We start from the raw sequence: 72089 nt of genomic DNA on the forward strand, positions 1-72089 counted from the left end.
CCCAGGAAGGCGGCCGAAGGAATGTGGGTGACAGTGTTCCCGGAACGCCTGAGACGGACGGAAAACGTCCAGGCCCCAGACCATATATTGTGCTCATCAAAGTTTTTCCGGGGGATGTCCGTCACCTCCCCGTACCTGCCCAGCCAGGTCATAATGTCATAACAAGAAAGTGACTCGTTACGGGTCAAAACGGTCACTTTCTTTACCATACTCTGGCGAGATACCGCTTTTACAGCGAAATCTCGCCATCCGGGCTCGTTTTTCACCAGCTCATAATTAGACCAGAAGAGATCTAGTCCCTCCGGCCTAACAAAGCTGACGTCAAACTCAGAGGAGCCGAAAGGGTGGATCAGGGCAAAGATGTCCCTAGCCCTGAAACCCATCTGGAAGAGAAGCTCCACCACTTTGCCCCTTTGGGGGCACGCATCTTCGCCTTTCCAGACCAGACGGGCCACATTCCTGCGACCTACCTCCTGCCCGGGTGTCTGGAGGGACCATACAGTCTCCCCATTTCTCTGTCGGAATGCTCCCAGACCATGTCTCTCCACCCAGAAAGATAGGTCCATCTCCTTTCCCTCTACCTGGTGCGTCCTTTCTCCTCTCTTTAGTGCCTCCAGGAGGCGCCGTTGCAACTGACCGTCACCAGATACAGGAGGTAAAGATCCCACTGAACCCCCGGCCGCCACGCTGGCATAACTCCTGGCGACCGAGGGGGCAGCCGGACCAGACCCTGTCCCTACGGCCCCACCTAAACCACCTGCACTGCCACAAACGTCACTATTATACACACCACTACTACTCCTCTCATTCACTCCACTATCACTCCTCCCATCTGCACCACTCCCACTCATTCCACTACCACCCCGCCCATTCACTCCACTACCACTCCTCCCATCCGCACCACCACCACCACTCCTCCCATTCAATCCACCACCACCACTCACTCCACTACCACTCCTCCCATCTGCATCACTGCCACCCCGCCCATTCACTCCACTACCACTCCTCCCATCTGCACCACTACCACTCCTCCTATTCACTCCATTACCACTCCTCACATTCACTCCACCATCACTCCCACATACACTCCTTTCATCCACAGCACTACTACTCCCATCATTCACACACCTTGTAGTGACATTGCTTTTGGTTTTATTAGCAGTGTTTTTGGGATCAGCCGCTGCTTCACCCACTACCTCTGGGCTGGCCAGGACATGCTTTAGCTGGATCTCTGTCGGCGATGCTGATTCCTCCTCCATGTGGGATGTCACCGCAGACATCACATCCCGAGGCCGAGGCTGCCCCTCCAAGCGCACCTCTGCCCCTCCACCTGCCACTGACTTGCAGGGACCCTCCTCCCTCACAGGGGAAATCCCTACAGCGTCCATGCCACACACTGCGCCTGACTGCACGGGATCAGCAGCGGGTCCCGGTGCCTGGACACTCCCCCCCCTCTCAGGGGAGTGCCCTGCAGAGCTGATAACAATGCCAGGGACACCCACCATTAACCCATCCTGCTCTTCCCTACCAGCAGGATGCATGACTGTAGCACCCACGGCCATGTTGGATGCAGCACTGTACCCCCCGTGCTGGTCCCGTTCCACAGCAGAAACTGGATCTGGCAGGGTGGGGGGCCCAGCAGTCTGAACCAACTTCTCAGGTGGCCCAGACTGCTGGATAGGGGAGAAAACAAACATGACTTGCTCCTCAGCCTTTTTCTTCCTCCTGTTCTTTTTCTTCCTTTTATTCTCCTCAGGGCCCAGGTCCTGGCCAAAACTGAAATTTTCCAGACGGGTGGGTGACTCCTGCATCACTATGGCCCGCAGGAGCCCCCCACCGACTGGGCCGCTGTCACCACCATCACTACTGTCGCTTTCCTCTGAGGTGGTTGGTAAGGCGACTTGAGCAGGGTTAATATATTCTGCACTTGGGGTGACAGAGGTCTTAGGGGTACACGGGGTATCACACACATCCCCCTCACTCTCATCACCCTCACTGCCGCCATCTCCCTCACCACCTTCCTCCATCTTCTCCTCTGTATCACACAGGTGTTCTTCCTCCCCCTGGCTATCCTCTTCCTCCTTCACAGGGGTCCGCATGATTTTATAGTGGTCCTCGTTTTTAAATTTTTCTTTAAACATACCCGCTCCCTCTATGATCTGCATTCGGGCTCTCACCACCTCCTGCTCCTCTGCCTTCAGCTCGCACACTCTAGCAGCAAACTTAGCCCTCATAGCCTTGGCAGAGTTATCTGTCTGGTAGCGGGCAAACTTCAGATCCTCCCTTAACACTTTCAGCTTCTTTCCCAGCTGTTCGTATTTCACCAGCTTTGCCTGCATGCGGGATCCAAACGTGGCAAGCGACTCCCTGGGTCCCTTCACCCCCCATTGCTGGGGTTCCGTAACATTAGAAACAGTCCCTGAAGACACAACAGTTATCTTCCTACCGTATGCCTTGCGGTTTCCAGCGATGGACGGGGGAGTGGGCTCCACATTACTGCGGAGCCTGCTGGATCTTCTGACCCCGTCCTTGGAATCGGCCGTAACTCTCTCACTCCCACCCCCCGCCGGCCTAGTACGGGAGGTGGAAGGCCGTGGGTCCATAGCAGGAGGCTCTTCCCAGGAGTCTGCCACCCTCCTGGGGAAAAGGTTGCTGGAAAAAACTCCTTCTCTCCTCTCTCTCTGGACAACTCTGGAAGTGAGACACACCCAACAGCTGCTGTGTTCCACAGGAAGTGCTCTCTGCTGACACCTCTGTCTGTGTCAGGAACTGTCCATATTAGAAGCATATGTGGTGAGCCACAGTGAATGGCGGGACCACAGGGTGTAGCGGTGTAGGTGGATGGGGCAGATGGTATTAACCCCAGGGGAAAGGTGTTATTAACTCCTAATGTCCGTGACCCCAGAGTGGTTTTGGGAACAACCCAAACGATATCTCCGCTATCCCAATGGCTAGGCAGTGAAATGAGAGTCCACGACCAGATTATGATTTAACGAAGGCTTTACTGAGGTCAGACAGGTGTTATTATCTTCACAGCTAGGCCAGAATCCCAGAGAGGTGGCCAGGAACACAGAAGTGTAGGAGTAAGCAGCTTCTAAGGAGACGCCGCCTCAGCGTGGCGCTGGAAACAGACCAATCAGGTAAGTGATAGACAATGTGTTTATTTACCCAGAATGCAACACATTTCGCTGCCTAAGCAGCTTCATCAGGCATGGGTGAGAACAACAAAACAGTGCATTTTCTCACAGCACTAATTAGTCACAGCAGGGACCAATGATCGCTGCGGACCAATAAGTGCCGGAGAAAATACATGGCATAGAGACTAGACATAAAAGTTACAAACAAATGTATATCGAATGCATTTGAACCACGAATAATCATACAAAATTAAATAATGCTAGTAGACAAATATATATAATACAATATACATATATAAAATATTTATACAAAAATCTATATAAAATAAAATTTGAAATAAAAAATATGAACATTAATGCACAAAATAATAACCGGCCATACAATATCAGGGGGATACCAGGAGACAAAACTATAAACAGAGAACAGAGAGAACGAATCGTATCAACGAGCGTTCTCTATGGTCTCATTAAGACCATGCGGTGTCAAAGTTGAAAGAGTGTATATCCAATATGATTCTCTATTAATTAAGTATTGAAATCGGTTATGTTTCTCCACTGGAATGGATTCGAGAATTATTAGACATAATGAGGAGATATCGCCGCTGTGAACCCTAGTGAAATGCCTTGATAAACTGTGTAATGTGAATTGGTTCTTAATATTAGAATGATGTTTAGACATTCAACACCGCATGGTCTGAATAGTGCGTCCAACATATTGGAACTTACAATTGCAAGAAAGGAGATAAATTGCATACTGAGTGTTGCAGTTTAGAACTTGACTGATATTAAATGATTTTTTAGTATATGCAGACCAAAACTTGTTCGTAAAAGGTTCCATCATATCACAGCATAAACACCTGTTTTTGCCACAAGGTGTGCATCCAGGATTTAGGTCAATTGGGGAGGAGTTGCCAGGTGATGTATTTTTTAGTCTGTTAGGTGCCACCATATTTTGTAATTTTTTTGATCTTATATAGGTAATACCTGGTTTTGTGGGGACTACATCCTTGAGAATAGGGTCATTTAAAATAATATGCCAATTACGTTTAAGAACACTGTGTATCTGTGAAGCTGCACGATTATAATTAGTTATGAAATTATATTTGAAATGGTTGTTAGTTTTTTCTGTATTAATATCCTTTTTATCATTAGAGTTTTTCTTTTTAGTGACTAGATTAATTAGTTTTTTATCCTTTACTTGTGTTACGCCTAGCGCTCCGGGCCCCCGCTCCTCCCCGGAGCGCTCACGGCGTCTTTCTTCCTGCAGCTCCCCGGTCACTCCCGCTGACCGGGAGCGCTGCTCTGTCATGGCCGTTGGGGATGCGATTCGCACAGCGGGACGCGCCCGCTCGCGAATCGCATCCCAGGTCACTTACCCGTTCCCGTCCCCTGCTGTCATGTGCTGGCGCGCGCGGCTCCGCTCTCTAGGGCGCGCGCGCGCCAGCTCCCTGAGACTTAAAGGGCCAGTGCACCAATGATTGGTGCCTGGCCCAATTAGCTTAATTGTCTCCCACCTGTTCCCTGGCTATATCTAGTCTCCTCCCTTGCACTCCCTTGCCGGATCTTGTTGCCCTTGTGCCTAGTGAAAGCGTTTTGTGTGTTTAAAGCCTGTGTACCAGAACTTCTGCTATCTCCCCTGACTACGAATCTTGCCGCCTGCCCCCGACCTTCTGCTACGTCCGACTTTGCTTCTGCCTACTCCCTTGTACCTCGCCTATCTTCAGCAGCCAGAGAGGTTAGCCGTTGCTAGTGGATACGACCTGGTCACTACCGCCGCAGCAAGACCATCCCGCTTTGCGGCGGGCTCTGGTGAAAACCTGTAGTGGCTTAGAACCGGTCCACTAGCGCGGTCCTCTCCATCCCTCTCTGGCACAGAGGATCCACTACCTGCCAGCCGGCATCGTGACAGTAGATCCGGCCATGGATCCCGCTGAGGTCCCTCTGCCTTATATCTCGGATATCACCACGGTGATCGCCCAGCAATCCCGACAGATCGCCCATCTAACCCACCAGCTGTCGGAAATGTCCACCATTGTGCGCCAACTTCAGTCGCAACTTCAGCAGCAATCATCTCCTGCACCACCTCCGCAGCGAGTGGCCACTCCTAGCCTCCGCCTGTCCTTGCCGGACAAATTTAATGGGGACTCTAAGTTTTGCCGTGGCTTTCTTTCGCAATGTTCCCTGCACATGGAGATGATGTCGGACCAGTTTCCTACTGAAAGGTCTAAGGTGGCTTTCGTAGTCAGCCTTCTGTCTGGAAAAGCCCTGTCATGGGCCACACCGCTCTGGGACCGCAATGACCCCGTCACCGCCTCTGTACACTCCTTCTTCTCGGAAATTCGAAGTGTCTTTGAGGAACCTGCCCGAGCCTCTTCTGCTGAGACTGCCCTGCTGAACCTCGTCCAGGGTAATTCTTCCGTTGGCGAGTACGCCATACAATTCCGTACCCTTGCTTCTGAACTATCCTGGAATAATGAGGCCCTCTGCGCGACCTTTAAAAAAGGCCTATCCAGCAACATTAAAGATGTTCTGGCCGCACGAGAGACTCCTGCTAACCTGCATGAACTCATTCATCTAGCCACTCGCATTGACATGCGTTTTTCTGAGAGGCATCAAGAGCTCCGCCAGGAAAAAGACTTAGATCTCTGGACACCTCTCCCACACTCTCCACTGCAATCTGCGCCTAGGCCTCCCGCCGAGGAGGCCATGCAAGTGGATCGGTCTCGCCTGACCCTGGAAGAGAGGAATCGCCGTAAGGAAGAGAATCTTTGTCTGTACTGTGCCAGTACTGAACATTTTTTGGTGGAGTGCCCAATCCGTCCTCCACGTCTGGGAAACGCACGCTCGCACCCAGCTCTCGTGGGTGTGGCGTCTCTTGATGCTAAGTCGACTTCTCCACGTCTCACGGTGCCTGTTCGGATTTCTACGTCAGCCAGCTCTCCCCTCTCAGCCGTGGCCTGCCTGGACTCTGGAGCTTCTGGGAATTTTATTCGGGAGTCCTTAGTGAATAAATTCCGCATTCCGGTGACCCGTCTTGTCAAGCCACTCCACATTTCGGCGGTCAACGGAGCCAGATTGGACTGCACCGTGCGTTATCGCACGGAGCCCCTCCTAATGTGCATCGGACCTCATCACGAGGAAATTGTATTTTTTGTCCTTCCTAATTGCACTTCTGAAGTTCTCCTTGGACTACCCTGGCTTCAACACCATTCCCCAACCCTGGATTGGTCCACTGGGGAGATCAAGAGTTGGGGTCCCTCTTGTTCCAAGGACTGTCTTCAACCGGTTCCCAGTACTCCCTGCCGTGACCCTGTGGTTCCTCCTGTATCCGGTCCCCCTAAGGTCATTAAGGACTCTGCCTGCCACAGGAAATGCCTCTCCCCCCCCTCCCAGTCCCATCAGGCAAGCCTCTGTGTCCCCTCATGGCCCTCGTCCTGGTGTCACACTGCCCCGTGCCAGGTCTCGCCCTCTGCCCTCTCTCCCCATTCCTACTCCTGCTGTTCTGCCTGCCGTTGAGGAATCCCTCCATCCTTTCCCGGTGTCCTCATCCCAGGGGAGGCAGTTACCGGACAAAGAGAAGGGGAGACCTAAGGGGGGGGGTACTGTTACGCCTAGCGCTCCGGGCCCCCGCTCCTCCCCGGAGCGCTCACGGCGTCTTTCTTCCTGCAGCTTCCTGCTCTGTCATGGCCGTTGGGGATGCGATACGCACAGCGGGACGCGCCCGCTCGCGAATCGCATCCCAGGTCACTTACCCGTTCCCGTCCCCTGCTGTCATGTGCTGGCGCGCGCGGCTCCGCTCTCTAGGGCGCGCGCGCGCCAGCTCCCTGAGACTTAAAGGGCCAGTGCACCAATGATTGGTGCCTGGCCCAATTAGCTTAATTGTCTCCCACCTGTTCCCTGGCTATATCTAGTCTCCTCCCTTGCACTCCCTTGCCGGATCTTGTTGCCCTTGTGCCTAGTGAAAGCGTTTTGTGTGTTTAAAGCCTGTGTACCAGAACTTCTGCTATCTCCCCTGACTACGAATCTTGCCGCCTGCCCCCGACCTTCTGCTACGTCCGACTTTGCTTCTGCCTACTCCCTTGTACCTCGCCTATCTTCAGCAGCCAGAGAGGTTAGCCGTTGCTAGTGGATACGACCTGGTCACTACCGCCGCAGCAAGACCATCCCGCTTTGCGGCGGGCTCTGGTGAAAACCTGTAGTGGCTTAGAACCGGTCCACTAGCGCGGTCCTCTCCATCCCTCTCTGGCACAGAGGATCCACTACCTGCCAGCCGGCATCGTGACAACTTGATGTTATGCATGTGTTAATAAAGGAGCCAGATAACCTTTAGATAAAAAACGGTTTTTAAGTATTGTCGCTTGTGTGGAAAAATTTGCATCTGTGGTATAATTTTTTCGGACCCTAAGGTATTGTCCAAAGGGGACTCCCTTGAGCCAACTTGGGTAATGGGCACTATTGTAATTAAAAAAAACTGTTTACATCAACGGATTTAAAATGTGTTTTGGTACAAATTTGGCCAGCTTTGTTCGTGATTTCTAGATCCAAAAAATTAATACTGTTAGAGGCATAACTTAACGTAAATTGTAACCCCCATTTGTTTGAATTTAACATGGTGACAAACTCATGGGCTTGTACTTTAGTGCCGATCTATAACAAAAATAAATCATCTATATATCTACGAAAATAAAAAATGTAAGGTGAATATGTCAGGGAGTGTGCTATGTGGAGGGCTTCGAATGCCCCCATAAATAAATTTGCATAACTGGGGGTGAAGCGCGTCCCCATGGCACAGCCCCTGATCTGTTTATATATAATATTGTCGAATGAAAAAACATTGTGTTTAAGAATAAAAGAAATAGCCTGTAACAAAAAAGTCGCTTGCTCGATAGGTAATGAAGTGTCAATGAAAAGGAGATCCTGATTAACCATCAGACCCAGATCGGTATCAATGTTAGAATACAAAGAACATACATCTAGAGTGAGGAAAGAAAAAGAAGAGGGTAAATTGATCTGTTGTAAATCTAAAATAAGTTGTGAAGAATCTTTCAAATAAGATGGTAACTGTAAAACATATGGTTGGAGAAATAAATCAACAAAATATGACAAATTTGCAGTAAGAGATGAGATACCCGAAATAATAGGAGGATTAACTGGGTTTTTATGTAATTTAGGTAAATAATAAAAATGAGGAAGAGAAAAGTGCTTAACTTTGAGAAAAGATAATTATTTTTTATTGAATATATTTTTCACTGAGGCATCGTTAATGATACCAATGTAGGTCTGATGGTAGTCAGAAGAGGGATCTGAGGGAAGGGTAATGTAATAATTTTCATCTGAAAGAATTCTCAATGCTTCAAGAATGTAGTCCCCACGGTTTAGAATGGGAACACCTCCCCCCTTATCCGCGGGACGTATGATAATTTGTCCATTAGTTTGTAAACTTTTTATGGCGTCTCGTTCTCTATAGGTGAGATTATCACTTTTTTGAAATTTAATATTGGTATTATTAACCCCTTAACGGCGCAGTACGTATATTTACGTCCTCCGCTGGCTCCCGAGATATGCCGCGGGGTCATGCGGTGTCCCCGCGTCATATCGGGTCGGTCCTGTCAGCTATCAACCGGGACCCGCGGCTAATACAGGACATCACCGATAGCGGTGATACCCTGTATTAACCCTTCAGATGCAGCGATTTGGAAATGGAGTCGAAGGATAGGCCCATCAAGTTGGTCAGATGTTGAGGTATTAGTACATTAGGTTTAGGGAATTTCTTAAGGTGCTTAACAATAATGTCATATGTTTTCCTCTCAGAGTCCGGTAAATGATGCGTATTTTGTAATTCCTCAAAGGATAAAAGCTTATCATCTTTATATAAGTGGGTCAATAAAGTAATGTCTTTCTCTACCCATACGTCAAGGTTAGAAATCGTAGTGAAATGCCTGACAGATGGCAAGGTCAAATTGACAAGTGTATTACTGGCGGAATCGGAGCTGCGGTTAGGCCTAATGTCCCATACCTTAATATTGTCTGAAACCATTTTGTTCAATCTAAGAGTGGATTTGTTAATTTTATGGGAATTAATTAGTAAAATTTTCCAATCCTGTATACCGCACAACGATCCCTCCAGGAGTACCCAAGGTTTCCTGTCAGCTAAAGGCTTCAGCCATTCTAGTGATTGTTTCAGCATGGTGGCCTGTGAGTAAGCTGACAAGTTGGGGAGACCAGCACCTCAATTTTCAGGTCTTTTTGTCATTAGTTCTGCGGATATTCTGGGCCGAGACTTTTGCCAAACAAAGTCTGACATTTGTCTGCGAAGTTTTGTCAATAGACTCTTGGGCAATGCTAGAGGGATCGTCCGCATAAGATACAAAAGTTTTGGCAGTATGAACATTTTGTAAACACTAATCCTCCCAAATACCAGTTTTGCAATAATGATATATACATAAATAATAGTCCACAACACTCCAAGTGGGAAAAATAATTAAACATTATTATTTCTAATTATGAATGGGCTCAAGCTTATCTGACATTAAAGAAGGCTACGTCTTGTATTGGACATAAGGAGCAATTTTTCAAAATGATATCCAGATGGTATCACACCCCTGCTAAGCTTCATTCTATGATACCCACTTGCTCCCAGTTATGCTGGCAAAGATGTGGGCAGGTAGGCACTATTAGCCATGTCTTTTGGACATGTCCTACGCTACATAACTTGAAAAAGGGCATTGATTAGTTAATAAAACTAATATCAAGTAAATCAGTTTCTTTGTCTAGCAAACTAGCACTTTTAATATAGGCCTCTATGCTGTAGATGTTAGATTTAGGACACCTATCTGCCACATTTTAATAGCTTACAGGACACACATTGCAGCCAGGTGGAAGACTCCATCTATACCGGCTACTGCTGACATTATTGACACTGTCAAGACCAACTGTTTCTACGAAACAACGTACGCATGGAAGTTGAATACCAGAGATGACTGCGAGTCTAGATGGTGCAGCTGGACGAAACATTATCGACAGTCCTAACTATTGCACGTTTCACACTTAAATGGCGTTACTTGTGTTCCAGTGTTCATAGTACCGTTTTGGTGTGTAGACTATACCAAGGGCTACGTACACATGTACATAGGTCATTACATGATGTATGTTATATTCTCCACATACTTTATATGGCTGCCTGTGGCGAGAGAGGGGAGGACTGCGGGATCCTGCATAAATTTACTTGCTGATGGACTACTTCAGGTATAGTAAAGTTATTAGTTATCTGTTCATTTAATTAATGGTGAATCTTATAGATTTTTCCAACTCGTTACGGATATGCTTATACAATATCCGATGGATCTGATTAATTATTATAATTTTTTTTTTCAAAGAAGTGTATCTAAACTGAGTGATCATTTCTAAAGAATTTCTATGATTCTGTTCTATTTATTTCTGTAATGTTCCTTTGGCCGTGTTTGTTACCTATTGGCCAATTCGGTTTTGTGAAAAAATTTTCTTGAAAAATTCTTTAAAAAATTATTTGAACCCAGACGCGGCGATCAAAGCTGACCGCCGCGTCTGAAGTGAAAGTGAAATTATCCCGGCTGCTCAGTCGGGCTGTTCGGGACCGCCGCGGTGAAATCGCGGCGTCCCGAACAGCTTACAGGACACCGGGAGGGCCCTTACCTGCCTCCTCGGTGAATGACTGCTCTGTGCCTGAGATCCAGGCCGGAGCAGTCAAGCGCCGATAACACTGATCACAGGTGTGTTAATACACGCCAGTGATCAGCATGAGAGATCAGTGTGTGCAGTGTTATAGGTCCCTATGGGATCTATAACACTGCAAAAAAAAAGTAAAAAAAAAGTGTTAATAAAGGTCATTTAACCCCTTCCTTAATAAAAGTTTGAATTATCCCATAAAAAAATAAAACAGTGTAAATAAAAAAAAAAAACATATGTAGTATCGCCGCGTGCATAAATGTACAAACTATAAAAAATATATCATTAATTAAACCACACGGTCAATGGCGTACACGCAAAAAAATTCCAAAGTAAAAAAAAAGCGTATTTTTGGTCACTTTTTATACCATTAAAAAATGAATAAAAATTGATCAAAAAGTCCGATCAAAACAAAAATTGTACCGATAAAAACTTCACGGCCTGTACGTGGAAAAATAAAAAAGTTATAGGGGTCAGAAAATGACATTTTAAACATGTAAATTTCCCTGCATGTAGTTATGATTTTTTTCAGAAGTACGACAAAATCAAACCTATATAAGTCAGGTATCATTTTAACCATATGGACCTACAGAATAATGATAAGGTGTCATTTTTACTAAAATATGCACTGCGTAGAAACTAAAGCCCCCAAAAGTTACAAAAAGGCGTTTTTTCTTCGATTTTGTCTCACAATGATTTTTTTTTCCTTTTCGCCGTGAATTTTTGGGTAAAATGACTAATGTCACTGCAAAGTAGAATTGGTGATGCAAAAAATAAGCCGTAATATGGATTTTTAGGTGGAAAATTTAAAGGGTTATGATTTTTAAAAGGTAAGGAGGAAAAAACGAAAGTGCAAAAACTGAAAAACCCTGAGTCCTTAAGGGGTTAATATTACTAAAATCAGTCATAACTACTGAATAAAAAGTTTCTAAAAAATTCCCCCGGTGGGGTAGAGGGTAAAATGAAGACGGTGGTTTACTTCAACATGTTTAAAAGGGGAATTTATCTTACTCGTGTCTTCACCATTGGGGTCTATAGTAGTCGTTACAGATTGATTGTGTGCAAGTATAGAAAAATGTCTAGTTAATGTTAATTTTGTAATATAATGATTTAAATCTAAAAAAAAGTTGAAACTGATTAGGGTTTGTAAAAAGTAGGTGCAGATACCTGAGTATGATCAGTATTAGCAACCATATGTCCGTTTTTGAATTTAGGAATATTTCTGGGTCATTTGTGAATTTGACCACATGCATAATCTTGTTTGTCTCTTTGATATTTGGAGACTTTTTTATTTATGATATCAATCCCTAACTTGTGTAATCGATTAAAAATAGCACTATCTATTTTTCTATATTCTGCAGTGGAGCTGTATGAGTCTAAAGTAAATTTGATAACATTGGCTTGTTGTAAAGCGGTGGATGCCAACATTTTTCATTTAGCAATCAACCGCTTCATAAGACCCTGTGAACATATTTCACTGAATTGATCCCATTCATGGGAAAATTTCAAGTCTTCCAGAAAAGAGGACTCAAATGGAATGCGTAAGCCCCGTGGTGTAAAATTATCTGCAAGATACCTTTCTAGAAATAGTACATCAACATTATGTTGCATTTCCACTTAAGGGCCGGAGGGCTGCGGACACTTTATACTATGTGCTCACCATTGTTGTGTATGTGCTTACACAACCTTACCAGGTGAGCAGCATGCATGCCTTTTTAAACATTTGATTATCCTCTTTTTTTACACCACGCAGCGCTGTTTCCTGTTCTTTTCAGGAACAAAGAAGAACCTCACAGCTTGGTGGGACCAATTATACTTGTAACAGGCTTTAGATTCTTGACTTTAGGCTTGACTAGACTGTAGGCAGTGACAGCAGACATAGACTTGAATTACTGGAAGTGAATGCAGATTTGAGGCCTTCCAGGTGGCTGGACACTAGCATTGAGACATCTGGTCTCCACTGTTCCTCAGAAGCAATGATGGTAGAAGAGAGAGAATTGTAAGGCCGCCCTCTTATATAGGGGGGCTGAGCCAGAAGCCCATAGTTCAAGCTGCGGGTCATGTGTTGAGCTGGTTCCCTCTGGGTAACATAAACATAACATGTAACATCTCACATGTCCTTTAGACAATGACATTAGTCCTCCAAAGGTCCTTTATACTGTCTATACATTAGTATACTGACTATACATACAGTACAATAAATAACATTAAAGTAACAGCAGAGGAGACACTGCAGGAGAACCCCCAGGTCACTGAGGGACTCAACCTGACAGGGCCTAAATGTAGTGCAGGACCATGTACTGTACTGGGACATTACAAACCCCTCTACTTAAGATAATCAGATACAGTTATCTATCCCTTATAATTTTGTCCTAGGCAAAGTTGCTTAGAGCCTTACATTCTAACACTTGCCCACTCTTCCTGCATTTTTCCAACACATAAACTTCATAAACTATGTACTTGCTGCCTAAAACTGTATATCCGAACCCTTGACAGGTGCCATTGTAATGAGATAATCACTGTTATTGCTCAAATAAAATAAAGGGAACACTTAAACAACACAATGTTACTCCAAGTCAATCACACTTCTGTGAAATAACACTGTCCACTCAGGAAGCAACACTGATTGACAATCAATGTCACATGCTGCTGTGCAAATAGAACAGAAAACAGGTGGAAATTATAGGCAATTATCAAGACACCCCCAATAAAGGAGTGGTTCTGTAGGTGGTGACCACAGACCACTTCTCAGTTATTTTGCTTCCTGGCTGATGTTTGGTCATTTTTAAATGCTGGTGGTGCTTTAACTCTAGTGGTAGCATGAGACAGAGTCTACAACCCACACAGGTGGCTCAGGTAGTGCAGCTCATCCAGGATGGCACATCAATGTGAACTGTGGCAAGAAGGTTTGCTGTGTCTGTCAGCGCAGTGTCCAGAGCATGGAGGCGCTACCAGAAGACAGGTCAGTACATCAGGAGACATGGATGAGGCCGTAGGAGGGCAACAACCGAGCAGTAGGACGGCTACCTCCGCCTTTGTGCAAGGAAGAGCAGGAGGAGCACTGCCAGAGCCCTGCAAAATGACCTTCAGGAGGCCACAAATGTGCATGTGTCCACTCAAATGGTCAGAAACAGACTCCATAAGGGTGGTATGAGGGACTGACATCCACAGGTGGGCATGAGCTTACAGCCCAACACCGTGCAGGATGTTTGGCATTTGCCAGAAAACACCAAGATTGGCAAATTCGCCACTGGCACCCTTTGCTCTTCAAAGTTGAAAGCAGGTTCACACTGAGCACATGTGACAGACGTGACAGAGACTGAAGACGCCGTGAAGAACGTTCTGCTGCTTGCAACATTTTCCAGAATGACCGCTTTGGCGATATGTCAGTAATGGTGTGGGGTGGCATTTCTTTGGGGGGCCGCACAGCCCTCCATATGCTTGCCAGAGGTAGCCTGACTGCCATTAGGTACCGAGATGAGATCCTCAGACCCCTTGTGAGACCATATGCTGGTTCGGTTGGCTCTGGGGTCCTCCTAATGCAAGAAAATGCTGGACTTCATGTGGCTGGAGTGTGTCATCAGTTCCTGCAAAAGACAGGCATTGATGCTATGGACTGGCCCGCCAATTCCCCAGACTTGAATCCGTTTGAGCACATCTGGGACATTATGTCTCGCTCCATCCACCAACGCCACGTTGCACAACAGACTGTCCAGGAGTTGGCGGATGCTTTAGTCCAGGTCTGGGAGGACATCCCTCAGGAGACCATCTGCCACCTCATCAGGAGCATGCACAAGCGTTGTAGGGAGGTCATACGGGCACCTGGAGGCCACACACACTACTGAGCCTCATTTTGACTTGTTTTATGGACATTGCATCACAGTTGGATCAGCCAGTAGTGTGATTTTCCACTTTGATTTTGAGTGTGACTCCCTATCCAGACCTTCATGGGTTGATAAATTTGATTTCCATTGATAACTTTTGTGTGATTTTGTTGTCAACTCATTCAACTATTTAAAGACGAAAGTATTTCATACTATTAGTTCATTCATTCAGATCTAGGATGTGTTATCTTAATGTTCAATTTATTTTTTTGAGCAGTGTATTTTGCTATGAAGTCATCTGATTATTATGCTTATGGCAGAAAATCCCACACACTTCATGCTTACTTGATCTACTTAAATATTGTAAATATGATGAGAAAATTCAGTGTGCAAATGCCAATGTAGAGTTACTTGGTATGTGTTATAGGAGTGAGAGTAAGCCTAATGAGTTATCTTAGAGGGGTATAACATGGCACTAACACTGCAACCAGAAAGAGTTAAATGACAAAATCATCTCTTCTACATCTGTATATCTCTAATTTATTATTTGACTTCCATGGAGATTGTAATTCTGTAACTCTCATTGCCTCTATGGACTGACAGCTAGAACACCATCATTACTTCTAAAATTCATCTTTAGCAGTCAGCAAGGAGTGAAGAAAAAGCCTAATGTGAACTTCAGTGAGAAAGAAACAGGAGATAGAGGACATTAGGCCTCAAACTGACTTCTGGACCTTTGAATAAAGTGCTGTTGTGGCTATAATAACTTTCAGTCTTAGCTGATCTGCATTACAGTGTGCACATAAACATGGACTTTATATTACTTCGTTTACAGCATTAGTCTTATTCTTACATCTTCACAGTCCATCTCCTGACAATGAAGTTAGCATCAGAACTGTGACAGCTCCCAGAAATCTGTTAGACTGCTAGCTGCAGGAATGAGGAGAGGTGAGTATCTGCAGACTTTGGTTTGAAAATATATTTATTTTGGTGGTCTCATCTGGAGGCTGCCTTTGTTTATGGAGGCTAGTCTGGGGTCCAGTCAGTCATTCAGTCATGCACTATTCATGAATGAAAGGCCAACGGCTGGGTTCACACATAGTAGTGTGGTCAGTATTTGATCCTGATTTTGGTCAGCATTTTAACCCCTTAGAGACTCAACCTATTTTCACCTTAAAGACCCAGCCATTTTATGCAATTTTGATCACTGTCTAATTAATAACTCTGGGATGCTTTCACAGATTATTCTGATTCTGAGATAGTTTTTTTGATACATATTCTACTTCACAGTGGTAAATTTTCATCGTTACTTGCATCCTTTCTTGGTGAAAAATCCCCAAAATTCATGAAAATTTTGAACATTCCGCATTTTTCTAACTTTGAAACTCTCTGCTTGTAAGGAAAATGGATACTCCAAATAAATTTTATATTGATTCACATATACAATATGTCTACTTTATATTTGCATCATAAAGTTGACATGTTTTTACTTTTGGAAGACATCAGAGGGCTTCAAAGTTCAGCAGCAATTTTCCAATTTTTCACAAAATTTTCAAAATCAGAATTTTTCAGGGACCAGTTCAGTTTTGAAGTGGATTTGAGGGGTCTTCATGTTAGAAATACCCCATAAATGACCCCATTATAAAAAATGACATTCAGAAAGTGTGTTAACCCTTTAGGTGTTTCACAGGAACAGCAGCAGGGTGAAGGAGAAAATTCAAAATCTTCACTTTTTACACTCGCATGTTCTTGTAGACCCAGCTTTTGAAATTTTACAAGGGGTAAAAGGAGAAAATGCTAAATTTGTAACCCAATTTCTCTCGAGTAAGGAAATACCTCATATGTGGATGTCAAGTGCTCTGTAGATGCACCACAAAGCTCAGAAGGGAAGGAGCGACAATGGGATTTTGGAGAGTGAGTTTTTCTTAAATGGTTTTGGGGGGCATGTCACATTTAGGAAGCCCCTATGGTGCCAGAACAGCAGGAAAAAAAAACGTTGTATACTATTTTGGAAACTACACTTCTCAAGGAACGTACCCAGGGGATCCAGTGAGCCTTAACACCCCACAGGTGTTTGACGATTTTTCGTTAAAGTTGGATGTGTAAATGATTTTTTTTCCTGCTAAAATGCTGGTTTTCCACCAAATTTAACATTTTTACAAGGGGTTATAGGAGAAAATGCCCCCCAAAATTTGTAACCCCATAAAAAATGTAGGGTAACACCAGCATTTTAGTGAAAATTTTTTTTTTTTTTCATTTTCACATCCAACTTTAACGAAAATTCGTCAAACACCTGTGGGGTGTTAAGGCTCACTATACCCCTTGTTACATTCCGTGAGGTGTGTAGTTTCCAAAATGGGGTCACATGTGGGTATTTATTGTTTTGCGTTTATGTCAGAACCACTGTAAAATAAGCCACCCCTGTGCAAATCACCAATTTAGACCTCAAATGTACATGGCACGCTCTCACTCCTGAGCCATGTTGTGCGCCCGCAGAGCACTTTTTGCCCACATATGGGGTAGTTCTGTACTCAGGAGAAATTGCGTAAAAAACTTTGGGGGTCCTTTTTTCCTTTTACCCATTGTGAAAATTAAAAGTATGGGACAATACCAGCATGTTAGTGTAAATAATTTTTATTTTTTTTTACACTAACATGCTGGTGTAGACCCCAACTTTACCTTATCATAAGGGGTAAAATGAGAAAAAGCCCCAAAAATTTGTAACGCAATTTCTACCGAGTACGGAGATACCCCATATGTGGCCCTAAACTGTTTCCTTAAAATACGACAGGGCTCCAAAGCAAGAGAGCGCCATGCCCATTTGAGGCCTAAATTGTCGATTTGAATGTGCAACAAAAATACCCTATGGCAGTGTTTCCCAAATGGGGTGTCTCCAGATGTTGCAAAATTCCCAGCATACTTGGACAATCAGTGGCTGTCTGGCAATGCTGGGAGTTGTTGTTTTCCAACAGCTGGATGCTCCGTTTTGGAAACAGTGCCGTACAAGACATTTTTTTTCATTGGGGGGAGGGGGGGACTGTGTAGGGGTATGTGTATATGTAGTGTTTTACTTTTATTTTGTGTAGGTGTAGTGTAGTGTTTTTTGGGTACATTCACACGGGCGGGTTGACAGTGAGTTGCAGCAGAAAACTCGCTGTAAACCCGACTGTGTGTATGTACCCTGTACATTCACATGGGGGGGGGGGGGGGGGGGCAAACCTCCAGCTGTTGCAAAACCACAACTCCCAAACTACAACTCCCATCATGCACTGACAGACCATACATGCTGGGAGTTGTAGTTATGTAACAGCTGGAGGCACATTGGTTGTGAAACACTGAGAGTTTGTTACTTAACTTAGTATTTCGCAACCGGTGTGTCTCTAGCTGTTGCAAAACTAGAACTCACAGCATGTACAGTCTCTCAGTGCATGCTGGGAGTTGTATTTTTGTAACAGCTGGAGGCACACTGGTTGCAAAATACTGAGCTAGGTAACAAACTCGGTTTCACAACCAATGTGTCTCCAGCTGTTGCAACACTGCAACAATCAGCATGCATTGACAGTCGAAGGGCTGAGAGTTGTAGTTTTGCAAAAGCTGGAGACCCACTGCTACAACTCCCAGCATGCCCTTTGGTAGTCTGTGCATGTTGGGAGTTGTAGTTATGCAGCAGCTGGATGCACACATTTTCATAGAAACAATGTGCCTCCAGCTTTTGCATAACTACAACCCCAAGCATGCACAGACTACCAAAGGGCATGCTGGGAGTTGTAGTTGGAACTCCAGCTGTTGCAAAACTACAACTCCCAGCATGCCCTTTGGCTTTGCAAGCTGAGAGTTGTTGCTAAGCAACAGCAGGCCTCACCTCCTGCTGTATCCTGCCGCTGGGACCTCTGCCGCTGCTGCCACTGATCCTGCTGCTCCTGTTGCCACCACCACACCAGACTGGACCCCCGCCGGACCAGGGAGAGGTAGGAGACCCCTGCCGGCCCCGATCGCTGCCATGACAGCCATCCCAATCACCGCCCAGCAGGGTCGTGATTGGTCGGTCGTTCCAACCCATCAATCACGTGATCGGGAGGCGGCACCCATGCCACCTCACTTCTGATGGGTAAGGGTGAATAGCCCCATTCACCCTTTTTATCTGGGTCACCGGGTCACCAGAGACCCGATTGACCTGGAATCGCCGCAAAGCGCCGGTCTGAATTCAGACCGGCGATTTACAGCGATCGCCGACATGGGGGGTTTGCATGGGGTGCCTGCTGATAGATATCAGCAGTCACCCCAGTCCGGTCCCCGCCCGATACGCGGTGAGGACCAAAATTCCCACAGGCGTACCCATACACCCTCAGTCCTTAAGGACTTTAAACTGTGGGCGTATGAATACGCTTGGCGTCCTTAAGGGGTTAAAAGAGAATATTGCTGAAATGTTTTTTTTTTGGGGGGGGGGCATGTTGCATTTAGGAAGCCCCCATGGTGCCAGAACACAACAAAAACAAAACACATGGCATACATATTTTGGAAACTACACCCCTCAAGTAACGTAACAAGGGGTATAGTGAGCCTTAACAACTCACAGGTGTTTGACGACTTTGCGTTGAAGTTGGACGTGAAAATGGAAAATTTGATTCTTAACACTAAAAATGTTTAACACTTTTTCACAAGGGGTAATAGGAGAAAATGGCCCCCAAAATTTAAAGCCCGATTTCTCCCAATTAAGAAAATTATGAAAATGTTGAGGTTAAGTGTTTTACTGGCGCACTACAATGCTCAGAAGACAAGGTGCAAAATTTGGCTTTTTGAAAGAGAATTTTGCTGAAATGGTTTTTGGGGGGCATGTTGCATTTAGGAAGCCCCCATGGTGCCAGAACCACAAGGGAAAACACACCATATGTGGACGTTAAGTGCTCTGCTGGCGCACTACAGGTCTCAGAACAGAAGGAGCGCCATTGGACTTTTAGAGAGAAAATTTTGCTGGAATTGAAGTCGGGGCCATGTGCATTTACAAACCTCCCATGGAGCCAGAACAGCAGAAACCCCCCACATGTGACACCATTTTGGAAACTACACCCATTCTGGAATGTAACAAGGGTTACAGTGAGTATTTACACCTCACAGGTTTTTTGAACAGTGGGCCGTAAAAGTGTAAAATTAGATTTTTCATACTATATTGATAGTGTTACCTCAAATGTTTCCTTTTCACATGGGGTTATAGGGGTAAAAGGCCCCCAAAATTTGTAGTGCAATTTCGCCTGAGATCCCCATATGTGGATGTAAAGTGCTCTGCGGGCGCACTGCAATGCTCAGAATAGAAGGAGCACTATTGGGCTTTTGGAGTGAAAAGTTTGTTGGAATTGAAATCAGCGGTCATGTGCATTTACAAAGCCCCCATTGTGCAAGAACAGCAGTAACTGCACACATGTGACACTATTTTAGAAACTACACCCCTCAAGGAACGTAACAAGGGTTATAGGCCCACATTTATTATTGTAGTGTAAGTGAAGCATTTTTTTACACCTTTTTTTGTTTGCTGATAATGTGTAGGAACACCAAATTTATTAAATGGTCAAAGAGCATTTGATAAATTTTGTGCAGGTCCACATTTTTAGAAATTTCTCTCTTTACATACACCAAAAAGCTACACCAAGTCAGGGCTGGAGTAGTTTTAGAGTTTTTGCTCCTTTTCACAAAAAGGCGCAGTTGATAAAACCCTTCTATATCATGTGTATTGCCAAAATCAGTGGATTGCAACTCAAAATCAGCAGAAATGTGTAAACCAAAAGGCGCAAAAAAAGGCGCAAGATACCCTGCTTGCTCCTTTTTTTGGCCCTTTTTAGACACAAAAAACAGTCTAAAGGCAAGAATAAATGTGGGCCATAGTGAGTACTTACACCTCACATATTTTTTGAACAGTGGGCCGTAAAAGTGAGAGAATTGATTTTTAACACTGAATTGTTGGTATTAACCAAAATTTTTTTAGTTTTACAAGTAGTAAAAGAAAAAATTATCCACAAAATTTGTAGCCCAATTTCTCCAAAATAAGAAAATACCCCATATAAGGTGGAAAAGCACTATGCATGTGCAAAACAGGGCTTAGGAGTAAGACAGCACCAATGAGATTTGATGTCTAAAGTGATGCTTCGCACTGCAATGGTTGAGGTTCTGACACAAAATCTAAAAAATAAAAAATAAAAAAAACGGCAAGTGACCACAATTTTGAAACTACACCCCTCAAGGAAGGTAACAAGGGGTACAGCTCATGAGCGAGAACATGAGCGAGAACTTATGGACCCAACAGTTACATACATTCAGAGGAAAATACAAAAAAAGGAACACCCACATGTGAGCCTATTACAAACAGTGCACCCCCTGGGGAAGGTGTATAGGGGTGAAGTGGAGATTTGGAACAGACGGGTGTTCCCTAAATTTATTTTCCAGGAATGGATGAAGTGTACTATGGGGGGGGGGGGGGGGAATGAAAATTGCAATTTTAGTACTGATATGCCAATTATATTCCCAGAATGATGACCCAGAGTATAGTCGGAAGTAAAAATGATGCCCGCCCGCCCCAATGCTTGAATCATCATTCTGGGAATGTGATATGTGTGGCCATCACTCAAATGCACACCCCGCTCTGACCGCTGCACATTTGAGGCAACTGCAAACCCCCAATGCTGTTGACTTTGTGTCCCATGACCCATTTTTTGGGGGGAGAAAAAAGATATTATCAGGGGTGTTGGGAAATGTTTTATTTTTTTTGGGGGGGAGGGGGGGATGTTTGGTTGGTTAAAATTTAGTACTCCATGGAAGTGTGATACTCCCTGAATAGTGATGTCACGAACATAACATTTTCGGTTCGCAAACCTCGAACGCGAACGTCCGCAAAAGTTCGCGAACCGGCGAACCAGGCGAACCGCCATTGACTTCAATGAGCAGGCGAATTTTAAAACCCACAGGGAGTCTTTCTGGCTACAATAGTGATTTAAAAGTTGTTTCAAGGGGACTAACACCTGGACCTGCGTGCCGGAGTGGGATCCATGGCAAAACTGCCATGGAAAATTACATAGTTGATGCAGAGTCTGGTTTAATCCATAAAGGGCATAAATCACCTATTATTCCTAAATGGTTTGGAATAATGTGCTTTAGCCAGCACATAGAGCCCCCTTTTAGGCATCACATAGTTAGATTCTCCCCTTTAGACAGCACATAGATTCCCCCATACTAGGCAGCACATAGTTAGAGATCCCCTTTAGGCAGCACATAAGATTCCCCCATATTGGGTTGCACATAGTTAGAGCCCCCCTTGAGGCAGCACATAGTGGGATTTGAACACAAGGCCCCAGCGCTGCAAGGCAGCAGTGCTAACCTCTGAGCCACCATGCTACCCTTAGCATAAATCTAATATCCACGGTTGCAAAAATGGACAGAGATGTCAGCAGAGAGTACCTGAAAAATTAGGCAGGTACACATGCATGAAAAATTTGGTATTGTTGCAGCCGCTTCTGTAGCAGCGGCCATAAAAATTGCAGCACCATAACAATTGCAGAAGCCAGAAAAATTAGGCATGTAAACATGGATGAAAAATTGGGTATTGTGGCAGCCGCATCTGTAGCAGCAGCCAGAAACATTGCAGCACCAGAAAAAGTGCAGTAGCAGAGGCCATAAAAATTAGGCATGTACACCTGGCTGGAAAATTTGGCATTGTCGCAGCTGTAGCAGCAGCCATAAAAATTGCAGCACCATAACAAGTGCAGCAGCAGAGCCCAGAAAAATTAGGCATGTACACATGGATGAAAAATTGGGTATTGTCGCAGCCGCAGCTGTAGCAGTAGCCAGAAAAATTGTAGCACCATAACAAGTGCAGCAGCAGAGGCCAGAAAAATTAGGCATGTACACCTGGCAGGAAAATTTGGTATTGTCGCAGCTGTAGCAGTGGCCATAACAATTGCAGCACCGTAACAAGTGCAGCAGCAGAGGCCAGAAAAATTAGGCATGTACACATGGATGAAAAATTGGGTATTGTCGCAGCCGCAGCTGTAGCAGCTGCCATAAAAATTGCAGCACCATAACAAGTGCAGCAGCAGAGGCCAGAAAATTAGGCATGTACACCTGGCTGGAAAATTTGGTATTGTCGCAACCGCTGCTGTAGCAGCGGCCTGAAAAATTTCTGTTTGTTTTGCCAGGCAGAAAGTGCCCTAAAACATTGCGGCTTGAACCCTAGTTGGTGGAGGATAAGTCATCCGGCATTCAGAGTTCAAATACAGCAGCGTGTGGACCATTTTTAGGCCAAGGCAGGTCATCTGATCAGGCCTTGTTCAGTCAAATGTATCGCCCAGTGTCAGTCCCTTCGGGATCCATCCCTCATTCATCTTAAGAAAGGTGAGGTAATCCAGACTTTTTTGACCAAGGCGACTCCTCTTCTCAGTGACAATACCTCCTGCTGCACTGAAGGTCCTTTCTGACAGGACACTTGAAGCGGGACAGGCCAGAAGTTCGAGCACAAATTGGGATAGCTCAGGCCACAGGTCAAGCCGGCACACCCAGTAGTCAAGGGGTTCATCGCTACTCAGAGTGTCGATATCTGCGGTTAAGGCCAGGTAGTCTGCTACCTGTCAGTCAAGTCGTTCTCTGATGGTGGACCCCGAAGGGCTGTGGTGATGCGTAGGACATAAAAAGCTCTGCATGTCCTCCATCAACAGCATGTCTGTACAGCTTCCTGTCCTTGCCGGCATGTTCGTGGGAGGAGGAGGAGGATTACTTTCACCTCTTCCCCTGTTAGATCCCTGTTGTGCTGTGACATGACCCTTATATGCTGTGTACAGCATACTTCTTAATTTATTTTGGACCTGCTGAATCCTTTCCGCCTTGCTGTAATGTGGTAACATGTCAGGCACTTTATGTTTATACCGGGGTTCTAGTAGCGTGGACACCCAGTACAGGTCTTTCTCCTTCATCCTTTTTATACGAGGGCCCTTCAACAGGCACGACAGCATGAAAGACCCCATTTGCACAAGGAAGGATGCCGAGCTACTCATGTCCCGTTCCTCACCCTCAGTGATGTCAGGGAAGGTATAATCTTCTTCCCCCCAGCCACGTACAACACCACGGGAACCAGATAGGTGACAAGGAGCACCCTGGGGTGCCTACTGTGGTTGGTCTTCCTCCTCCTCTTCATAGCCACATTCGTCCTCTGACTCCTCTTCCTCACTATCCTCTTCCAGCGTTGCTGCAGGTCCAGCAAGCGATGCTGATAAGGCTGTTTCTGGTGGTGATGGTGTCCACAGCTCTTCCTCTTCACGCTCATCTACTGCCTGATCCAGCACTCTTCGCAGGGCACGCTCCAGGAAGAAAACAAACGGTATGATGTCGCTGATGGTGCCTTCAGTGCGACTGACCAGGTTTCTCACCTCCTCAAAAGGATGCATGAGCCTACAAGCATTGCGCATGAGCCTCCAGTAATGTGGCAAAAAAATTCCCAGCTCTGCAGATGATGTCCTTGCACCCCGGTAATACAAATATTCCTTGACGGCTTTTTCTTGTTGGAGCAGACGGTCGAACATTAGGAGTGTTGAATTCCAACGTGTCGGGCTGTCGCAAATCAAGCGCCTCACTGGCATGTTGTTTCGCGGCTGGATATCTGACAAGTGAGCCATGGCCGTGAAATGGCCACATACCTTCCTGGACTGCTTCAGGACATCCTGTTAGCCTGGGTACTTGAGCACAAAGCGTTGTACAATCAGATTACACACATGTGCCATGCACGGCACATGTGTCAACTTGCCCAACCTCAATGCCGCTAACAAATTTGTTCCGTTGTCACAAACCACCTTGCTGATCTCCAGTTGGTGCGGAGTCAGCCACTGGTCCACCTGTGCGTTCAGGGCCGACAGGAGCGCTGGTATGGTGTGACTCTCCGCTTTGAGGCAAGTCAACCCCAAGATGGCGTGACACTGCCGTATCCGGGATGTGGAATAGCACCTGGGGAGCTGGGGGGAGGGGTGGCGGTGATGTGGAGCAAGAAGCAGCAGTGGAAGAGGACTCGGCCGAGGATATTATGGAAGAGGATGGAGTAGAAGGAGTAGAGGAGGTGGCAGCAGGCCTGCCTGCAAGTCATGGCGGTGTCCCCAACTCCTCTGCAGAGCCACGCATTCCATGCTTGGCAGCCGTCACCAGATTTACCCAATGAGCAGTGTAGGTGATATACCTGCCCTGACCATGCTTTGCAGACCAGATATCAGTGGTCAGGTGGACCCTTGCCTACACTGTGTGCCAGACATGCCATAATTTCCTTTTGCACAATGGAGTAAAGGTTGGGGATTGCCTTTTGTGCAAAAAAATTTCGTCCGGCTACCTTCCACTGCGGTGTCCCAATGGCTACAAATTTTTTAAAGGCCTCAGACTCCACCAGCTTGTATGGTAAACGCTGGCGGGCTAGCAGTTCCGACAAGCCAGCTGTCAGACACCGGGCTAGGGGGTAACTTGGAGACATTGTCTTCTTGCGCTCAAACATCTCCTAGACAGACACCTGACTGTGGGCAGATGAGCAGGAACTGCTCAAGGCGAGAGACGGCGAGTCGGATGGTTGAGAGGGGGCAAGGAGGGCAGCAGTGGTTGACCTGGCTGAAGATGCTGGACCAGGAGGAGGATGGCGGCTTTGACTTTGTGTGCTGCTTGCACTGACATTTTGATCCCATAGGTGTTTGTGATGTGACATCATGTGCCTTCGCAAAGCAGTTGTGCCTAGGTGGGTGTTGGACTTCCCACGACTCAGTTTCTTCTGGCACAGGTTTCAAATGGCCTCGCTGTTGTCAGAGGCAGACACACAAAAAAATTGCCACACTGCTGAGCTCTGCGATGACGGCATTCTGGTGGTGGCAACAGCATGCATTGATTGGCGTCCCGTCTGGCTGACCCCGGGTGCCGATGCATGCTGTCTGACTGTGCCACTAGCTCCTTGCGATGACCTCCCCCTGCTTCCAACTCGTCTCCTCCTCCTCTCTGTCTCCCCATCTGAACTTTCCCCCTCTTCTTCTCTTCTAGCGGGCACCCATGTGGCATCCACGGACACATCGTCATCATCAACACCTTCACCGCTATCTGACACCTCAAGAAAGGAAGCAGCAACGGGTACAACATCATCATCACACGGTACGTCCATGTGTGTAATGCTGCCTGACTGAGACATATCCCTGTTAACTACATCCTCTGGCAATAATGGTTGTGCATCACTCATGTCTTCAAACTGATGTGCAAATAACTCCTCTGACAGATCAGGTAAAGCTGCTGTGGTGCTAGTGTTGGTGGTGGCGGCAGGCGGGCAAGTGGTAGTATGAGAAGTGCCCGAAGCTAGGCTAGAGGAGGAGAAAGACGGTGCATCAAGGTTCCGAGCGGAAGCTTTAGTAGTAGATTGGGTGTCTTGTGATAGCCAGTCAACTAAGTCCTCAGAACTTTGGGGGTTCAGGGTACGTGGCCTCTGAACACTGGCCATTCTAGGGCCAAAGGGAATCCCAGCACCACGACGGCCTCTGCGGGGTGGCCTTCCTCTGCCTGTCATTTTTTTGGTTAAATTTACACAAGTGTCACACCTAATGTGATTTGCACTAGGGTGACACAATTTGCCCTGCAGGCAAGAAAAATGGCAACTGTGACATGAAAAATGGCAACTGTGACATGAACTAACAGTGACGACTGATTTTATTTAACAGCCAAAAAAGGTATATTTTTTTTATTTGCACAACTGTCACACCTAATGTGATTTGCACCAGGGTGACACAATTTTCCCTGCAGGCAGGAAAAATGTCAACTGTGACGTGAACTAACAGTGACGGCTGATTTTATTTAACAGCCAAAAAAGGTTGTTTTTTTTTTATTTGCACAACTGTCACATCTAATGTGATTTGCACTAGTGTGAGCGGAGTTCGGATAGGGGATAAGATGTCTAGGGGCGGAGTACCCCTTTAAGGATCGGGGATGCAGGACGTATGCATACGCCCTGCGTCCCCAAGAGGTTAAGCTAAAACCAGACGTCCAAGAAAAAGGTGCAAATCTTTTAAACATTTTTGCTTTTTCCAGTCCAGTGGTTAAATCTATTGACCAGTATGAGAGTAATCTACTGATCAAACTGCTAGGTGTGAACCCAGCCTTGGATTAGAGGCGTGTCCTATAAAAATGTCATATGTTGAACTGTAAAACTACCTCACTTGACACACTCTTTATGGTTTTACCTTTGAAATGTAGACAAGTATGATTCCTTTTCTCAGTGGGCCTGTACTAGTATCATACACCGCACATAGCAGCTTCTTTTGAGGCAGTTCTTTTAATTCCTTTGCATAAATACATATCATCTAAACATGAAACTAAGATATTAAAACCCAAACTGTATGAACTATTACACGGAATTAAAGTCTATTCTGATGCTCTAAAAGAATAAACACAAATTCACGGCTAAAGAATCAGAAGCAAAACAACCTGCTATTAAATATTACAAGTACCATCTGGTCTCTGAGTAGTGCTTTGCTGCTGCAGAGGAGGGAGACAAGGGACTGAAACATTCAGACATTACTGTTTTTTGAAGTGACAAACACTATTCATGTGAAAAGTAAGCAAATCTGCCTAGCGTTTGCCATCAATCTCACATTTGCAAACACCTCTGCTAAACCCAGTGGGAACTTAACCAGCATTTTCATGCAGACAGGAGAGAAAACGCAGAAAAATGATAAGCCCGCCCTTGCCTGCTGATTCTGAGCTATGGATTCACCAGCCTCTCAGACACATCCTACCGACAGCTATTTTTGGATCTTTTGCAGGAATATTTTGGTAGCTGATTCAAAGGATATCAGTGCTTGGGAAGAAGCTAATGAACCCAAACAACCCTAAAGCAACATCTACTGAGACAGAACTGCATTGATAGTGCACATGGGAACAAAATGAAATCTGTCTTCATGTCTCCTTGGATGTTAATCCAAAAGTGTTTCTCTGCTGTATCAAGTTACATTCTCGGGCTGTGGCTTTCAAACATTTCTCAGTTATAAAGGCTCATATTGTCCTGACAGTACGCAAACTAGGAACCTACTCACAGCAATGAACTGCCAGTGAGATTCAGCATTGCCAGCTGAGACTCCACTCTTACACAACTGTGTAGGTCTTTCCTCAGACATTTATACTGTATATCCCTGAGATACTTGTAACTGGAGTAAATGTTATGCTTTCCCCCATTCAAATAAATGAGACTGTAGGTTCCAAATTCTAATGGACCGTTTAGTAAAATATTGCTCATCTGTTGCTCGAAATGTTGGGGGTTGTAAGACACAATGCACTAAGTGGGAATGAGAAATTTTACAGCTAGCAGAAGTGGGTGCTTGAGACGGTGTAGGCCAAGCGCAGACTGATGCTGGGAAAGAAGTGTGCATTGTAATGTGGTGGCACAGTACAGGAGTTTTCATCCTGTACACCTGTCCGTCCTGTGTGGTGGCTACCCTTTCAGTGTTCCCCTGGGTCCACATCCCTCCTGAAGACTCTTACTGTAAGTGTTAAATGCTCTCATGTTATATGCTGGTTAATCTTTTAAAAGTGTTTGTCTCTTTAAAGGGGTTCTCCGGTGCTTACACATCTTATCCCCTATCCAAAGGATAGGGGATAAGATGCCTGATCGCGGGAGTCCCCCATTTGTAATCATTCCCTGGAGCGTGTTCGCTCCGGGTCTGATTACCGGCGACCGCAGGGCTGGCGGCGTGTGACATCAAGCCTCCGCCCCCATGTGATGTCACGCTCCGTCCCTCAATGTAAGCCTACGGGAAGGGGCGTGATAGCTATCACGCCCCCTCCAGTAAGCTTGCATTGAGGGGCGGAGCGTGATGTCACACGGGGCGGAGGCATGACGTCACACGCTGCCGGCCCTGCCGGCGCCAGTAATCAGACCCAGAGCGAACACGCTCCGGGGACTGATTACAAACGGGGTGCCCAGTGCATGATCCCGGGCGTCCCCAGCTGCGGGACTCCCGCGATCAGGCATCTTATCCCCTATCCATTGGATAGGGGATAAGATGTGTAAGCACCGGAGTACCCCTTTAAATATTGTTTCTAAGGCCTCTGTTCCAAGTGAACAGGTGACTTGTTGGTGACCTATGGGATTCCTCCAAATTGCTCCCATACATTTCTGGGAGGAGTCAGCTTAGTTCAGTTTAGTGCATGCTGTGGTATAGTCAAGTGAAGACCTGTGAGTTGTCTGTTATTCCTGAGGGAGACCAAGGCCTAAACACGCAGCCACGCAGCTACTACCAGTAACCCCTGAAGGTGAAAGTCAAAGCCTGGTGGTAAGCACAAATACAGGGGACCAGTCTAGTCAAGTAAGTCAAGTCTGTCAAGTTACTAAAGTCAGCGTGGGTTGCACAATTCCCAGCAAGTCAACAAGCTCCCTAAGGTTCACTGAGCATCTCCTTGGGCCTGAACTGAGCTATAAAGACTTTAAGATCTGTCTGCCTCAGTAGGGTGCTGTTGTTCCATAACCTTGCATCAGAGTGATTATATACCCTGCATCTGGCCCAGGAACCAGTGGCCATACCTGGGGTGATGTAGATGATAACCATGCCCTGGCATCACGAACATGTAGGGTTAATACCATCCGCCCTAAGTGTTAACCACATCTGTCCTTCCAACACCCTCACCACAGTAATAGTGAGCCACTCCATCGCAACGGAATCCTAGGAAAGTATAGGGAAGTGTGCATTGTAATAGTGAGACACTGCATCGCAACATAAGTGTATGGAACAGAGTACAGCTGTTAAAAGGCATGCATTTAAGTGTCATTGGAAGTGTGCAGGCATCCTTTGTATGCGGAGTCTGAAATTGGCTATGTGGCATAAATGGGCCTCAGCCTGTCCAACATTAGAGTCAAGACATATGAGACTGGCAGTGGTTTACCGTGCTGAGGTTGCTGAATTGCCATCCCAGATAGTCAACAGTAAAGAAAGGATGAGAGGCTGGCAAATGTATCTCTACTAGGAACCAAAAATAAGTTTAAGTTTAAAACCGATGTGTTAGTCACCCTTAATTGCATCACAACACAACAGCTGTTCTTTGTAACTTGTATTTCTACACAATTCTATTTCAAGGTTATATTTCACTTCTCAATCATCATTTAAACACAGGCCAAAAACAACACAGTATATGACTAAGGTGTACAGAGGTTTGTGTTTTCTGTTCTTAAGATTTCACTTGTTACAGCCTGGAGTAATTTCCCACCATTGTAAATTCCTGCTTTCACAATCTTGCTTTTCTCCAGCCAAATATTGGTTTTGTGTTAAGATTCCCATGGTAAGATGTGGATATGAATGTTAATTGATGTCATACTGGTACACTATAGTAATAATAACTTTCAGTTTGTGCTGGTTTTGTACTGTTTACTTAAATATCTGAAAATGATTTGAAGCCTTTTGGAGATCTTTTTATGTCTATATTTCCCAGCTAAATTGTGTCTCAAATTTTCCTTAAAGGAGTTATCTTATCAGTGTCTGAACACGGGAAATCCAACCGCTGGGACCCCCCACGATCTCCTGCACGGTGCCCCAATCTCTCTACTCTAGTGCATGAAGCCATTTCCACTCTGCAAGAAGACTGTTGTCCCCTGCACTAAGCATGGGACAACAGGCCCTCCCAATGTATCTCTATGGGAAAGGAGGAGATACAGGAACGCTATATCCCCGCCTCTTCTATAGAGATTTGTGGAGCTGGCATGTCGGTCACTGATTCTTACCATGGCCGACACAGCTCCTTCCCTGCAGAGAGCCAGGGTGCCATGCAGGAGATTGTGGGGGTCCCAGCAGTCAGACCTCCCATGATAAGACACTTATCATCTATCCTTTAAAGAGTACCTGTGATGATCTTGTAAAATTTTATAATCCTCCCAGTTCACTGCTCCCATCATGTTAAATCACCCCCTGCCTTTATTTTTATAATTTTTTAGTTTTCTACCTTGATAGTGCTCTGTATTTTCTGCTCAGTCTCAGTCAGATTGTTACGTTCTGTGCTCCGGCCAGACACGCTGGCCGTGAGCGCTCTCCTTCTCCCTTCTACTCCTCTTAACTCCACTCTCCACTGTCCCTTCTGTGCTCTCTCAGCACCAGCATGTGCGACGGAGTTCTAAGATTTAAAACGCCTGTATGCCCTAAATTATTGTTTCCACCTACACCTCACTTGTACGTTTCTGCACCTCTCTTCACTCCCTGCCAGATCTTTGTTGCCTAGTGCCTTAGTGAAAGTATATTCTGTGTTGCTCTGCCGTGTCCTGACCCTCTGCTACGTTCCTGACCTCGCTCCACTGCCGCCAGCATGACCTCCTGCTGCCCTGACCACGTCTTGCCTATCCCTCTTGTGCCTCGCATCACCTCTGCTGCCTGTGTGGTCGAGTCGTGCCAGGGATAGCGACCTGGGTGCCGCCTGCCGCAATGGCGGGCTCTGGTGAACACCTTAGACTCCGCTCCCTGACACGGCCCGCGTCCTCTGCCACACAGGTCCAGTGGATCCACTACCTCTGTGAGCTTCCTGACAACTGCCGTGAGTCTTTACAGTAAGATCCGGCCATGGATCCCGCTGAGGTACCACTGCCTGAAGTTTCGGATCTTCATCTTTGGTTCTACAGTTGTCAGCCATGATGCAACAGCTTCTAGCTATGCAGCAACAACAGCAGGAGCACCCACAACCGGCTCCTATCTCTCCACGTGTTCCTGCTGCTCCTCCCGGATCCAAGCTTGGTTTAACCTTACCACGAAGTATGATGGTGATCCAAAGTTGTGTAGAGACTTTGTGACTCAGTATTCCATGCATCTGGAGCTCTTGGCGGATCAGTTCCCGATGGAACGAGCTGAAGTGGCGTTTGTGGTCGGTCTTTTGTCCTGAAAAGCCCTGGTTTGGGCTACCCCTCTCTGGGATCGTAATGATCCGGCTACTTCTAACCTGCCGGCCTTCCTAGCAGAATTCCGCAGTGTATTTGAAGAACCCGCACGAGCCTCCTCTGCCGTGACGGCTCTTCTGAATCTCTGCCAAGGGAGTTCTTCCATTGGCAACTATGCCGTTCAATTCCGCACCCCTGCCTCTGAACTGGCTAGGAACGATGAGGCCTTGTGTGCTACATTTAAAAAAAGGACTGTCGAGTAGAATTAAGGATGCTCTCACTGCACGAGATCCTCTCTCTACCCTGTGTGAAATAATCCATTTAGCCTTCAGTATTGATGTGCGTTTTGCCGAGAGGCAGGAGGAGCTTCGTAGGGAATGAGAACCTGCCCGAACATGGCGATTTCCTCACTTGGCACCCATGTTCCAACGTCCACCTGAACAGTCTTCTTTGCCTCTTGCCTCTTAACGTAGCTGGAAAGATCCCGACAACACAATGAGAATTTTTGCCTATATTGTGCCAGTCCGGAGCACTTTCCGAAAGACTGTTCTATACGTCCATAGCTTCTGGGAAAACGCTCGCACCTAGGACACATGGGAGAGGCGTTCCTAGGTGTGAATACTACCTCTCCTCAATTGACCATTCCTGTTCAAGTCTATATTTCTGCCAAATCTTCATTCTTTGCTTCTGCATTTTTGGATTCTGGTTCTGCTGGTGACTTCATTGATGCTTCCTTGGTCCATTAACATCATCTTCCTGTGACTCGGCTTGCTAAGCCCTTGTATATATCTTCTGCTATTGGACAAAATCTTGACTTTAAGGTGCTATTCTGCACAGAGCCTCTCGTCATTCAAGTAGGAGTCTTGCACAAGGAAAAAATTGAGATCTAGGTGCTTCCACATTGTACCTCGGAGCTTCTTCTCAGTCTTCCCTGCCTTCAACGTCATTCTCCACAACTTGACTGGAAATCAGGTGCAATCACATGCTGGGGACTGTTTTGCCAAAATCACTGTCTTTTGCCAGTCCAGTCTAAAGCTGTCTCTTCTTTTCCTCCTATGCCTGGTCTGCCTTTCCCATATCAAGATTATTCAGATGTATTCTGTGAAAAGCAGGCCGAGACCCTTCCACCACATCGTCCTTACGAATGCCCCAATTGATTTACAGCCTGGAACTATGCCTCCACGAGGAAGAATCTATCCATTATCTGTTCCTGAGAAACAAGCCATGGCAAAATATATCCAAGAGAATCTCCAAAAGGGATTTATCCGTAAGTCCTCCTCTCCTGTCGGAGCAGGTTTCTTTGTGGGGAACAAGGATGGTTCACTCCGTCCTTGTATTTTAAGGGTCTTAACAAGATCACAATCAAAAATTGTTATTCCTCTGATCTCAGAATTTTTTGATCGTCTATGGGGTGCCAAGGTCTTCTCTAAGTTGGATTTGCGGGTAGCATATAACATTATTCGTATCCGTGAGGGAGACGAATGGAAAATGGCCTTTAATAACCGTAATGGACATTTTGAGTATCTCATGATGCCTTTCGGCCTCTGCAATGCTCCAGCCGTCTTTCAAGAATTTTTCAATGATATCTTCTGAGACCTTCTCTACACCTGTGTTGTCGTATATCTTGATGACATTTTGAGCTTCTCATCTAACTTAGAGGAGCATTGTTCACATGTTCATCTGGTTCTTCAGCACCTCCGGAAGAATCATCTTTACGCCAAATCGGAGAAATGCGTATTTGAGAGGTCTAGTCTTACATTTCTCGGTTACATTGTTTCTCATCAAGGCCTTCAGATGGATCCTGATAAACTAACTGCGGTATTGGATTGGCCTCGCCCTTCTGGCCTACGGGCAATTCAACGCATTTTTGGGATTTGCCAATTGTTATCGTCAGTTCATCCCACATTTCTCTTCCTTGGTTGCTCCGGTTGTGGCCCTCACTAAGAAGGACTCTAACCCCAAGACTTGGCTTTGAGAGGCCTTGGAGGTAAATGCTTCTTCCGTGGGAGCCAATGCCGTGCTAACTCAGAAAAACTCCAAGGGCAAGGTTGTAACCTGTGGATTCTTTTCCAGGAATTTCTCGCCTGCAGAGAGGAACTACTCTATTGGATATCGAAAACTCCTTGCAATTAAGCTTGCCTTGGAAGAGTGGCGACATTTGATAGAAGGTTCTTATCGGTCAGCATCTATTCTGACCACAAGAATCTCCTATGTCTCCATTCTGCTCAGCAATTGAACCCTTGCCAGGCTAGATGGTCTCTTTTCTTTTCCAGATTTAATTTGTTCATTAATTTCCGCCCTGCTAACAAGAACGTCAGAGCTGATGCTCTCTCCAGGCCCTACGATGTCGTAGGGATTGGACTCCATGCCAAGGCATATTATTCCTCTGGAACGATTAATTTCTGCAGCTCCTGCCAATCTTCAGCAAATTCCCCCTTGGAAATCCTTTGTGCCAGTTAAACTGAGATGTAAAGTCTTGAATTGGGAATATTCTTCTTTGCTGCCTGGTCATCCTGGAGTACAGAAGACTACTGAACTTATCTCCAGGCATTACTGGTGGCCGCACCATGAACGCAATGTCACCATTTTTCTCTGTTCCTGTGTAACCTGTACCCGTGACAAGACTCCTCGGCAGGAGTCTATTACAGCCTTTGCCATTCCGGAGACTCCTTGGTCTCATATTGCTATGGACTTCATTACCGATCTGCCACCTTCCCATAATAATACGGTCATCTGGGTGGTGGTCGATAGATTCTCCAAGATGGCTAATTTTATTCCATTACCAGGTCTGCCATCTGCTCCACAGCTGTCAAAACATTTCCTTCAACATATTTTTCGCCTACATGGCCTTCCGAATCACATCGTCTTGGATCGAGGAGTGCAATTTGTTTCCAAGTTTTGGCGTGTTCTCTGTTCCCGACTTGACATCCACTTGGACTTCTCCTCTGCCTACCACCCTCTGCCTACCACCCTCAGACCAATGGTCAAGTGGAGAGGGGAATCAAATCCTGGAAGGTTATCTCCATCATTTTGTTTCTGCCCGATTGGGTCGACCTTCTACCTTGGGCAGAATTTTGTTATGATGGACATCATCTTCGTTCTCCTTTACCTATTCCAATCTTCTGGCGTGCCGGCTGTTGATGAACTTGTTCGAGACTTCTCCTCCATCTGGCAAGAGATTCGGCATTCTCTGTCTCAAGCCTTTACTCGTATGAAAGTCCAGGAAGATAAGAAAAGAAGACCTCCTCCTTCTTTCTCTCCGAGTGATAAAGTTTGATTATCCTCCAGATACATCCGTTTCAAAATTCCCAGTTACAAGTTGGGTCCTCGTTTCCTGGGTCCGTTCGAGGTCTTTTGAATAATTAATCCAGTCTCTTATAAACTCCTATTGCCTTCTTCTTTAAATATTTCCAATTCTTTCCATGTATCTCTCCTCAAGCCTCTTGTCATCAACCGGTTCTTTTGAAAACATTTTCTTCCCATGCCTGTCTCTGGTTCTTCTGATGTCTATGAAGTCAAAGAGATTTTAGCCTCTAAGACCGTGAGAGGGAGACAATTCTTCTTGGTTGACTGGAAGGGATTTGGTCCAGAGGGAAGATCTTGGGAGCCGGAGGAGAACATCCTGGATGGAAACCTTCTCAGGCATTTTTTGAACCTCTAAAAGAAGGGGAGACCAAAGGGGGGGGGGGCAATGTCACATTCTGCGTTTCGGCCAGACACTGGCCGTGGGCGCTCTCCTTCTCCCTCCTCCTCCTCTGCCGGCGGGGCCGCGATTTGCATTGTGGGACATGCCTGCATGCAAATCCCAGCCTGTCACCTACCTCCGCTCTCCACTGTCTCTTCTGTACTCTCTCAGCACCGGCACGTGTGCCCCCACCTCCTAGGGCACTCGTGCGCTGGAACTCTAAGATTTAAAGGGCCAGTACGCCCTGAATTATTGTTTCCATCGGCACCTCCCTTATATGTTTCTGCACCTCCCTTCACTCCCTGCCGGATCTTTGTTGCCTTGTGCCTTAGTGAAAGTATATTCTGTGTTGCTCTGCCGTGTCCTGACCCTCTGCTACGTTCCTGACCTCGCCCCACTGACGCCAGCCCTTACCTCCTGCTGTGTTGACCACATCTTGCCTATCCCTCCAGTGCCTCGTATCACCTCAGCCGCCTGTGTGGTAGAGTCTTGCCAGGGGTAGTGACCTGGGTGCCGCCTGCCGCAGCAAGACCATCCCACTTTGCGGCAGGCTCTGGTGAAAACCACCAGCACCTTGGACTCCGCTCCCTGGCACGGCCCGCATCATCTGCCACACAGGTCCAGCGGATCCACTACCTCCTTGAGTGTCCTGTCAACTGCCGTGAGTCTTTACACAGATTCATAGATTGGGAAGGGGCATTCCCAAGCAGGCATGACATCATCTGAAGCCATACAGGGGAGAACTCCCTCCCTCACTCTGCTACACACAGCTCACAGCAGTTCAGTGTGAGATGAGCTATGATTGGCTAAGCCGGCACACATACCCCTCAGCAGTCCAGACTGCATTTTCTTATTTTGGACTTCTGCCAGGCCAGCAGGAATACAAAGTCTGTGTAAGAGATGGGGGGGGGGGGGGGGGGGGGGAATGTGCTCTGGACAAGTAGGGAGACACCTAGTGGCAGCTTTTTTAAACACAAATAAAACATAGAAAACTAAATTTTTTATAAACAAAGTACATTAGAAAGATTTTTTATTTAGCATAAGATGTGCAATAGCAACAATTTTTTTCATGACAGTGCCCTTTTAAGTATCCGGCCTATGTTGGCATTGAAGACACAGCCAATTGAAATTTTTGTCTTTTCATGCTACAGATTCTTTGTTGGATTGTAGTCTGGGGTTTTACCAGGTTAGCTCAGGACATTGAAATGCTTCTACAAAAACCACTCCAGTGTATCTTTAGCAGTATGTTTAGGGTTATTGTTCTGCTGGAAGGCAAGCCTCCATCTCAGGCTCAAATATCTGACAGACTGGAAAAAAGTTTCCCTCAAAAATTTCCCTTGTATTTAGTGAAATTCATCTTTTCTTCATTCCTGACCAGTTTTCCAGTCCATCCCAAGAAAAAGCATCCCCACATGCTGACATCACCATAGAGTTCTTGGGGTCATAGGAAGTGTTGAGTTTGCATTACACGTAGAGATTCCCATGATGGCTAGACAATTAAATTATCATCTCAGTTGTTTAGTAAACTCTAAATGTGTTTTCTTGTGTTTGTTTCGTAAGCAATGTTTTTTTTTTTCTTACCACTCTTCCAGAAAGCCCCATTCTGTGAAGTATGCAGAATAAAGTGGTCCAATAGACAGATAATTCGATCTCTGCTGTGGATCATTTTGCCTCCCTTGCAGTCATCATTGGTGTTTTTGTCGACTCTATAAGTGATTCCACCCTTGCTCGCTCTTTGAGGTTTCTACACAATGTGGAAAATATAGCCTGAATGGTGCGTGGTCATCGGGAAAGGGGTGTGGCAAGAAAAGGGTAATGCCCTGTTAGTTTGAAAGTTCCCAACAAATTTACTAATGTTCCCATATAAAATTTGGTGGACTTAAAGGGGTACTCCACCCCTAGACATCGTATCCCCTATCCCTTATAAAAAGAGAAAAAAATAACCCTAGGGAAAAGAATACTGTGGTAAAAATACCTATTGGGGAAAAAAAGAAACACAAAGAATACTACACTCCACTCTTAGTAAATAAGGCCATTATCTTTCTTCTGTGGATCAATACAAAAACAACAATACCCACATTTACATTATTCATTATTTTTCTACTTTGGAAAAACAGTCAAACATTTTAATGAAGTAAATCTTCTTACAATTGCCCTATTCTGACCCTTATAACTTTTTTAATTTTTCCGTATATGGATTGTATGAGGGCTCCTTTTTGGCCCACGATCTGTAGTTTATACCATACCATTCTTATTCTGAAGAGACATTTTGATCACTTTTATTCCATTTTTCGGGGATGTGATGTAACCCAAAATTTGGGAATTTGGTATTTTATTTTTGCAATCATTAGAGTGCATTCACTGAGCAATGCTATGCTGAGTCAGGCTCTATCAGCAAATCTCTGCAGGACCATTTTTTGTAACTATTAGGCTAAGTTTTGACTTGGTTTATTTTCTGGCCAAAAAAAAAGGCAAGAAAATATGCCAGAAAAAAATGTCTCTGCATTTTCCTGCATTTGGCGTTTTTTCTGCTGTTTTTGCTTTTCAGTGGAAATTGCATTTTTGGCCCCTTTAGCATTTTTTTCAAAATTTGTTGGGTACCCAGAAAATAAATGAATAAATAAAAAAAGGATGCAGTGGGATGGAAAACATTTTTTTTTAATGAAATTAATATTTTTTATAACAAAATTTGAATACATTTTTAAACAGGGACCAATTTATGTGAGCAGGCAGGGACCTAAAAATGTAGCAAACAATAATAAAAATGTATAAAAGGGCCATTTAATTGTAAAAATAATATATTTTTTATAATTAATTTTGTTAAAACTTTTTATTAGCAATGCGCATTTTTCTGCCCTCATAAGTGCATGCCACATACCTACATCTAAGTGGTGTACTATTTTGTACCTGTTAATCTGTTAAGGGCCTACATACTGTGAAAGTCCAGGCAAAAGTAATCACCAGCTGGTGTTTTACCCCAATGCTTTTTTAAGCGTACTGTAGAGCATTTTTCTGCCCTAATACGTTCAAACCACATACCTACATCTAAGTAGTGTACTATTTTGTACCTGTTAATCTGTCAAGAGCCTAGATACTGTGAAAGGACAGCCAAAAGTGCACACATGCTGCTGTTCTAGACAAATACTGTATTAAGCGTAGTGAAGCCTATTGTACTCCCCTCATATACACAATAAGTATGTCAGGCAGAGTAGTGCCAGGACGTGCACAGAGGTGTGGCAGAGGCCTAAATTCATCAGGCGCAGGCAGAGGTTGCAGCAGAGTAAGGGTGTGTGGCAGCCGGAGTCGCAGTGAGAGGTCTGAGCTTCCGGTGTCAGCTAGCAGTCGTGTCACGACCAGCAACCCAGCAGCCGTGATTGAACGGTTCACTCAGTCATCCACTTCATCCCAATTGACATCTGACACCCCCAGTCAACAGTTGGTGGGTTCCTCAGACTCAACTCTCAGTTGGCATGGCCCTCATGCGTTCAAGCCCCGGAAGAAGCCAGCCCTCTTGGCGAAACTTCGGGCAGTAAGAACTCATGACCTAACATCTCTATAACCACTGGGTATTTATGTGTAATACTATATTGTTCTATCACTTTATATGTAATCATTGTGTGCACTGGCACTGCTACTATGTAAACTACTACCATCTTAATTGTTAGTGGGTCCTTATTCTTGGTTCCAGTGTTACTGTATGCTGGCCTAGTCTCTCTACTCCTGTTTCTCAGGAATATTCTATTGTTGCACTTTTAAGTTAATATTTTGATAATCCTATGAAACACCTTTTTTCTTTTGTTTTCATTATCTACGTTAAGCGTGGGATTTAATACTTTTAAAGGGAATCTCTGTTTTGATTATTAGTATTTCAACCATTTGTTATGAAAATGTAAATATTTACCTATAGCAATTAATCATATTACTCCTCAGTTTATCACTAATGCCCCCCCCCAAATTAAAAATAATAAAATGTATTTTTTACTATATTTAATCCTCTATTTCTCTTCAAAATTCTAATGTATATGTAGTTGTGTTTATTGTCACCGATAAAAATTGTTTCAATGACATGGAAAGATCGTACATGAACTATATCAGGAAAATATCATAAAATGGTGTTAGAGGAAGAGCCGTAACGATGTTTAATGAAACCAACGGATACATATGATGATGTAATTGAAATGGTGATACAGCAGTTTTGGCACAATACAGATAGCAAAAATATAACTTATACCCTTTGCTATTCCGACAGATCATGCTGGGCAGCATTTCAGAAATATGGAAGAAAACATTCTATGTTGGACAGTGATTTATCGGTAAGTATTTTTTTATTTGTAAGTTATAAATTTTTTCTCCTTGCAAAATCCCTCACCTTCTCCTTCTCACTCCCTCTCACAAGTTATGCATTATCATTAAATTATACTTTAGATAATGAGGAGTTGGTGTACATGGGAACTATAGCATCTCCTTTGGCATGTCCAGCTTCAGTCAATGAGAAATCCTCAGAAGAAACAACTCAGGTTAACCCCTTAACGACGAAGGATGTATATTTACGTCCTCCGCCAGCTTCCGCGATATGCCGCGGGGTCACACGGTGTCCCGGCGGCATATCGGGTCGGTCCTGGCGGCCATCAACGGCCGGGACCCGCGGCTAATACAGGACATCACCGATCGCGGTGATGCCCTGTATTAACCCTTCAGACGCGGCGATAAAAGCTGACCGCCGCGTCTGAAGTGAAAGTAACCCGGCTGCTCAGTCGGGCAGGAGCAGTCAAGCACCGATAACACTGATCACAGACGTGTTAATACGCGCCAGTGATCAGCATAAGAGATCAGTGTGTGCAGTGTTATAGGTCCCTATGGGACCTATAACTCTGCAAAAAAAAAAAGTTAAAAAAATTGTTAATAAAGGTCATTTAACCCCTTCCCTAATAAAAGTTTGAATCACCCCCCTTTTCCCATAAAAAAAAATAAAACAGTGTAAATAAAAATAAACATATGTGGTATCGCCGCGTGCGTAAATATCCATACTGTAAAAATATATTGTTAATCAAACCGTACGGTAAATGGCGTACGCGCAAAAAAATTCCAAAGTCCAAAAAAGCGTATTTTTGGTCACTTTTTATACCATTAAAAATGAATAAAAAGTGATCAAAAAGTCCGATCAAAACAAAAATCGTACCTATAAAAACTTCAGATCACAGCGCAAAAAATGAGTACTCATACTGCCCTGTATGTGGAAAAATAAAAAAAGTTATAGGGGTCAGAAGAGGACATTTTTAAACGTATACATTTTCCTGCATGTAGTTATGATTTTTTCCAGAAGTACGACAAAATGAAAACTATATAAGTAGGGTATCATTTTAACCGTATGGACCTACAGAATAATGATAAGGTGTCATTTTTACCAATTTTTTTTTCGTTTTGCCGTGAATTTTTGGGTAAAATTACTAATGTCCCTGCAAAGTAGAATTGGTGACGCAAAAATAAGCCATAATATGGATTTTTAGGTGGAAAATTGAAAGGGTTATGATTTTCAAAAGGTAAGGAGGAAAAAACAAAAGTGCAAAAACTGAAAAACCCTGTGTCCTTAAAGGGGTAGTCCAGTGGTGAAAAACGTATCCCCTATCCTAAGGATAGGGGATAAGTTTGAGATCGCGGGGGGTCCGACCGCTGGGGCCCCCTGCGATCTCTCTGTACGGGGCCCCGGCTCTCGGCCCAGATAGCGGGTGTCGACCCCCGCACGAAGTGGCGGCCGACACGCCCCCTCAATACATCTCTATGGCAGAGCCGGAGATTGCCGAAGGCAGCGCTTCGGCTCTGCCATAGAGTTGTATTGAGGGGGCGTGTCGGCCGCCGCCTCGTGCGGAGGTCGACACGACCCCTTCCCGCGGGCTGTCGGGGCTCCGTACAGGAGATCGCAGGGGGCCCCAGCGGTCGGACCCCCCGCGATCTGCAACTTATCCCCTATCCTTAGGATAGGGGATAAGTTGCTCACCTCTGAGTCACCACTGGACTACTCCTTTAAGGGGTTAAAAGAAAATTAAAAACTCTTTAGTTTGTTTGAATTTTGAAAATATGTGTCAATGAAAAGTAGTGCAGTTGCCCATATCAACCTGTAAGATATTTCTTTCATTTGGAAAAGGATGTAAGAAAAATGAAATAAGCAATGTTATTGGTTGCTATGGTCATTTATTAAACTTTTTTACTTTTTTCCAAAGGATAGGGGATAAGATGCCTGTTCGCGGGGGTCCCGCTGCTGGGGACCCCTGTAATCTTTCACGCAGCATCCCATTGCCATCAGCCCCTGGAGCGAACATCTGTGGAGCTGTCTGATGACTGCCGATCACGGGGCCGGAGTATTGTGATGTCACGGCTCCACCCCGTGTGACGTCACGCTCTGCCCCCTCAATGCAAGCCTATGGGAGGGGGCGTGACAGCTTAACCCTAATTACATTTTTGGGTAGATTGCCTCTAAGGCAGACATGGGCAACCTTAAGCACTGCACATTTTTTGACATACATCCCCCATTATGTCTTGATCTGCAGCACCCAATGTTGCCTTTGCATGGTCAAAGGCCTCATAATTTAGAGGTCTAGAATTCTTAAAAAATATTTCCCTTCTTGTTATTATTTTTCTGTATTTCTGGTTCTATTTCACACTGTCTTTTACCTTCTCAACTTATCTCTAGCTCTTGTTCTTTCTCTTGCTCTTCCCCTTTCTTCTTCTCTCTCCTTCTTCCGTTTCTCTCTCTGTCTCTCTCTTTCTCTCTGTCTGTCTGTCTCTCTGTCTCTCTCTCTGTCTGTCTCTCTCTCTCTCCCTCAGAAATTAAGTAGAAAAAAATAATAGAGGTGTCGCTAAAACATAATATTTATTAGATACTTATTAAAAAAATTTACCAGATAGAAAAGGTGTATCCCAAAAATGGTGTGTAGGAATACAATAATACTGCCGTCCAGCAAATAGGGATATAGCTGATGTCTAGTTAATCCATAAGTCCACCACCCCTATAGCCGTATCAATCAATACAACCCTAATAGATATGCGGGAATGTATTAATACAACAAAAATGGGCTCAGTGTAGTTAGAGTTGCATAGTTAGAAGTACTCTCATGTAGTCACTGTGCACCATAATAATTCCAATAATTAATATAGCATGCGTTTCCCCAAGATAGTACAATACACATGATAAGCGTTCCCAATGCGTTTCTGTCCTTGTGTCAGTTAAAATGCACAGGGACTTCCTCAGGGGAACCTATTCAATTATTAGCTCAAAGGTAAAATAAAGAGCAACAATTATTAGAGAAGGGCAAGTTGGCCTTTTGCATTTATAAATATTCCACACAGGCCGGTGAAGTTGTCAGGGAAGGTGTGAGTGAGTTGTCGGTGAAGGTGTGAGGGAGTTTTTTTCAGAAGGTGTAGAGAGGAAGGAGTTTAGGCTCAACCAATATGTAGATTGTTATAAGGGAGGAGTGAGTTGTGACTTAGGTTTGATTGACAGGGCATGGAAGATGACTGTATATGTTGTAAAATACACAACATTCTATACACATAGATAGAGACTTAAATAAATCTATAAATATGCTAATAAAAATTTGTATTTTGTCCTGCTTCCGTGCAAGGCTAGTAGCACAATTGTCAAGCATCAATTTATCATTGGTTTTACTGTGGAATAAAAGCTAAAATAATGATTGCCCTAATATTTTATATGATGTATTTCATCAATTGTGCATTATATACTTTTGTATAATTTATGTATTCATTGTTTTGTGTAACTTTATGTATTAATTGTTTAAATGCTAATTTTAAATTAATGTATAATTATATCAATTTCAGAATATTGATTTAAGTATTCAAGAAACTCCAGGGGTTCAAAAAAAGTCTGTGAATGAGGCTTGTGCCCCTACTCCATCTGCAACTATGATCCCCCCTGGTAAGTATTTTTTGAATTTCTCTATTTCTTTATTTTTTTCTAAACTAATTGAATTTATGAAAATAATTATTAATTATTTTTGTTTAACCCCTTAAAGGACATCTGCAGTGCTGGGCAAAAAAACTTTTTTTACCTCATTTAATAGGTCTTTGAAAGACCTTTCCAACGATGTCTCCCCCATCAAAATTGGCCCAGTCGTTCTCCCGTTATCAGCACATGAATTACTGAGGACAAGTGAAAGAAAAACTACATCTCCCATCATGCCTTGTGCTTACTTCCTGTAAGCTGCTGCCCTCCCCCTGTTCTATCCCCCCGAGCAAATTATTATATTGTAACGCCCACATCTCCCTCCCCTATGCATACACCCTCCCCTTCTGCTCATCTCCCCCTCCCCATGCTGCTCCTGTCCAGTGATGAAGCAGCTGCCTCCATGCTCACTGTAGTGTGGGCTCTGGAGAGTGGATAGTGAAAGGAAAAATGGTAAAAAAAAACAATTGTTTGTCTATAAAACTGTCCTGATAGGGGTCCCTCCATCTTTTTCACAACTACAACTCCAAGCATGCCCAGTTATTTTATATGCTGTTCGGGCATGCTGGGAATTCCAGTGGTGCCTCCAGCTGTTGCAAGACTACAAATCCCAGCATGCCCTGTCAGCTTTCTGCTGTATGTGCATGCTTGGAGATGCAGAGGTGACTCCAGCTGTTGTAAGACTATACATCCAAGCATTCCGTGTCAGCTTTCTGCTGTTTGAGTGTATAAAGGAGTTGTAGTTCACCAACACCTCTACTGTATCAGGAGACTCCTGGGAGTTGTAGTTCACCAACACCTCTATTGTATCTCTGTAGTCTCCTGGGTGTTGTAGTTCACCAACACCTATATTGTATCTCTGTAGACTCCTGGGAGTTGTAGTTCACCAACACCTCTATTGTATCTCTGTAGTCTCCTGGGGGTTGTAGTTCACCAACACCTATATTGTATCTCTGTAGTCTCCTGGGAGTTGTAGTTCACCAACACCTCTATTGTATCTCTGTAGTCTCCTGGGAGTTGTATGTCACCAACACCTCTATTGTATCTCTGTAGTCTCCTGGGAGTTGTATGTCACCAACACCTCTATTGTATCTCTGTAGTCTCCTGGGAGTTGTAGTTCACCAACACCTCTATTGTATCTCTGTAGTCTCCTGGGAGTTGTATGTCACCAACACCTATATTGTATCTCTGTAGTCTCCTGGCTGGGAGTTGTAGTTCACCAACACCTGTATTGTATCTCTGTAGTCTCCTGGGAGTTGTAGTTCACCAACACCTCTATTGTATCTCTGTAGTCTCCTGGGAGTTGTAGTTCACCAACACCTCTATTGTATCTCTGTAGTCTCCTGGGAGTTGTATGTCACCGACACCTCTATTGTATCTCTGTAGTCTCCTGGGAGTTGTATGTCACCGACACCTCTATTGTATCTCTGTAGTCTCCTGGGAATTGTATGTCACCAACACCTCTATTGTATCTCTGTAGTCTCCTGGGTGTTGTAGTTCACAAACACCTCTATTGTATCTCTGTAGTCTCCTGGGAGTTGTAGTTCATACACCAGTGTTTCCCAACCAGGGTGCCTCCAGATGTTGCAAAACTACTACTCCCAGCATTCCCTGATTGGGAAACACTGGCATACACACACACATAACAGGGACTACAACTCCCAGCATGTGTCATTCAGTAGTCCCCCCCCCCCCCCCCCCATCTCACACACAGAATCAGTATGATATTTATTCCCTGTAGTCTATACACCACCAGCCCGTGCAGGGTAATATGTCTCCTTCACACACACGTCCCCCCCTCCCTGCTCTGTGGTTTGCTCTGTGTTTCCCCCATGAAAACTTGAAACCTCCCCGTGATAAGTGAGGTCCTATGTAGACAGAGCAGGGGAGGGGGGAGGAGCTGTGGACGTCCTCATTCTCCCCCTGCTTCAATCTTACAGATAGGGGCGTTTCTGAGGATGAGCCTATGGCTGCCTCAGAAAGCACCCGCTCATGCATATGCATAAGCAGGGAGGACCTGACAGAGGCTAGGGGGGGAGCACAAACACTGCTGGGAGGAAGAGATCTCCGCCCCCAAGATGGCGGCTGCAATGTAATGAATAGGGGACGGACGCAGGACTACTGGGCTATGCTGGCAACTCTAATATCTCAGAAACGGCTGCATATAGGTAAATAGGACTAATTGACTGAATTGTATAACTTTTGTTTGGGGAACATTTGGGCAGGGATTTTTGACCACTACAGTTGTCCTTTAAGGACGCAGGACGTAAATGTACGTCCTGGTGCGTTGGTACTTAACGCACCAGGACGTACATTTACGTCCTGTGCATAACCGCGGGCATCGGAGCGATGCCCGTGTCATGCGCGGCTGATCCCAGCTGCTGATCGCAGCCAGGGACCCGCCGGCAATGGCCGACGCCCGCGATCTCGCGGGCGTCCGCCATTAACCCCTCAGGTGCCGGGATCAATACAGATCCCGGCATCTGCGGCAGTGCGCAATTTAAATGAATGATCGGATCGCCTGCAGCGCTGCCGCGGGGATCCGATCATTCAGAACGCCGCACGGAGGTCCCCTCACCTTCCTGCTTCCGGCTCCCGGCGTCTTCTGCTCTGGTCTGAGATCGAGCAGACCAGAGCAGAAGATCACCGATAACACTGATCTGTTCTATGTCCTATACATAGAACAGATCAGTATTAGCAATCATGGTATTGCTTTGAATAGTCCCCTATGGGGACTATTCAAGTGTAAAAAAAATAATTTTTAAAAATGTAAAAGTAAAAAAAAAGTGAAAAATCCCCTCCCCCAATAAAAAAAATAAAACGTCCGTTTTTTCCTATTTTACCCCCAAAAAGCGTAAAAAATAAATTTTATAGACATATTTGGTATCGCCGCATGCGTAAATGTCCAAACTATTAAAATAAAATGTTAATGATCCCGTACGGTGAACGGCGTGAACGTAAAAAAAAAAAGTCCAAAATTGCTACTTTTTTAATACATTTTATAAAAAAAAGTTATAAAAAATGTATTAAAAGTTTTTTATATGCAAATGTGGTATCAAAAAAAAGTACAGATCATGTCACAAAAAGTGAGCCCACACACCGCCGCTTATACGGAAAAATAAAAAAGTTATAGGTCATCAAAATAAAGGGATTATAAACGTACTAATTTGGTTAAAAAGTTTGTGATTTTTTTTAAGCACAACAATAATATAAAAGTATGTAATAATGGGTATCATTTTAATCGTATTGACTCTCAGAATAAAGAACACACATCATTTTTACCGTAAATTGTACGGCGTGAAAACGAAACCTTCCAAAATTAGCAAAATTGCGTTTTTCTTTTTAATTTCCCCACAAAAATAGTGTTTTTTGGTTGCGCAATACATTTTATGATATAATGAGTTATGTCATTACAAAGGAAAACTGGTCGCGCAAAAAACAAGCCCTCATACTAGTCTGTGGATGAAAATATAAAAGAGTTATGATTTTTAGAAGGCGAGGAGGAAAAAATGAAAACGTAAAAATTAAATTGTCTGAGTCCTTAAGGCCAAAATGGGCTGAGTCCTTAAGGGGTTAACTTGCAGAATATATGCTTTGTGTGCCCTATGTGGATGCAGATCAAATTTAATACAACCCTAATAAAGTGATTGGGAGTGGCTCATTTGGTTCCGTATTCATTGGATCCTATCAGAGAACACCTGCTGTTATAAAAAGAATTGAGATGACCGAACACAATTGTGATATCATGCACAAAATTCTGGTTTGTTTGTAAGTATATGTTCATTTAAAACACTGTAGTTGCATGCTACTTTTTAAAAAGTGCCACAGTTAACACTCTTTAACATTCCATGTATTTGCAGAAGACTATCTCATCCAAACATAGTTTGTTTAATGGCAGCTGCTAAAACAGAATCGTTTCTACTAATTGCCAAAGAATATATACATGGCGCAAGTCTTGACAAAGTTCTGCATTCTTCTGAAACCACCCTGAAGGTATTTTTTTTCTTCTTTTTTTCATATTAATAATTTTCCTGCTTTTCACTTATCCAATTTAATTACATTTATGGCTAACTTACCATTTTTTTTTGTTTTCGAATAGTAAGTAATTATAACATGTTTTATGTACCTTGACCCTGAAGAAAAAATATATGTGGCTTTTGAAATGTCCTTGGCCGTGGAATACATTAACTCTAAAAACATCATCCATCAGTATTTAAAACCCTCCAACATTCTTGTGAGTAAAAAAAAAAAATAATAGTAATTATTATTATTTAATTTTATTATTTTTCATCATGCTTTTCCAGGGTTTGGAGTTTAGTTGTTTTAATAATATTTTTAATTTTGAATTGTGGGGTTAATAATTTTTAGTAAGATGAAGAAAAAAAAATTATGGAGACATTAAAGGAAATCTGTCACCAGTATCTCCAGCACTAACCTGTTGGTAATGACAGGTAGTGCAGAAAGAGAACTTGAGAACCAAAATTGTGGAAAAATATCAACAATTTCAAGGTTACAAGTCCATCTCCAGAGATCTAGATTTGCCTTTGTCCACAGTTGCAACATTATCAAGAAGTTTGCAACCCAAGGCACTGTAGCTAATCTCCCTGAGCATGGACGAAAGAGAAAAATTGATGAAAGGTGTCAATGCAGGATAGACCGGATGGTGAATAAGCAGCCCCAAAGAAGTTCCAAAGATATTCAAACTGTCCTGCAGGCTCAGGGAGCATCAGTGTCAGCACAAACTATCTGTCAACATGTAAATGAAATGAAACAGTATGGAAGGAGACCCAGGAGGACCCCACTACTGACAGAGAGACATAAAAAAGCAAGACTACATTTTGCCATAATGAACTTGAGTAAGCCAAAATCCTTCGGGAAAAAAGTCTTGTGGACAGATGAGACCAAGATAGAGCTATTACATCATTCTACTGTGTACTGAAAATGGAATGAGGCCTACAAAGAAAAGAACACAGTACCTACAGTGAAATATGGTGGATGTTTTGGGTTGTTTTGCTGCCTCTGACACTGGGTGCTTTCAATGTTTGCAAGGCATCATGAAATCTGAGGATTACTAATGGATTTTGGGTTCCACTGTACAGCCCAGTGTCAGAAAGCTAGGTTTGAGTTCAAGATCTTGGGTCTTCCGGCAGGACAATGACCCCAAATATACGTCAAAAAGCACCCAGAAATGGATGGAGAGTTCTGAAGTTGCTAGCAATGAGTCCAGATCTAAATCCCATTGAACACCTGTGGCGAGATCTTAAAATTGCTGTTGGGAAAAGGCGCCCTTCCAATAAGAGAGACCTGGAGCAGTTTGCAAAGGAAGAGTGGTCCAACATTCCGGCTGAGAGGTGTAAGAAGCTTATTGATGGTTATAGGGGTATAGGTGAGTATTGGTGGTTGAAGGGATCTGTGTAACAAAATTTATAGTATAATAGGAGGTACACAAATTGTATAAATTATAGCTTTTATTAGAAATACATTAAAATGAACATAAACAAAATAAAAATAATCAATAATACAAGTGATAATACAATATCTGATCGTAGGCCCACTTGTGTTGCCTAGAAAGCTGACCCTGCTGGTCAACAGACCCCCTACCTATTAATGCAGGGAGGCCTTCCTATAGAGGGCCAGCCCGCATCCGGATCCTCCTATCTCACCCTAGTGCTTCAGGATGGGATAGGGGTAGGTGGGAGGAATGATGCGTACTCTAGGCAGATACCTGTGAAACAGTACCTCCAGAGAACACCGCAGGAGTAGGGTGCATACAAAAGTAACAAATTACTTATATTGATGAACCATGTGATATACACAAATGAAATAGATTTCCAACGCGTTTCGCTGTGCCCGTTATTCTTTGGCACAGCTCATCAGGGATTGAATTTCAGAGAAATACGGTACACATATAATAAGTGTATCTCTCTCTTCTCCCACGTTAGTGTAGAGCTAGGTATACAGCATGGAGGTATATAATGTGCATTCAGAATTCTCCCTTTGTTAGGGGGAGTGGTGTGCATATGTTGATCTCTTTATGTATGCAGTCCATGCGAAATAATACAAGTTTATGATGGACAAATATGCTATATCAGTTATTTTTTCCAAAGGGTGTGCAACCAAATATTAAGTTGAGAGTGCCAATAATTTTGTCCAGACCATTTTTCGAGTTTGGTGTGACATTATTTCCAATTTGCTTTTTTCCTCTTTTTTTGGGGTTTAGTTCCAATACACACAAAGGGAATAAACATGTGTATAGCAAAACATGTGTTACTGCAATCCTTTTCTGTGAGAAATACTTAATTTTTCTGAAAAATTTAAGGGGTGCCAACATTTACGCCCATGACTGTATACTCAGCAGGTAATACTGTAGCCACGGACCCTACACTTGAAAAACGGCATGCATTATTCTTCTTTTATCTTTGCTTTATGAGCAGAGGGATGATGCTATCCCTCAAACAAGTGTAGGGTCCATCTCTAAAGCATTACCAGGTGAATATAGATCCCCAAAGAGAGGGGAGCAATTAAGATAGCGTTATAAAGTAACTAATAAATTCATAACCTCAACATAAGACTCACATAAGCAGGAACATCTCCCTGGGATGTACAGCATAACGCTTTTCCATGAAATAGAATGGCTGATTGTTTGAAATAGAATGGCTATTGTTTGGTTCAGTGTAAGTCAAAAGTTTTAAAAATTATAATTTTTGCTAGATTTAGCCCTCTGTAAAGCCTCCCCTGTTGGGATAAATAAATGAGGTTGATATATCATTAATGCTAACAGCCTTTTCATTTTTTATTAATTTTAATTATCTGGCTTTAAGTCACAGTTAGTTCAGCTATTTGGCAACCAGCTACTTTGTTTTGAAATACAGGGTTTTCCAAAAATTCCCCTCTTTGACTTTAGCTATTTTTTAAATCTAGAAGAATTATAACTTTGTCAAAGCTTTGCACCAATGTTTATTCTTAAAGATAGAACTGTAAAGATTCTAGAGCAATACCCCAACAGAGATAAATACTTGGTCATCAGTTGTATATTTTTGGAAAGGTTCAACTACAATGTAACATGTAAATAGTCTAATAATATGTAATATATAGTAGTGCTTTGGTGTTAATAACTTAGAAATAATATTAGAAATAGAATTACATACATAGAAATAAATTAGTGTTGAGCATACAGCAGCTAATAAGTACTGGAAGGATGAAGATTATTTCACAGAAGCAATTTACTAATCTGTTTTACTTTCACACCAGTTGATTTAAACAAAACATTTTTAAAACGGAGTACCCCTTTAATGTCACTTGCTTTCAAGGTAAGGGCCTAATCACAAAATGTAGTGAATTGTGTTTAAAAAGAAAAATCTGGATTACCTACTGAAATCTTTATTTTGAGCTTTTTTTTGTTGTGCAATAAATTTACAAACTCTTAAAAAATTTGGATCTTTGGCCAATATTTTTCTTTATTCATGTGCTAATATGGTTAAACCACATCACAGACTTCACAAGATCAGAGTCAATGTTTACATATATATGTGCTACATGCTCTGTGTCACCAAAACCATTATATTGCATTTGTGTGCAGAAAAGGCAAAGATCTTGATTATGTTTGACTATTATCCCACACAGTAATAGGCTTCACAAATAGCTAATATGTTGCACTGAAGGAGACACATTCTATTGAACCAGTCTGACTTTATTCACTAGAGATGAGCGAATTTTTGAAAAATTCAATTCGGCCGATTCGCCGAATTTTCCCCAAAATTTGTTTCGGTCCGAATCTATTTGCGGCAAATTGCTATTAAAAACGGCTATTTTTGGCCTACAGAGAGCCTCAATAGGGGTGCAGAACACTTTACCTTGCTGTAACACTCTTAGGTTGTGTGCTGGGTTAGTGAAATAATACTGTTATTCAGTATGACATGGAGAGTACAGGCATCACTATTAGAATCACTGTTGTGGAGCGGCACAATGACAGAGCCTGGAGGTGGCATCAATATGAGGAGACCATATAGTGGCTGAATAACACAGCGTGGGGGTGGCAGCAGCATGAGGAGACAAAATAGTAGCTGAATTACACAACATGGAGTTGGCGGCAGCATATAGTGATTGAAGGACACAGCCTGGAGTTTGCGGCAGCATGAGGAGAACATATAGTAGCTGAATGACACAGCCTGGAGTTGGCGGCAGCATGAAGAGACCATATAGAGGCTGAATGACACAGCCTAGAGTTGGCGGCAGTTGAGGAGACCATACAGTGGCTGAATGACACAGCCTGTAGTTGGCGGCAGCGTGAGGAGACAATATAGTGGCTGAATGACACAACGTAGAGGTGGTGGCAGCATGAGGAGACCATATTGTAGCTAAATGACACAACATGGAGTTGGCGGCAGCATATAGTGGTTGAAGGACACAGCCTGGAGTTTGCGGCAGCATGAGGAGAACATATAGTAGCTGAATGACACAGCCTGGAGTTGGCAGCAGCATGAAGAGACCATATAGTGGCTGAATGACACAGCCTAGAGTTGGCGGCAGTTGAGGAGACCATATAGTGGCTGAATGACACAGCCCGGAGTAAGCGGCAGCGTGAGGAGACCATACAGTTGCTGAATTAAACAGCGTGGAGGTGGTGGCAGCATGTGGAGACCATATAGTAGCTGAATGATACAGTGTGGAAGTAGCGGCAGCACAAGGAGACCATATAGTGGCTGAATGACACAGCGTGGAGTTGGCGGCAGCATGAGGAGACCATATAGTAGCTGAATGACACAGCCTGGAGTTGGCGGCAGCATGAAGAGACCATATAGTGGCTAAATGACACAGCCTGGAGTTGGCGGCAGCATATAGTGGCTGAATGACACAGACTGGAGTTTGCGGCAGCATGAGGAGAACATAAAGTAACTGAATGACACAGCCTGGAGTTGGCAGCAGCATGAGGAGACCATATAGTGGCTGAAGACACAGCCTGGAGCTGGAGGCAGCATGAGGAGACCATACAGTTGCTGAATGACACAGCGTGGAGGTGGCGGCAGCATGAAGAGACCATATAGTGGCTGAATGACCCAGTGTGGAGGTGGCGACAGCATGAGGAAAACATATAGTGGCTGAATGGCATAACCTGGAGTTGGCGGCAGTATGAGGAGATCATATAGCGGCTGAATGACCCAGTGTGGAGGTGGCGGCAGCATGAGAAGATCATATAGTGGCTGAATGACAGCATGGAGGTGGCGGCAGCATGAGGAGAACATATAGTGGCTGAATGGCACAGCGTGGAGTTGGCGGCAGAATGAGGAGGCAGAGCCGTGGTGCCAACATTAGGACCCTGGCCACGCTTCCCCTTCTGCCGAGACATCTTGCATGTGTCCAGGTTAACATCCTCCGGATTCTTGATGAAAAACTGCCACACCGCCGAGTAGCTGATTTTCCAACCAACAGTCTGCACTGATTGACTGCTACTGCCGTTGACTCCAGGAACCCCTGTTCCACTACCTCCCGGGAAGGTAGGTTGCCACAAAGCAGGTGGTCTACCCCGGGCACGTTTGGCTCCAGACCTTCCACTTCTGCCACCAACATAGAACAACATAGGACAGAGACAATGGTAGGACAGCTACTGCTCCTGGGCCATACCAACTGAGGGTTGTGTCTGAGGAACCCACCGACTGTTGACTGGAGGTGTCAGATGTCACTTGTGGTGAAATGGATGATCGTGTTAACCAATCGATGACAGCAGATGGGTTGCTGGTCGAGACACAACCGCTAGCTTATACTTGGAGCTCCAGCCTCTCGCTGCGACTCATGCTGCCACTCGCCCCTAGTCTGCTGTGACCTCTGCCAGATAAGTTTAGGCCTCGGCCACTCCTCTGTGCACGTCCTGGCACTTCTTTGCCTGACATACTTAGTACGTATACGCTCCACTATGCTTAAAATAGTATTTGTCTACAACAGCACCACCAGCAGGTGTGTACTTTTACCTGGCCTTTCAAAGTATCTAGGCCCTTAAGACTTTAACAGGAAAAAAATTGTACACCACTTAGTTGTATGTATGTGGTATGCACTTATGAGGGGAGGACAATGGGCTCCAGTACGCTTAAAACAGTATTTGTCTACAACAAAAGCAGGTGTGTACTTTTGGCTGGCCGTTCACAGTATCTAGGCACTTATGACTTTAACAGGAACAAAATAGCACACCACTTAGATGTGCATATGTGGTTTGCACTTATGAGGGGATTACAGAGCGCTCCAGTACGCTTGAAAAAGTTTTTGTCCACAGCACGAGCAGGTGTGTACTTTTGCCTGGCCTTTCACAGTATATCGGTCCTTAAGACCTTAACAGGAATAAAATGGTACACCACTTAGATGTACGCACAGGTTACACTTAATAGAGGACAATATGCTTTTAGTGCTCTGCTCACGCTAACTGGTTGGCTATTAGCTTTTCAGTTGTTGCGCACACCAATGCTGCAGCACACAGTCGCTGTGTACTACACCCAAAATTCTACTTTCTCTCTCAATCTCACTCCCTTCCCTATCAGTGCTTCTAGGCTGGATTTGGGCTTGAGGTGAATTGCTGCTGTAAAAAAGCTTTTCTGTGCAACACACTGCTCTCTGTTCCTCTCTGCAATAGAACGCTGATGTGACTGGGAGGGGATTCGCTGCTATAAAAATGCTTTTCTGTGCAATACACACTGCTCTCTGTCCCTCTCTCTCTGCAATAGAACGCTGATGTAACTGGGAGGTGAATCACTGCTGTAAAAATGCTTTTCTGTGCAACACACACTGCTGTTTGTCCCTTTCTCTCTCTGCAATAAACGGCTGAATTGACTGGCTGCAAAATGGCTGCCGATTATATAGGGCTGTAACATCACATGGGTGGGTGACTGGCTGCTGATAGGCTGCATGCTGCATGTGATTCAGGGTCATCCCGCCGACCCTTGTACCTGCCTTCCCAGGATTCCTTGCCCCATGTCCTCACATGTGGATCCGCTATTTTAGTTGCCTTGGAGCCTGGACTGCACTAAATGGAGTTTAATTAAGCAATTTGCGTGATCGAATGGCGGCAATATTCGCATTCTTTACGAACCTAATTTTTCCTGAAATTTGTAATGAATTCGGATTCGTCAGATTCGATTTGCTCATCCCAATTATTCACCATAAATAAGTAGACAAGTGAAAAGTAGACTTAAAGGGGTACTCCGGCGGTAAGACATCTTATCCCCTATCTAAAGGATAGGAGATAAGATGCCTGATCTCGGGGGTCCCTCCACTGGGGACCCCCGTGAACTTGCACCCCGTTACAATCAGTCCCCGGAGCATGTTCGCTCCGGGTCTGATTACTGGCGATCACAGGGGCCGGAGCATTGTGATGTTATGGCCCCGCCCCCATGTGACATTACGTTCCGCCCCCTCAATGCAAGCCTATGGGAGGGAGTGTGTAATATTTTAAAGCATTTATCAATTATCCATTTGACAAATTTCTACATAGTAATCTATCATGTGTGATAAAAGTCAGTGGCTAAAAAAATATCTTTGTATTTTTTTTTTAGATGAATATTTAATGGTTTAACCCCTTCCCGCAAAATCAGGTACATGTACGTGGTAATTAGGGAGGACTTCCTGCATAACCACGTAGATGTACCTGATGGATTTAAATTGTCACAGCGCCACTGGAAATAAGAATACATAAATTATTAACACAATAAGAACCAATTAGATTTAGTGGGGTAAGTGGGGAGGATACCACAATCACAGGAAGTAAATACCGATTGGCACATTGGATTACATCACTGAGACTGCAGCGTCTATTAGGGCAACAGAAGGAGGCAGCTCCCTCTGTCACTGATTGGTGCTATGCAAAGTGAAAGCAGAGTGCCAATGGTTGCCATGGCAACTGGAGGCATTACACTGGCCTCCGTTGTCATGGCAACATGAGTGATCATGACTGATCTATCCTGGACCTGTCAGTACTGATAGACATAGACATAATTCAATGGAGTTCAAATGTGTACTCCATTGAATTATGTGTATAATAGTAAAAAAAAAAAAAAAAAAGAAGTGTGAAAAAAGTGTGAAAAAAAATTTGAAAAAAATGAAATTAAAATGTGAAAAAAATATCAAAAATAACAAAATAAATTATATACATATACAATACACCCCCAAAAATAGTCCCCCCAAATACATCAACATGTCCCGCAAAAAAAAGTCCTCACACAGTGCATCAGTGAAAATATTAAAAAATTACAGCTCGCAGAATGCAGCGACTTACAAACATGATTTTAGGCCATAAATGAACTAAAATATAAAAAAAGGATATAAATTTGGTATCGCCTTAATCCTATCAACCTGCAGTGTAACGTTAACATGTGATTTATTCCGCATGATGAACGACCTAAAAAATGTAAATAAAAAACAACCGCAGAATAGATTTTTTTTATGTATACCACCCCAAAAAATAGAATGAAAAACTATCAGAGTGTCACATGTACCCCAGAATGATACCAATGAAAGCATCAACTTGTCTCCCAAAAATATTTTTGCACCCCAAGGCCCCTGTAATTTTATATGATGCCAACAGAACATCCTAAACTAAAAGGATGCCCCAAAATCCACCCAGCAAGCTTTCATGTCTGAGGCCTGTGTGAGAGACACGTAGCTCACAAAGGCCACATATGGGATATTTCTTTTTTTTTTTTTTTCAAATAACTTTCTATTTTATTTTCACATAAAACAAATAAAACAATTGGGGCAGAGCAATGCCCAAGTCCCAAAAAAATAAAGCATTCAAATGTATCACAAACAAATGTAAAGCAGTTAACAACAAACTCATATGAAAATGGAAGGGAGGGAAAAGTTAGGAAAGGGGGGGGGGGGGGTGGTATATTTCTAAGTACATCAGAATTTGGGGAATAAATCTTGAGTTTTATTTCTTTGTCAACACCTACTGTGTTACAAAAAAAAGTCGGGGTCATTGCTCTGCTCCATATGTTCTCGATGACGCAGCCAGTCAATTAGGCCAAGGGATTGTCGCTGACGGACATGCTGGAACTATGTGAGTGGGGCTACCAGTGCAGGGGACAAGTTACTGGCTCAGCGTGGAGAAGTTTCTAAATTTATCTTTACCATCACTGGGAGAAGAGATGTCCCTGAGGCATAGTGCGGATGAAAATGTTACCCTAAATAATGCTTTGAAAAGTTTGGTATATGGTAAAAGCTGATGCTTGATTACCTTTCAGGAAAAAACGTTATCACTGGAACCCCATTGCATCTGACTGGAATCCAGTCCGATCTTCAACAAGGCCATGAAAAAGAGCTTATACTCATGGCGGAAGATAAATCAAAACCTGTCCAAAGGAAAAGTTGCTGAGTTGCCCCTAGCAAAAAGATTGCTTCTTTGATTTTACAATAGGCCTTTGAAAAAAAAAAATATCTGGTTGCTATGGGCAACTCAGCCACTTTTCCTCTGGACAGGTGTTGATAAATCTTCATGATTTTTATTTTTGGGTCATTATATTGGTATTAATGACCATTTTCTTAAAAAAATAAATAAAAAAAATATGGTACACTTGTGTTTAAGTAATCATGTCACCTTGTTATCTACCTTTTTATAATAGATTACATAAATCCTAGCTGTAAATTAATGATAAGTCATTGAAACGAGAATCCTACATCAAAATGTGGATTAAATGAACATTTTCAATAAGTAAAAAGAATAATGCCAAAAATTTTCACATATTTAATTCATTATTGTAGTAGACACATATGCAATTGTAGTGTCCCGGTACCAGATTGCATCCGTGACCTTGTGGTGAGGTCCCCAAAGTCAGAGTCCCTAGGTACCGGTGGGGTCCTCATCTATAGTTAGCCCCTAGTCACCCCTTTAGTAGTTAAAATTATTCTAATTCTAAGTGTACATATGTATATAATGTATACTTACCTTGTTGTAGTGTCGCAGGACCTGCGGGTCACGTGATGCGTTCCAGAACTCTATGGTTTTCTAGTTAAGGACCTTTGGAGGTAGTCAGGTGATCACCCACCATGCATTGTAACGGTGAGTGGCAGCTGACATTGGACCAATCCAAAACGGCCCTGTCCATATAAGTGAGCGGCGGCCATTAATCTCTCTCTTGTTCCTGCGCTGCTGATGAGGACGGATCTGCGCAGCTATCATCAGCAATTGCTAGGCTTAAGCCCTGCGGCCATCTCTCAAAAACTGTGAGTTATTTCAATCCCTGTTAACTCCGCAAGATCACTGGACCTAAATACTTCCCTAAATCCAGCGGATCTCTGCAAGAAACCCGAATTCTAATAATTTCTGGATAACTCAATGGTCCTCAGCATCTGTCAATCACTGTCGTGCTGAATGGAGACTTTGTTAATAAGACTGTTGCTGTTATTGGATGTACCGCAAATACCTCAGTAAAGTTTCACGCAAGTTCATCTTTGCTGTGGACATTCAGTCATTTATGCAAGCACCTATCGTTTCTGGGAAGGGTGGCGATAGGCCGAAGATTTACCTCAGCGTATTAACCCTCACCCTGGCATCACAAGTGACAAGGGTTAAATTAACCCCTCATATACCAACACAGCAAAACCCCATCTACACAACACCCCAAGGCAGTTGTCACGATGCCGGCTGGCAGGTAGTGGATCCTCTGTGCCAGAGAGGGATTGGCGTGGACCGTGCTAGTGGACCGGTTCTAAGCCACTACTGGTTTTCACCAGAGCCCGCCGCAAAGCGGGATGGTCTTGCTGCGGCGGTAGTGACCAGGTCGTATCCACTAGCAACGGCTCACCTCTCTGGCTGCTGAAGATAGGCGCGGTACAAGGGAGTAGGCAAAAGCAAGGTCGGACGTAGCAGAAGGTCGGGGCAGGCAGCAAGGATCGTAGTCAGGGGCAACGGCAGAAGGTCTGGAAACACAGGCAAGGAACACACAAGGAACGCTTTCACTGGCACTAAGGCAACAAGATCCGGCGAGGGAGTGAAGGGGAAGTGAGGTGATATAGGGAAGTGCACAGGTGTAACCACTAATTGGAACCACTGCGCCAATCAGCGGCGCAGTGGCCCTTTAAATCGCAGAGACCCGGCGCGCGCGCGCCCTAGGGAGCGGGGCCGCGCGCGCCGGGACAGAACAGACGAAGAGCGAGTCAGGTAGGGGAGCCGGGGTGCGCATCGCGAGCGGGCGCTACCCGCATCGCGAATCGCATCCCGGCTGGCAGCGGAATCGCAGCGCCCCGGGTCAGAGGACGTGACCGGAGCGCTGCCGCGGGGAGAGTGAAGCGAGCGCTCCGGGGAGGAGCGGGGACCCGGAGCGCTCGGCGTAACAGCAGTTACCACACAATTTTAATATAAATACATATGAGACTGTCAAATACATTAATTTATTAAGGATTGAGACACAATCTTACACAAATGTTCAATACCGTGAACTGGTTAATTAGTACAAAGTAAATATTTACATTAAATTACATAGGAGCAAAATTCACACACACACAAAAAAATAAAAAAATTCCTGTACCATCCTTCCCGGGCTGGCAAAAACATGAATCATTCCCCTTCCTGCGTTCCAAAAGAGCCCTGAAAAAGCTGATATTTCCTATGGACTATCTTCTTCCTACTTCCTATAGTATAGTCACACAATGCTTCAGCCTGTATACGGATGAGGCAGGACATCGCTGCTGCTGATAGGCTGCAGTGCCATATTACATTCAGGACAAACTGAATTAGGAAAAAGATGCACACTAAAGTCTCTGCATACTCAACAAGGTCTTGAGCCACATTAAATAATTGATTTTCACAACCTGAAATTAATAAAAGATGAATAATTGGAAGAATTGCAGCATACATTTTTCAAATTGAAAACATAAAAATTAGTAATTACTAATAGTGATGTGATGACTACCTTTAGGGGGAGCAGAAAATAGTACATCCGGTTTTCCATAATATCCATCAGTACATCCTTGCCTCCTTTATTGTGGGATTATTCCACTCCATCCGCTCGCGATCAAGCTCATTTTGAATAATTGGCAAAAAGCAATACTGTAGGCAATTTCTTTAAGAAATAAAGAAATAAATGGAGTACCCCTTTATGATCAAAAGGGCTAGTGACATTAAAGGGGTTGATTAATTAATCTTCAATTTGATTTATCTGACTACAAGGCTGCTGTAAACATAGAAAATGTTATATAATTTTAACATTAATAATACCTACATATGGACAGGATTCAATAGTTCCAAAATCTGTGACTCCAACATTGCCTGTTTTTAGTAAGGAAGGAAGTAAAAAAATGTTTATTAATTTTGATATTTGGATAAAGCTTGTGTATTGCTTCTGCATTCAAGTAATATTCACGTATGTTTATATAACATTTAAAAGGGTATATGTTAAATTAAAGTGATCTGCATGTCCACTAGATTTATCAGATGATAGAGCAGGATTATAAAGATTTTACCTCAAACACCATACATTGAATTGAACAGGGCCACATGTTGACATTATAGTTAGAGATGAGCGAACTTCCAGTAATTCGATTGGTCACGAACTTCTTGGCTCGGCAGTTGCTGACTTTAGTCTGCATAAATTAGTTCAGCTTTCAGGTGCTCCGGTGGGCTAGAATAGGTGGATACAGTCCTAGGACCTTTTCCAGCCCACCGGAGCACCTGAAAGTCAGCAACTGCTGAGCCGAGAAGTTTGTGACAAATCGAATTACTGTAAGTTCGCTCATTTCTAATTATAGTGTGTGATGTAAAATATCAAGGGGGAGATTTATCAAAACATGTCCAGAGGAAGAGTGGTGCAGTGTCCCATAGCAATCAATCAGCTTGCTTCTTTCATTTTTAACAAGGCCTCTGCAAAATGAAACAAGCAATCAGATTGGCAACTGGGCAACTTTTCCTTTGGACAGGCTTTGATAAATCTCCCCCCAAATGTTTAATCTTTTGGAAGTGAGATTATCAAGAGATTTACTCGTGTCTCTTTTTAACAACCTTATAAGTGATTGTACCATCTAAACTAAAAAATTATTTCAACATGGTCTGAGCAATCAATATTATGTTGTATGATGGTGGAACATAAAGAGTTGCTTTCAGAGCCAAAACTGGGTATAACAGTGATAGCAAAGCATTTATTGTAAATAAGAATAAACTTAAATTACCTTTAAAATGATTCTGCCAGATGCAAATCCATGATTTTTTTTTTTTAGAAACCCGTTAACCCCTTAAGGACCAAGCCCATTTTCACCTTAACTCCTTGGGGACGGAGGGCGTACCTATACGCCCTCAGCCCACTCCCTTTCTATAACGCGGGGCCACGCCTCTATCAACGGCCGGGACCCGGGACTAATAGCGTGCGGCACTCATGGCGATGCTGCATGCTATTAACCCTTTAGACGCGGCGTTCAAAGTTGAACACCGCGTCTAAAGTGAAAGTAAAGCACTGCCGGTTAGCTCAGGGGGCTGTTCGGGATCACCGCAATGAAATCAGCTGTAAAGACAGCAGGAGGGTCTCTACCTTCCTCCATGCTGTCCGATCGCCGAATGACAGCTCAGTGCCAGAGATCCAGGCATGAGCAGTCAAGTGGCAGAATCATTGATCAATGGTGTCCCCGTATCATATCGGGTTGGTCCCGGCGGCTATCAACGGCCGTTACCCGCGGCTAATACAGGACATCACCGATCGTGGTGATGCCCTGTATTAACGCTTCAGACACAGCGATCAAAGCTGACCACCGCGTATGAAGTGAAAGTATCCCGGCTGCTCAGTCGGGCTGTTCTGGACCGCCGCGGTGAAATCGTGGCATCCCAAACAGCTTACAGGACATCGGGAGGGCCCTTACCTGCCTCCTCGTTGTCCGTTTCGCCGTGAATTTTTGGGTAAAATGACTAATGTCACTGCAAAGCAGAATTGGTGACGCAAAAAATAAGCCATAATATGGGTTTTTAGGAGGAAAATTGAAATGGTTATGATTTTTAAAAGGTAAGGAGCAAAAAACGAAAGTGCAAAAACTGAAAAACCCTGAGTCCTTAAGGGGGTAAATTTCCCAATTCACAAAAAGTTATAATTAATGACTTTTCTACTGTAAGAATAAAGACCAATGCATGCAGTGCCTCACGTAACCGCAAAACGAACATGTTAAGTGACTGTGAAGAAGCATGCTTTTCATGTGCTTCACTATATGGCATGCAATGCACAATTAGGAGCAGCAATACTTATACTTTCCATAGTGTTGTGTTCTGCTGTTACAGGGAACCCATGGGTAACCTAGCTTCTCACTGATAAGGGATTAAGTAAATATGTTTTTTGCAGGACTAGAGACACGTGTATAAGTGAAGGGAATGGAGGGTCAATAGTTCAAGACTGAAGCTGTAAACCATTTGAAAAACTGCTGCCATTCAGCTAAGGCTATAAAAACTTGTAAACTCTGATTGTTAGCTTAAACTTTAAACATGAATATGGGATTCTACTAGTGAAATCATGTTTTATAATAAATGCCCCTTCGTGGATCTTCAGCAGCAGATCAGGACACAAAAAGGAGAAGGCAACCAACTACCTCTCTCTGCTAGAAGAGCCTAGAAGAACTTGGTTGAACAGCTTCTTGGATTCAACTGTAAGTGTTTATAAATACATTTGCATATTAATACGGAGGAGTCGGAGTCGGAAGTACAAAAAACTGTGCAGTCGGAGTCGGAACATTTATCTACCGACTCCACAGCCCTGCTGTTAAACCTTTAGGTGTTTCACAGGAATAGCAGCAAAGTGAAGGAGAAAATACAAAATCTTCAGTTTCTACACTCGCATGTTCTTGTAGACCCAGTTTTTGAATTTTTACAAGGGGTAAAAGGAGAGAAATCTTCCTAAAGTTTGTAACCCAATTTCTCTCGAGTAAGGAAGTACCTCATATGTGTATGTCAAGTGCTCTGCGGGTGCACTACAAGGCTCAGAAAGGAAGGAGTGACAATGGGATTTTGGAGAGTGAGTTTTTCTGAAATGGTTTTTGGGGGGCATGTAACATTTAGAAGCCTCTATGGTACCAGAACAGCAAAAAAATAAAATAAATGCAGGGCATACTATTTTGGAAATTACACCCCTCAAGGAATATAACAAGGGGTACAGTGAACCTTAACACCCCACAGGTGTTTGACAACTTTTTGTTAAAGTCGGATGTGTAAATGAAAAAAAAAATATTTTTTTCACTAAAATGCTGGATTTTCCCCAAGTTTTACATTTTTTACAAGGGGTAATAGGAGAAATGCCCCCAAAAATTTGTAACCCCATCTCTTCTGAGTATGGTAATACCCCAAGTATGAACGTCAAGGGCACTGCGGGCACACTACAATGCTCAGAAGAGAAGGAGTCACATTTGCAAATTTTGCTGAATTGGGGGGGGCATGTCGCATTTAGGAAGCCCCTATGGTGCCAGAACAGAAAAAAAACACATGGCATACTATTTTGGAACCTACACCCCTCAAGGAATGTAACAAGGGGTACAGTGAGCCTTAGCACCCCACAGGTGTTTGATAAATTTTCATTAAAGTGGGATGTGAAAAGGAAAATTTTTATTTTTTACACTAAAATGCCATGGTTACCCCAAATTTTTCATTTTCACAAGTGGTAAAAGGAGAAAATGTCACTGTAAATTTGTAAATACATTTCTTTGGAGTAAGGACATACCTCATATCTGGACGTAAACAGCTCTGCCAGTGCACACCGGTCTCGGAAGAGCAGGAGTGCAGTCAAAGGCCTTGAGCTTCTACATAGCTGCCTATGGAGCCAGAACATTACATGAGGTAAATTACTAAAATGGGGTACAGTGGGACATAAAATTATAAAACAGGTTATGTTCCCAGAATGATTACCCAGAGCATAGCCAAAACTAAAAAAATATGCCCACCCCAAACCCTATGCTCTGAATCATCATTCTGGGAATGTGACGTGTGTGGCCGTCCCTAACCTGTTGCCTCAAATGTGCACCCCGCTCAGGTGGAGAGAGAGCGCTGTGCATTTGAGGCAACATAAAAAAGTCCCCAATGTTTGTTTTTTTTTTATAAAAGAGTTTTTTGGGCAATTTAGTGGTTTTATGTGGTTGAAACTTGGAATGTACTCTGTACTTGGTACATTGGGTCAAATTACGAGAAATGAAAATGAAAAGGGAAAATTTAGTACTGCATGGAAGTGGGGAGGGCGGGGAAGTATTTAGTGTGTGTGCTTGGTGTAACTTTTATATATAACTGTGTGATTATTAATCACACACCGTTATATGGGGGGAAAATGCTGCGACCAAAAGGGGGGTCGGGGGGGATGTTTTTTTTTTTTTTTACTTTTTTTTAACTCCTACCTGTCCCTGCAGATAAAATTCACTCTGCACTAATGAACACAGGAGGACTGTTTTTCAACCCTAAGGGGCACAGATCACGGCAGAGGGGGTCCCTGGCTCCTTCTCATAGCTCTGCCCGCTGACTGAACTTAGTGGGCTAGCAGAGCTGTGAGAAGGGGACTTTAACCCCTCCTCTGCAGGCTGCTATTGGTCAGACGATCATCCGACCAATAGCAGCACTCCTTGGGGGGTGACAAAATTGCCAATCACCATGTATCTTCGGGTCATTGGGTCACACGTGATCCGTATGACCGGAATCGCCGCAAATTGCCGATGGGAATTCAGGACCCCCCTGGGCCGGTGTGGTCTCAGGACCCCCCTGGGCATTTGTACGGGATGCCTTCTGATATCTATCAGCATCCCGGTCCGGTCCCCGCCCGGCGCGTGGTAGGGGACGACATTCCCACAGGCGTACAGGTACGCCCTTGGTCCTTAAGTACCAGGGCGTCAGGGTGTACCTGTACACCCGTAATCCCTAAGTGGTTAAAGAACTCAGCCGGCTGGAGGAAGAAAATGGAATTGTTATTTATTTTATACTCTGAATATTATCATTGTAACTGAAGGATAAAACTTAAAACATATAGTGTAGTGTAGTGTAACACTCACGTTTCTGAAGACAGGAACTCTGGTGTATGTGGTTCCGCTGGACCTGTGTGGCAGATGACTCGGACTGTACCAGGGAGTGGAGTCTAAGGTGCCGCTGGTCTTCACAGAGCCTGCCGCAAAGCAGGATGGGCTTGCAGCTGCAGGCGACACCCAAGTCGCTACCCCTGGCACTGCTCGACCACACAGGGGCTGAGGAGATGCGAGGCACAGGAGGGATGAGGCAACTCGTAGTCAGGATAGCTGTAGGTCAGGGCAGGCGGCACAGTAGAGTAGTCAGGACGTAGCAGGAGTTCAGTAGGCAGGCGGCAGAGGAGCAAGGTCAAGTCACAAGAGCAGGAGATCTGGTACATGGCAAGCCAATACAAAGGAATGCTTTCTCTTGGGTACAAGGCAACAAAGATCCGGCAGAGAACTGAGGAGGGTGGAGGAATTTATAAACAAGCCACAGGTGTTTACACTAATGAGCATACTGGCCCTTTAAATCTTAAAGCTCCGGTGCGCGCAGGAGCAGAGAGGTGGAGGCAGGAGAAACACACGGAGAGTGACGGACTGGGGCTCGCATCCCGCGTCCCGCGTTGCGAGTGCCAGCCCCGTCGGCAGCAGATGGTAAGGGGACCATGCGCTCACGGCCAGCGTGTGAGGCCGGAGCGCATAGTGTGACAAGTAGCAGCATGCACAGTTGGTTTTGTTCTTCCACTGCTCCCAATATAGGCAATCTCAGTTAGCCTGGCATGAGCACTGAAGAACACACTTCATTTCAGTAAAAACTACACTGTAAAAGCCTTATCTTGATATGGCATTTAAAATTACTGTCCATCTAACAATAGCATGATAGTGTTTAGTACAGAGTGCTAAACAAGCAATTCTCTGAACTACAGGAGCTTTAGTAAACATAAATGAAAAGCCTGTTTTCATGAAGAAACCCCTTAACTCTGAGTCATTCTCTGCTAAACTCAAACATTTTTGCTAATTTAATTATTTTGTAGGCGAGATGTTTTTTTAATTACCTGATTATGTACAGACTTGCCATAACGAAAACTCTTAGGTCCTGATAAAGAGTTATTCTGATGATAACGGAAAGAGGTGTGTATTACAGCAACAGACCTGTTTTCTTTTCCTCTGTCTGCTCTGACTACTCGTGGACAACCTAAAAGGAGAATAAAATGTAAAAAAAATAATTAAACTAAAAATTTAGATTATAATACTTAGTCAATTAGAAAAATTGGGTATGATGGCGGAGATTTTACATTACCATCTTCCCTGACCACTGCATCAATAAAATAAGAGGCAATAAAGTATGGTTTGCGATTTGATGTTGCCACATGAAGCCACATAACCTGTCTTGAAAATCTGTTATGAAAAAAAAAATGTAACACTTTATAATTTAGAAGTAAGCAGATAGTTTATTTTTAAAAATCAGAGGAAAATTCCTTTAATATACCTTAGGCTAGGTTCACATGACAGAATTTCTGCTTGCAACTCGAATTTGGAATAGCAGGCAGAAATTAAGCATGCTAACATGTACTAGCTAGTGAATGTTTGTTATGATCTAAAAATTCACACTTCAGGAACTTTTAAACATAACATGCTTGTGAACGGAATACATGCTTTCAATTATCTGCATAAATATTGGATTGGCTCAAAGTTCAGGCAGATATCCTCACAAAACACATTGCAGGGGACTGCAATGTACCCGCGATCCTAGTGCCGGCTGATTCAGTCTGTGCTGGTTGCACTAGAATCTCTAGACATAAATATTCCTACTGGAGATTCCACATTCAGAACCTATTCTTCTAGACACATTACATGAATATTTGGCGGTGCGTCTATTAATGTCTAGCACAGTGGCATACATTTCATAGTTGTTTACGAAGGGTGTGTGTGAGCATAGCTCATGAAAAAACAGGAGAGCTCATAGGACAAACAAACTTTACATTATTGTAATATCATTGTGTTGGTCCGTGATAATACTAAAAGGCCAAATGAACCAAATACAGTAAACATAAAATAAAAAATATTTATTTTCAATTTCAATGGCACTGACACAAACGCTAAAAAGATTAATATAGTTGTTAAATGTAGGTCACTATGTAAAAAGAAAAATAATACAAATTAAAGTATCCTATGGAATCATACAACTGTCACTAATAGTTTTAGGATGCGGCCTAACCAATAGAGATAAGATATGACATAAATAATAAACTTACCCATCCACACAAACATGTATCCATAAACCATAAAACTGAAGTTTGTCATTACCTATCAAATTAAGGTAACATGGATTAGTGATGTATTAAAACTTTAGCCAACATTAATTATGAAGCAGGAGGTGAGTAATGGCCCGGCGTTCGCATGCGGACGCGTTTAGCGAGAAGAACCACGGCACCGCCGGCAGAGGAGGACAAGGCAGGAGAGCACTCGTTACCAGCATGTCTGGCCGGAGCGCTAGTTGTAACAGTAGCCCCCCCCCCTTTGGTCTCCCCCTCTTTTTGGGTCCAAGATATTCTCCTCCGGCTCCCAGGACCTTTCCTCCGGACCAAACCCCTTCCAGTCAACTAAAAAATAATGTCTCCCTCTTACGGTCTTCATATCTAGAATCTCCTTAACTTCGAAGACATCAGAAGAACCAGACACGGGAGTGGAAAGAATATCTTTTTTCGAAAACAACAACTAGCTTGAAAAGGGAGACGTGAAAAGAATTTGGAATACGTAGGGAGGAAAGCAGATGGAGCTTGAATGAAACCGGATACATTTTTTGCAAAATTTCTAATGGTCCCAGGAATCTAGGGTCCAATTTGTAGCTGGGAACCCTGAAACAGATGTATTTGGAGGAGAGACAGACCTTGTCGCCAGGAGAGAAAGTCGGAGGAGGCCTTCTCTTCTTATCTGCCTGAGATTTCATACGGGAGACGGCATTATGTAAAGAACGTCGGGTCTCCTGCCAGATGTACATGAAATCTCGAACTTGTTCATCAAAAGCTGGCACGCCAGAAGAGGCTGCAAGAGATAGAGGAGGATTAGGAAGATGACCGTAGACTACATAGAATGGAGACGTCTTCGTGGACTCAGAGCCCAGGGTAAGAGATCGACCCAATCATTCTGTCGGGCCGAGACAAAATGACGAAGATAATCTCCCAGGATTTGATTTACATTTTCTACCTGGCCATTGGTCTGGGGATGATAAGCAGAAGAAAAGTCCAGCTTGATTTTTAGACGTGAACAGAGGGCCCACCAGAACTTGGAAACAAATTGCACCCCACGATCCGAAACAATGTGAGAAGAAGGCCATGTAAGCGAAAGATATGTTGAAGAAAGTGTTTCACCAGCTGAGGAGCAGAGGTAATGGAATGAAATGAGTCATCTTAGAGAACTGATCGACAACCACCCAGATGACTGTATTGTTACAGAAAGGTGACAGAACGGTGATAAAGTCCATAGCAATGTGAGACCAGGGAGTTTCCGGAATAGACAAATACTGTAAGAGTCCTGCAGGTCTCTGCCTTGGAGTCTTGTCACGAGCACAGATGACACAGGAACAGACAAAATCTGTGACATCGTGTTCAAGATGTGGCCGCCAATAATGCTGAGAGATTAACTGGAAGGACTTCCATACTCCTGAATATCCAGCCAGTAAAGAAGAATGATCCCAATTCAAAACTCATCTCAGTTGAGGTGGCACGAAGGATCTTCCAGGTGAAACCTGCTGAAGGTCAACTGGAGCAGCAGGAATCAAACGCTCAGGTGGTACAACATGCTGTAGAGTAGAATCTAACCCAACCACATTGTAAGACCTGAGAGGCCATCGGCCTTGATTTTCTTATCCATGGGCTGAAAATGGATAAGGAAATTGAATCGGGAGAAGAAAACAGACCATCTGACCTGCCAGGGATTCAGACGATGAGTGGACTGAAGATACAAAAGATTCTTATGGTCTGTGTAGACACTGACTGGATGAGTAGAGCCTTCGAGTAGGTGATGCCACTCTTCCAAGGCGAACTTTATGGCCAACAGTTCATGATCTCCAATGGAATGATTCCTCTTGGCAGGCAAAAAGATTTTGGAGAAGAAACCAAAAGTCACTGTTTTATCCCTGGTGGTCCTTTGGGTCAAAATGGCTCTAGCTCCTTCCGAAGAGGCATCTACTTTGAGGAAGAATGGTTTTCCTGGAGCAGAGGCAAATGCAGTTTTCAATCGGGAGAGGGCTTCTTCGACCTCAGGAGGCCTGGATTTAGGGTTACTGTTCTTCTTAGTAAGAGCCCCTATCTGAGCAACCAAAGAGGAGAAGTGTGGAATAAACAGTTGATAATAATTTGCAGACCCCAGAAAGCGTTGTATAGCCCGCAAGCCAGTAGGTCGAGACCAGTTAAGAACCGAAGACAACTTAACAGGGTCCATCAGGAGGCCTTGATTGGAGACTATATAACCAAGAAATGGAAGGTTTGTCTTCTCGAAGAAACATTTCTCAAGTTTTGCGTAGAGACAATTGTCCTGTAGACGTCTTAGGACTTGTCGCACATGTGTGCAATGAAGCTCCAAATTGGGTGAGAAGATCAGGATATCATCTAGATACACTACAACACGTGTTGAGAAGATTATGGAAGATGTCATTGACGAATTCTTGGAAAATGGCCAGGGCGTTACAGAGACCAAAGGGCATGACAAGGTACTCGAAGTGCCCATCACGGGTATTAAAGGCCATCTTCCATTCATCTCCTTTGCCAATTCTGATGAGGTTGTATGCTCCTCGCAGATCAAGCTTGGAAAAGACCTTGGCACCCCACAGTCCTCGGTAATCAATACAAGGACAAGGAGAACCGTCCTTCTTTTCAACATAGAATAATCCAGCACCGGCAGGATATGAGGATTTTTGGATGAAGCCCTTCTGTAGATTCTCCTTAATGTATTGTGCCAAGGGATAGATTCTTCCTCGAGGAGGCATAGTCCCTGGCAGAAGGTCAATCGGGCAATCATAGGGCAGATGTGGAGGAAGACTCTCAGCCTGTTTTACAGAAGACATCAGAAAAGTCCTGATACGGAAGAGGCAGGCCCGGCAGGGAAGGAGACAACAAGACACTCTTAGGTTGTGGGAACGCCAGACAGTGGTTCTGGCAGTAGGATCCCCAGCTGTTGATCTCACCAATTTGTCAGTCTAAAGCCGGGGCGTGAAGTTGTAGCCTAGGGAGACCAAGAAGAAGCTCCGAGTACAATGAGGAAGCACATCGAACTTGATCTTCTCCTTGTGCAAAACTCCCACTTGCAACAAAAGTGGTAATATGCAGAATTGCACATCATAGTTAAGGCATTCTCCATTGATAGAAGAAATGTACAAAGGTTTGACGAGCCTCGTCACCGGGAGACTGTGTTCCTGGACCAGGTAGGCGTTGATAAAGTTCCCAGCTGAATCTGAATCTAGAAAGGCTAAGGTGAAGAACAATGCATTAGTAGAGGTATAGACTTAGACCAGTGTGGTCAATCAAGGAATCGAGGAATTCTCACCTAGGGACGCCTCTCCCACATTTCCTAGGTGTGTGCATTTCCCGGACGTGGTGGTCGCAAAGGACAATCTTTGAGAAAATGGTCTGAGCTGGCACAGTAGAGACACAAATTTTCATTGCGTCGGCAAGACCTCTCCTGCTGGGTAAGATGGGTACAATCCACCTGCATAGCTTCTTCAGCTGAGGGCAAAGAGGGTGGTTGAGGTGGCCGCTGGAACACAGGCGCCTGGAAGACGACGTGTTCAAAGGGGTTCACGTTCTTGCCCAAGTGCTTCCTGCCTCTCGGCGAAGCACACATCTATTCGAGTGGACAACTGAATGAGATCACTCAGGGAAGATGGAGGATCGCGTGCAGCAAGAGCGAAAGTCCTTTTTTAAAGGTAGCACACAGGGCCTCATCATTCCAGGCCAATTCAGAGGCTAGGGTGCGGAACTGAACCACATAGTCACGCCTAGTAGAGTCCCCTTGGAGGAGGTTATGGAGTGCATTTTCGGCTGAGGAGGCTCGTGCCGGCTCTTCAAAAACACTGCGGAATTCTTACAGATTGGATTACACCGGGTCATTTTTGTTCAAAAGAGGAGTGGCCCTTGGCACGCTCTGTCAGGAACTGATCAGCCATAAGTTCCAAATGCATAGAACATTGGGTCATAAACCCCCTGCACAATTTAGGGTCCCCTTCATACTTCGTCGACAGAGACGAAGCTTGGAGCCAATGGAAGCTGCAGACACCGGAGGAATCACAGGAGCAGGAGGAGGCTGCTGTGGCTGCTGAGCGGAGAGGAGTTGCTGCATCATTGCAGATAGTTGATTCAGCTGTTGCGCTTGCTGTGCAAGCTGCTGTGATTGTTGAGCCACGACGGAGGAAAGGTGAGCAAAGTTCGGCAGAGGCACCTCAGTGGGATCCATGGCCAGATCTTACTGTAATGGCTGTGGTGAAGGGAATCGCGGCCTGTGTGGATGGTGGCGGGGCCGTAACCAGGGAGCGGAGTCTAAGATGCTGCTGGTTTTCACCAGAGCCTGCCGCAAAGCGGGAGGGACTTGCTGCGGCAGGCGGCATCCAGGTCGCTACTGATATGACTCATCCAGACAGACTGCTGAGGTGAAGCTTGGCACAGGAAGGATAAGGCAAACTCATAGTCGGGGACAGGCAGGAAGGTCAGGACAGGCGGCACTGGAGCGTGGACAGGAAATGTAGCAAGGAGGTCTGGTACATAGTAAGGCAGAACACAAGTATGGTATGCTTTCTGTAAGGCTGTAGGGCACAAAGATCCAGGAAACAGGAAGTGATGACACTTATAATATTAGTGAGCAGCAGTAACCAATTAAGGGCGTACTGGCCCTTTAAAAAGCAGAGAGCCAGCGCACGTGCCCTAGAGGGCGGGTAAACAAACGCCGGCAACCTGGGACAGCGGAGGAAGCAGGAGGAGTAATGGCCGAGCATTCGCATGCGGGCGCATCCCGCGATGCGAACCTCGGCACAGCCGGTAGAGGAGGATGAGGCAGGAGAACACTCACGGCCAGTGTGTCTGGCTGGAGCGTTAGTTGTAACATAATAACAAGTGATTAACAATGAGGATCAATAGTGATTATAAAAGCAGTAATACTTACCATTTACGTGCCGAATATCATTTGGTCCCTTGGTGGAATATACTTTTCTTGGAATTTTACATCGTACTGGTCGATGTCTCCTCAGTCTGTCATTGTTAAGTTCCCTAATGAATATCGTTTCTAAAGAAATTGTTATGAAAAAAATTATTTTGTGTTATAAATTTTAAAATGTTATTAAAGTAAAATTTTAAAAAAGAGAGTACGTATAGCAGGGTTTAAGTCCAATAACTTATCAAATGCGCTTGTGCATTGCTCTTATTCAAATGTAGACCAGTTTTTTAGCTTACCCTTAAATAAGAAGGTAAACTCTTAACACAAAATATCACTACTGTGACATCTTGCGCTCTGGCCGCACATTCCGGCCGTGAGCGCACTGTGGGACGCGCCTGCATGCGAATCTTAGCCTGTCACTCACCTCTGTCCCCTGCTGTTTCCTCACAGCTCCGGTGCACCCGTAATTATGTTTTGCACCTGTACATTCATTATAAGTTTTGGCACCTCCTCCCACTCTCTGCCAGATCTTTGTTGCCCTAGAGCCTGAGAGAAAGTTCCTGTGTATTGCCTTGCCGTTTATAATACCCTTTGCTCCGTGACCTAACCTTGCTCCTTTGCCGCCTGCATACTAACCACTTGCTACATTCCTGACTACACTACTGTGCTGCCTGTCTTGACCTTCAGCTATCCTGACCACAAGCTACCATATCCTACCTGTGCCTCGCATTCCTCAGCTGCCTGTGCAGTCAAGCTGTGCAAGGGGTAGCAACCTTGGTGTTGCCTGCCCCAGTAAGTAAATCCCGTGTTGTGGTGGGCTCTGGTGAAAACCAGT

General features: G+C 44.3%; 1 long non-coding RNA gene across 1 annotated transcript; it reads left to right on the top strand.

Moving 5' to 3' along the window:
- The first annotated feature begins 28056 nt into the window (after positions 1–28056).
- On the top strand, positions 28057–43155 carry LOC130272605 (uncharacterized). Its single transcript, XR_008843643.1, has 3 exons — positions 28057–28184; positions 39485–39548; positions 43069–43155. It is a non-coding gene; the product is annotated as an uncharacterized LOC130272605 (long non-coding RNA).
- The last annotated feature ends 28934 nt before the right edge of the window (positions 43156–72089 follow it).

This window comes from Hyla sarda, chromosome 5, assembly GCF_029499605.1.
Source record: "Hyla sarda isolate aHylSar1 chromosome 5, aHylSar1.hap1, whole genome shotgun sequence".
In the NCBI taxonomy this organism is placed as follows: Eukaryota; Metazoa; Chordata; class Amphibia; order Anura; family Hylidae; genus Hyla; species Hyla sarda.